This window comes from Oncorhynchus tshawytscha, unplaced genomic scaffold, assembly GCF_018296145.1.
Source record: "Oncorhynchus tshawytscha isolate Ot180627B unplaced genomic scaffold, Otsh_v2.0 Un_scaffold_16570_pilon_pilon, whole genome shotgun sequence".
Classification (NCBI taxonomy): domain Eukaryota; kingdom Metazoa; phylum Chordata; class Actinopteri; order Salmoniformes; family Salmonidae; genus Oncorhynchus; species Oncorhynchus tshawytscha.
In genome coordinates this window covers 222-54,455 of record NW_024609796.1, presented here as the reverse complement: position 1 = coordinate 54,455, position 54,234 = coordinate 222, and the positions used below count along the sequence as shown (strand labels likewise).

General features: G+C 43.5%; 2 protein-coding genes across 3 annotated transcripts; both read left to right on the top strand.

Annotated features, from left to right (window-relative positions):
• The first annotated feature begins 3,527 nt into the window (after positions 1-3,527).
• Positions 3,528-20,925, top strand: LOC112239540 (syndecan-2). The gene is made up of 5 exons (XM_042318227.1): positions 3,528-4,008; positions 16,162-16,264; positions 16,840-16,994; positions 17,162-17,321; positions 18,201-20,925. Exons 1-5 carry the CDS (start codon positions 3,949-3,951, stop codon positions 18,362-18,364), a joined length of 642 nt encoding a protein of 213 aa, XP_042174161.1. The 5' UTR covers positions 3,528-3,948; the 3' UTR covers positions 18,365-20,925.
• Positions 20,926-21,286: 361 nt separating this feature from the next.
• Positions 21,287-52,500, top strand: LOC112239541 (carboxypeptidase Q-like; the record flags this gene model as incomplete). Of its 2 annotated transcripts, none has more annotated exon segments than XM_042318225.1 (7): positions 21,287-21,440; positions 21,947-22,385; positions 23,168-23,375; positions 23,670-23,877; positions 45,778-45,889; positions 48,866-48,957; positions 52,299-52,500. In XM_042318225.1, coding segments are annotated over 6 exon segments (1,261 nt in total), but the record flags the coding sequence as incomplete, so codon positions are not given.
• Positions 52,501-54,234: the final 1,734 nt, after the last annotated feature.

Sequence of the window (54,234 nt, the reverse complement as noted above, 5' to 3'; positions counted from 1 at the left end):
TCTCAGTACAGACATTGCAATTTATTGCCCTGACCACATCTGCAGTCCTCATGCCTCCTTGCCCGGGGTCCCTGCTCATGCTGCATCTTTCTTTTGGTGTTTTTCAGAGTCAGTAGAAAGGCTTCTTTAGTGTCCTAAGTTTTCTTTACTGTGACCTTAATTGCCTAACGTCTGTAAACTGTTAGTGTCTTAACGACCATTCCACAGGTGCACAGTTCCTTAATTGTTCATTGAACAAGCATGGGAAACAGTGTTTAAACCCTTTACAATGAAGATCTGTGAAGTTATTTGGATTTTTACGAATTATCTTTGAAAGACAGGGTCCTGACAAAGGGATGTTTTTTTTCTTCAGTTTAGTAGAAAGCCTTCTCAGAAGAGTGGAGGTTGTTATAGAAGCAAAGGAGGGACCAACTCCATATTAATATCCATGATTTTGGAATGAGATGTTTGAAGAGCTTTACTTTTGGTCATGTAGTGTAACTCAAGTTTTCATCCTCAGGTCCAACATAACTATTGTGCCATTCACATACAGTAATGTAGTATGTATTTATTAGTTGTATTATTCACAAAATGGTCACTGCCATGCTGTTTGTCATTACAAATTAAATAAAAATATAGGACAAAACAATTCACTACAAGAGAGACCTAAGACGACAACATAGCATTGCAGCAACACATATAAATATAAATCTCTCTAATGTGATATCATACCCCTTCATCAATTACAGTCGAATGGAGGGTAAAATAGCCAATATGTCCATATGTGAAATATTTAATAATTCATATTGGTAGGCCTTTTGTGTCTACACTAGTGGTGCGCGGATCAGCTGTTTGTTCACCCGCAAGCAATTGCAAATAACCCATCTGCAACCGCCGGATTATATGTTATAAAGTGAGAATCTGAGGTCCACACCCAACCCGCATATATAGAGAATGCGCTAGGCTACAGTCGGAGGCTGCAGAGCAATATTTTGACAGGGGGTGCAGGATTTGTTTTTGCCTGATTTCGGTATTTATGCTTATAATTTCCGACATTTTGGTTGGCTTCTGTCATTATATGTTGCTTTAGAAGACTAAATAAACCCTTGCTCAACAGAATGTAATAGATCGATAGAATGAATGCTTCAATCTAGTTGACATCGGTAAAGTTCTCTCATCTTTCGCGGAGCAAAGAAGTTTAGGGACTGGGGAGAAAATACAATAAAGCAACAAAAAAAAACGGGAAAGTTTTTCTGTGCAAAATGTCCAAATGATATTAGTTTGACCGGTTGTAAGCCAAAAGTAAACTGTGAAAACGACCAACATGTTTCTGATAAGATTTGAGTTCGGCTTCGAAGCATATTTTATGTGGTTTAAATTGAAATACTATCAGTTTTTATTATGAAGACAGCACCCAGATGTTATCTACAGTAACTGAGCATGGCATTCTCTCAAAATGCAGAACGAAATAAATATTTCTCCACTCCTGTACCCAAATCCACATTTGACCTACATTTGGTTTATCATTTTACAGCAAGAAATGCTCACTTCTGCATGAGTTGGGCTATTGTTAAGGATATAGCCGTATTCGCACGGGACTAGTATTACTAGAGAACGTTGGTTAAGAATTTATTATCCCAGAATGTCCGTTATTCCACAAGACAATTAGGACAGGATAGTTTTTTTCCCCAAACTGCCCTCTGTAATTCTCTCTTTTTATCTATAAAATGACAGTTATGACGGAATCGTGGAGGTTTTTTTCTAGGCGTGAAGAAATTTAAAAAAATACCAGAACCTCAATGTAGCCTATAAAAATATCACAATAGTTAAACATTTCTGGATTAAAAAAAAAAAAAAAAAGGTATTGTTTCTCTTTATTTAATCAGCCCGCCACCCACGTGCCCTTCAGCCACACGATATGTAATGACCCTAAACCCGTCCGCCCCGCAGATGTAACCGCGGGACTGCCGGTTATGAATCAACCCGCTAGTGGTTTTGAATGAATGTTGATAATGTGTTATGTAGATGTGTATACATCGTGAAATGTTTGCCTTATCATAACGCGGTATACTTATCAACTACAGCACTTAACATAGTAATGTCCACATAATTGACATGAACCGGTGGGGATGACTACTTTGACTCAACATCAGCCCTCAGAAGAATCAAGAAAATATCTCCTGTCAGATTACCTACTGAAAGTATTAGCTTGGCTGTATCTTAAATTGTCATTATGCAATTCCACACATCCTCTCTCCTAGCCTCACTTCCTTCTCAACCATATTGAAGGAGAAAGTCCAAGTTCCCCCTCCCAGACCTTCTCCTTCAACCATATTGAAAGATAATGTCCAAGTTCCCCCTCCCAGACCTTCTCCTTCAACCATATTGAAAGATAATGTCCAAGTTCCCCCTCCCAGACCTCATCCTTCAACCATATTGAAAGATAATGTCCAAGATCCCCCCCCAGACCCTCTCCAATGCATTTTGAGATTAATCCAGAAAGAGCCCTAATCATGCAGATTCCTTCATTCTATGATTTACTACTCATCATTATAGCTTTGCATACATTATACAATTTACCTTCCATAGTACACAATTGGACCTTCATTTGCCAGTCTAAACCAGGGTTTTGCCCTAGTACTACACAGCTGATTCAAATAACCAACTCATCATCCAGCTGTGATGATTTGAATCAGCTATGTAGTGCTAGAGCAAAAACAAAATGTGTACCCAATGGGGACCCCAGGACCCAGTTTGGGAAACCTTGGTCTGGACAGGTAATGTTAGGACAGCAGTCATGTTATTCTGTGTCTTCAAACAACATGAACCTTTTTGATGCATCATAAAACATGCCTTTGAGCTGTTTTGTATTATTTAATAAAATCTCAATTGTATGGACTTTGATAATAACATTGTCATTCAGGCACATAAGAAATAACACGTAAAAAAAAAATTTGTTTTATTTGATTTGATTTGCCATAACTTGAGTGTATGTACGAATCAACTTTCCCCAACAGGGGGAAGCAAAACTGAACTAATCAGACCAAATATTAGATACAATTTGCCACACTGTGAGCAAGGTATAATCAAAGTATTATTTACATGATAAGCTTTATTTTGTTCTATGATCCCTTCACATTATTACATTTGTATTCATATATTGATGTTTTATTTAAGTAAAGTCAATATCCAAGTCTATAGACAACAGCACATCTAAACCACTTGTCTAACTCATTCCATGGAGGACCGAGTATCTGCGGGTTTTCGCTCCTCCAATGTACTTGATTGATTGATGAATGAATTAATGAATTATTTTACAAACCAGCTCGCTATTAGAATCAGTTGAGCTAGATTAGGGTTGGAGCGAAAACCTACAGGACCATAGCTCTCCAGGAACAGTGTTGGAGAGTCCTGGCTTAGACCTTTCAATGTATTGTGAGGTGTTATGCTACCCCGGAATCCTGCCTTGGTTTCAGAAGTGAGATGGGGCTATCATATCCGGATGGTTCACAACCTGTGTCGGCATACTCTACTAGCCTATCATAACTCATTCACTTGTGGCTATGTCAAATTGTCAATTTAAATTATCACTGCACACTCAAGTGAATGACGCTTCTTTATGTTCCAAGTATCTATCAACCAATTATAGAAGACTCTTTCCTAACTACCTTGTTTCCGCAATGAATCTTGCGTTCCAAGCTGGCGCATGATTACATGTAATAGCGCGTGCTTCCGCTTTTCCCTTTCAGTAGAAAAGTACTAGGAAAACGGGAAATAAACTATTTTGTTCGGAGAGAAACATCGAGTGGGGAGGATCTAGCTTTGCTCGTTTTGGAATAATTCGATTGGGAGAGTATAATCTGGGAGAGAGAGTGGTGTCTACAACTGTGAAGATAATTACATATGTTTTGTATGAGCGCTAGCCAATAGATCTATTTTTCGCCACGGTTTGTTCTTTCCAAAGGAATAATGACGAACACTTGGATACTATTGACTCTCGCGGTGGCGACCTGTTTTATGAGTGAAACGGTGAGTAAAGTTGTCAGGACAAAGAAAGTCATAAAATTGTTTTTGTTATACCTCGCGCGGTAAAGAACTGCTGAAATGTTTTTTTTTAACAGGCTTTGGATTCGATGTACGCTATTTTGCACGCTTGTCTCACTCGCGGTCTTCATAACCTCAGCGAGTAATTTATCTGGCTACTTTTACAAGTAAAGAAGTCAACTATTCCCTTATTTATGTCCTTCTTCCCCTTGTGCACTTCCCATATGACTGAAGTCTTATCACATTGTGGCCCAAATTATCAAGATACCTTTTTACAGTTGCCAGAAAGGCACGTGTCTGATTAATATTTGTAAAACCAAATAGTTTATTTACCGTTTGATTCCACAGTGGTCAAATATGATTTTCAAGAGGCGGTGTGGAACTACATTCGTCTCTGTTCCTTGGTCAAAACAGATTGAAATGGTTCCATTTAACCAGGCTAAGAACACAGGGCATCTCAGTGTTGCCTTTTAAACGTGTCCAATAACCTCCTATTGAAAGACACGTTAAACAACTACTGAATTGTCCATCAGTAGAGTTAATGACACATTTTATAGGTTTGTATACTTTTCCTCTCCGTCTGCCACTACAGTAGACATGGCTCTATCATTGGCACGGTGATGCCGTTCCCTAACTAACATGGCCATTGCTATGAAACTGCAGTTTTGCAATTGGATGCAAGGAGCATATGTGTTAATTGGCCCCAGCCTTCCAACCTGGATTATTTTAGAAACAAAAAATAAATAAAGGCAAGGGCCCTCATCTCTGATTTAAAGTGAATGGGAGTGCAGGGTTCTATAGTTGTGATGGTATCAACCTATGGGCATTCTACTAAAGTGAAGGTGGGTGAATGAATGAAGTTATTTTAGGCTGATGTGTGTTTAACTGTGGTGAAGGCTGCATGCCTCACGCTCCCCTCTAACATTAGGTCAGATTCCTCATTTGGAGCATTTGACTGTATTTGGTCCATTCAGGATTTCAGAGACCACCATCGCTCACCCCCCTTCCATTTTTCAGCAGAAAACATAAACACCAGCTCTGAGAGGCAGCCATTTTCTCTAATTCATCACATCTTGGACAGGACTCTTCCCTCCATCACTATCCATCTTTTTGTTAATGCGGAAACAGAGAAACTATTGCTCTTATCTCGATATTAAACAGATGTAACACGTCATCACTGATGATTTGTCACTGAAAGTACTTAGTGTACTATACCACTGTCACATGACATCTGACTTGATTGGTATAAAGTCAACAGTGAAGAAACATCTGTTTAGATGGAACTGAAATGACTTGTCATATCATCACCAACGTTGTGTAATTGAAAGTGCTTCATACAGATGTCCCACATCAAATACTAAGGCAAGGTTGGGAATAACTTCAACAGTATAGAAATATCTAGAGTTGGATGTACTAAAGTCTGAGATCAAGGCTCTAGAAATATGCATGGAAATCCTGAATGAGAAAAGTAATGAAATACTAGCCTGACAAATAGGATTTCTTGAGAGGATGGAAAATGGTCACATACCGCAGCTTCAGTACTGACTGCTACTCTCATTCCTCCCCTGCCTCAATTAGCTTAGCAAATGTAAAGTTCTCAGTGAAAACCTGGGGGTGGCTAGGCAGCAAGGCACTAGACGGCTGGGTTGTGAGATGGGAAAACCTTGTGATGTACACACCGTCTGCTCTGTATCTATGAAGCCCTGAACTTGTCAACTGGATAATGAAACTGTGTAGGTTGTTTGGCTCAGATCTGAAGGTCAATAATAAGAGATGTTAGTTTTGAACCTTTCTTGACAAATGTAGCCTATGCCTGAAGATTTAGTAAATGTTTGGACTTTTGTGTGGATTTGATTGTACATGGGATTGTGATCATTGCTACTCTGATCATACATCCTAGAGTGAAAGTTAACCTTAGTGTAACATTTTTCTAGAATAGCGTGGACCGTGGTCAAATGCAAGATGTTCCATGACGGTGTATGCTGACAGCTTGCTGTGGTGTTATGCCAGCCAACTTTGTTTACCCGGTTGAAAAGCATCCCGAGAGAATAACCCTGTCTGCTCTTTGCTAATAGATGTGACTGATACTAAATGTTCTTTGCCTTGTGTTACTTCCATATATGGCCATACCGGTTTCCTGAAAACAAAAACACCCACTCCAGATGTTTTTGTACTGTATGTAACTGGCAGACGTGCTCTCAATAGACATTAGTGTTGTTTTTAGAGACCACCGAGGCTGTATGTGAGTCAGAGGTGACGGTCTGGATGTGAAAGACGGTGTGATCTGGACTCTGAATCCACATGTGCTATGTCCTCCTGACCCTCTTGGGTTAATTGATGCACAGAAGGACAGACTGGCAAGCTGTGATAACGATATCAATGCAAAACAGGAACTAATCCATTTTATTTCCTTTGGAACTACAATCTCGCACAAGATCCTAAGTGGTGGTATTTTCTGCCTGACCTTAATTTGAGAATATTTTAAATAGTTATTTTAAAATGTTTCCTGTCATCAGGAGGGAGGCCCTCCCCAGTGTTAGTCATGTATGCAGTACACATGGTAGAGTATGTACTGTCGAACCGATCAGCGCTGACTGGATAGGGCTGGTCTGGGAGTCATGCAGCTTCACATGTAAGTGGAGCTGCGCTCCATTGGTATTTCTACTCCTTTTCCCCAGCTCCCGTTCTCCTTCTCTCTCAACAGCTCTGGATTGCCTTTTATCTGTCCAACAAAGCTTGTCTGGAATTTTAAACATTTTCTGGGTTGAGCTTGTTGCTGGGTCAAATACACAAGCATTTCAGTACACCTGCGATACACATTTTTAGCAGATGTTATTCATGTGATAAATCAGAACTGATTTGAATACTTGAGGGGTTGAGTTTGTTGCTGGGTCAAACTTGTAGGGTTGTGGTTTGACAGCTTTTGTCTTATTTGAAATGTCTGAGATTCTCCACTTAAGTCACTACCTCCCATCTGAACAGAGTTCCGTCACTTGGGTTAAATCAATTATTTATATTTAGCGATGATTTAAGGGAGGGAAGTTTCTCACAGAGCCTGTGTTGATCTTTCAACACTGGGGATTTTCTTTCTCTGCTGAGGATTTTCTGTTTTTGTAGAACACTGCTAAGCATGTCACAGATTTTCAAAGAATTTCAACAGTACATTTGGAATCCTTTTCTAGATCCAGAGGGATCCTGACTTGGCCCACAGCTTTCGGAACTGAATAGAAAACACAAGTCGATTGATATTTTAGTCATTTAGCAGACGCTTTTATCCAGCGTTACTTACAGGAACAATTAGAGTTAAGGGCCTTGCTCAAGGGCACACCAACACATTTTTCACTTAGTCTGCTCAGGGATTTAAACTAACAACCTTTCGGTTAATGGCCCAATGCTCTTAAACGCTAGGCTAGCTGTCGTCCTGAACTGCTGAGTGTATTCTCCCCCCCCAGAACAGTTTCAAATTGTCAGGGCATGGACTCAACAAGGTGTCGAACGCGTTCCACAGGGATGCTGGTCCATGTTTACTCCAATGCTTCCCACACTTGTCAAGTTGGCTGGATGTGGTGGACCGTTCTTGATACACACGGGAAACTGTTCAGAGTGGAAAAACCCAGCAGTGTTGCAGTTCTTGACATGATCAAACCAAAGGCACTTCAATATTTTGTCTAGCCCATTCAACCTCTGAATGGCACACAATCCATTTCTCAAGGCTTAAAAATCATTTTTTAACCTGTATCCTCCCCTTCATCTACACTGATTGAAGTGGATTTAACATGCAGCATCAATAAGGGATCATAGATTTCACCTGGTCAGCCTGTGTCATGGAAAGAGCAGGTGTTCTTACTGTTTTGTCCACTCAGTGTGTCTGCTGTTTTATAGTAATCTGTGATGTCTGCTCTCATTTGGTACTGATGCCAGTTGTTCATGATCTAGTTACTGATTGTTCTGACCCAGGTGTGGCGTATGGGCCAGCGGTCTGTCTCATGCTTCAGGACTAATTCTTCTGGCTCTGGAGTGACTGTAGTTGTAGATCTTCTTGGCATCATCAAGGCCTGAAGAACCTTTGCATAAAGAAGCATGTCATTAGTGTTGAACAGGATCATGAAGGCTATCAGATGTGTACTGTAACAACTGTAGTTTATACTTGGGACATAGGCCCCATCCTCCTACTGGGATGCCAGAGCACTTATGTGAGGCATGTCATTACAAGTCGTATAGATTTACATAATTTTACCTGGATAAGGTCGCATCATGTTGACCTTCAGCAGGAATATGGGCTCAGTGTTTGGGTCATCGGCAAGGACTCTGGCCTTGGTGTCGGCAGGGGCCCGCATCTCCCTCCCGAACCAAATGCCCCCACGTCGACCATGGTGAAGTGGTACTTTGCATTGTGGACTGTCATCCGGACTATTGTGAAACATCCCTTGTAGTTGTAGTACTCGTTACCAGAGTTTGCTGGAGCTCGGATCTGAATATGTTTCCCGTCGACTGCTCCTACTCAACTGATAATTCCAACGATCCCAAAACTCTCAGGCGATTTCGGCCCATTTTGCTACTGAGGGATAAGCAACTAAATCTGCCTTTGAGACATGCCAGGTAGCCTGCCAAGCTTCGCTGGCGATGGCAAAAAACGGCTGTTTCCTAGCTTCTAACTAGCATCAATGCTTTTGCTGTGTCTGTAATAGCCCAAAACATCCAGAAGTACTGAACATGCCTTCCCTTGTCAATGCTTTTGCTGTGTGCCTGTAATAGCCCAAAACATCCAGAAGTACTGAACATGCCTTCCCTTGTCAATGCTTTTGCTGTGTGCCTGTAATAGCCCAAAACATCCAGAAGTACTGAACATGCCTTCCCTTGTCAATGCTTTTGCTGTGTGCCTGTAATAGCCCAAAACATCCAGAAGTACTGAACATGCCTTCCCTTGTCAATGCTTTTGCTGTGTGCCTGTAATAGCCCAAAACATCCAGAAGTACTGAACATGCCTTCCCAATTGTCAATGCCTGTGTGCAAAAAAACATCCAGAAGTACTGAACATGCCTTCCCTTGTCAATGCTTTTGCTGTGTGCCTGTAATAGCCCAAAACATCCAGAAGTACTGAACATGCCTTCCCTTGTCAATGCTTTTGCTGTGTGCCTGTAATAGCCCAAAACATCCAGAAGTACTGAACATGCCTTCCCTTGTCAATGCTTTGCATCGGTCAGACTAGAGACATGTTCTCAATTGTCCCCTCTTGCAGTGATCAGTGGACCAACATGCCATTTTCTCCCTTGTGAGAAATAAAAACAACTTGTAAGAGCAGTTCAATCTCTTCTAATTGAGGCAAACATGTTTGCTTTTGTAGCTAGTTAAATCCTGAAAGTAAATTTGTATCTGGAGTGTTAAGATATATATTTTAAACAAATTATATTTATAATCCTTAAAGTAGAGTTACAAGCATAACACCAGACATGTAGCTAGTATTTGTAAACGGGCAAATACATGGGATCCAGACGTTAAATGTCGTCTCTAGAGTGAGTGTCTGGGCCCCTCATGACTCCAACTATGAACATGCACGTGATCTACGCACGTAAACAGTGTAGAGGCCTTAAAGCTGTGTGTGTGGTGGCATCACGTCAACGAACACCACAAACTGAGACCGATCCATAGCTTCTGTCTGACCAAGCCTGGGGTATAGTTTAAGAACTTGTGAAAAGCTATAATTATAATTGAGCCTGAATGTAGACACTAATTGCTTAGTAATCCTGTCTTTTGAAGTGATTTCATGTGCAGACTCATTTGCTGTCAGCTGTTTTACTCTGGCATTAACAGAAAGATATTGAGACATTCATTGCATATCTGCTTTACATTAGCTATATTTTGCACAACTCAACTTTGCTTTTCCTTGGCTACTCCTGAAACTCCCACTCATGTCCCCTGTTCAAGTCTTGGCTCTGGTAATCCCGGGAATATGACAGTCTCACACAGTGATTACCTAGATGGAAAACGGAGTTAGAAAATAATGGATTTTGTTATAAATGATTGTTAGATTTTCTGTTCCCAACTCTTTCATTACCTCTGAAAGCTTCCTAGAATTATAAGATATATTTTGAATATGTGCTGGACATAAAGTGGTCATTCCAGAGAGCTACTGCCAAAATCTGCAATGCAGCTTTGATTGAATGTAGTCCTTAACATTAAGGTAAGAGTTGGAGTGTGGATCAGCCAGCCCTCACACACGGTCCCACATCACAGTAAACTACTTCATACTCACACTACTGTAGTGTTCAGTTATGTCCAAGGACCAAAGTTAATGTTTTCATTTAATCTTCATTTTATATAGGTAAGTATTACTTAACACACTTCCTGTTTACAATGATGACCTGTCCCAAGGCATAGACAGCAGTGAGAGAGGCTTGGAGTATAAGAAGCTCTGACGAATAGTGGCAACGTGTCTCTCTCTTTGAAAGACCACGCTTGACAAAATCATATTTTGTGCTCTCTGAAACTAGCACATGTATTCTCACCATAATTTGGTTGTCACTCTCTGATATAATTTCACAACATGCACTACATCTAGTTCTGCCTTTCAGGTACAGTCAATGAAACAAATATCCCCAGAATGTCTGACTGCAGTATTCTGCTCTCTGCCCCCCTCCAAGAAGATGTAGAATATCCCAGCCTCATAGCCCTAGTACAACACCTGTGTTTATTGAATCATATGAAGAACACCAGACATGCCTCTGGTCTGAATGGGCTGTATTCATCCTGTTAGTCTCTGCAGCAGTTCTGGTGGAGCGCTGGCACCGTCTAGTAGTTCGTTAATGCTCTTCCTGTGTACTCCTGAGGGGCTGCGAACGTCAGCAGCTGGTTGGACAGCTACTACATCGGCATGGTCTCTATCCCAAATGGCACCCTGTGCACTAAATAGGGAACTACTTTTGACTAGGGCCCATCATAAGTAGTGCACTAAATGGGGAATAGAGAGCCATTTGGGACGTAAGCCTAGAGCTGCTGTGCCCTGTATGAAGCTGAGCCCTCTGCAGATGTGGGTTAATATTGTAACCCACACCTGTAACATCAGTGCTGCTTCCCAGCACTGTGGAAGGAGCTGGTTACTATAGAGCTCCTGTACTGTTGGTCCACATGCTGGTTAATGTCTTGGTAGACCTGTTTGGTTGCATTCATGGTGTTGCTGTCATTGGGTGATGCTGACGGACGGTATATATTTATGGGCAGTGTTGCCGGTAGCGTTGGATGTTATTTAATGTGTGAAGGTAAGTAGCTCCGAACGTCCTGTTTTCCTCTGGTTGTCCGACAGGGGTATGCTGAGAAACAACACAGCCAGGCCTTCAGGGCATGGAGGAGGACTTTCAAAGGAAATCCAATGTTTTTCATGTTGAGATTACATTCATATCAGGTAGTCATCCTAGATCTGCCTGGAATGCATTTTAAAAAGCCCCATAAGTCCAGTGTTAGCCATATCTTGGCAGGTTCTCTCTTCCCATCATTACAGCTGACAACTATACCTGTGGAGGAGGGTGACATGATTAGCTGACATGTCCCCAGCATTTGTTGCTGTGCTAGCCGCTAACAACAATACCATAATGATTCAACCATTTAGTAGGGTCTGGCTGACTGAGCTGTTTGGAAGGAGCTAGCTAGTGAGAAGAGGGAGTATTTCCTTTTCAGTTGTAGACTTGGCACAGCCTGAAAGCCCAGTCCTGAGCTCTTCAGCTCCCTGCACAATACCTCACTTGTGCTGCTACTTTGGCCCAGGAATGTGAGGCTCACCTTCATATGTCTGACAGCAGTTTGTTTTGGAATGAGAGATATTATTCACCACCACATCGTACTGCTGCAAACATGGTTCTCTCATCGCCTCTTCGCTCTACCTCCTCTCTGAAGAGTTGAGGCTGCCCCATATGATGCTGTTGAAACCCCCATAAACCACTGCTTTAGATAGTCTGTTCTATTCATAAGATGTGAAAGTAATTGATCCTCACATCTTGAACAGTGTATTTTGTCAAGGCATGTATGCTACGTGTGGGCTAGGTACAAAAATGTTGTTCAGAGTCTAATCATATAGCATACTTTTGTGTGTTCACATCGGCCTCTGGAAAACAGAGCCTGACACAATCTTAGCATGTTAGATAAAGCCTAACCTAACACTACTATCTAATAAGAAAATGGAATGCTGGCAGCATGAAAATAGGGCCTTTCGGTAGCCAGTTGTACTCTGTACTGTACCGGGGCCTGATCTGAGTCCTTGACTAATCCTGATCAACAAAGGACATTGGAGGAAATGATTAGGGCTGTTTAACGTCAGAGTCTGTATTGATGTTGTACTTCATGATTCAGTGGCTGGGCATTCACACTGACTAGACTACTACTGTATGGTCACCGGCTGACCCTGAGAGTCTCCATCGTTCTCACAATGTTCTCTATTGGATGTTTGGGGTCAACTTGACATTTGTCATAACACTTGACTGCTTCAGAGGCTAAATCAGCTGAGTAGACCTGGGCCAAATACGTTTAAATACTGGGAAGTGTTTTCAGGGCTGGCAAACGGAAGTAGTGTACAGTAGGTATCAGTCATTCATGCCTCCAGTCCTACTCTTCATAGTGTACATGTGGTCTTCTAGGCTAAGATTGTGTCAGGCTCGGTTTTCCAGAGGCCGATGTGAACACACAAGTATGCTATATGATTAGACTCTGAACAACATTTTTGTACCTAGCCCACACGTAGCACACATGCCTTGCACGTTGACACATCACAATAGAACATAGTGTCAGAGGGGTCCGTTTGCTATCTTTTCTCAAATACTATTGGTCCATTACCATGTCAATCAACGCTTGAATAGAAACGTAGCTTACACTCTGGATTTTGATGCCAATGCAGTCGCTACAGTCCCATTCGTTTTCATTGCAACCTCGTTTGAATACCACGGTTATGTATGTATAATGTGTACTAACACCGTTAAGTAGCACTGGTTTTCTAGCATTAGTTGACATGGGAGCACTTTTATACATTGTTTGTTTTCCTGGATTACTTTGATCATCACTTCCTCATGTTCTGCCTGCTGCGTTCTCTATAGTATGTTGCATAGCAAACAAAAGATGATTCACTGTGTGACAGTTTGAAAGACAACTGGAGCACAACACAATGGCATACCAAAGATGTGTTTTTGTACAGATGACAATTATTTAAAAAAGAAAATGTCATCCCAGAGGCCAAAAGGGAAGGTCTTTATCTAGCTGGGTATTCCCACTTTTCAGCCAGAGCCATTGTTGTGCTCTTTGAAGCATCTCTCCTTCAGTGAGTCTGAAATGACTTGTCCTCTTATTGTGTACTAGGCTCTGCTTCCTTTGAAGCATCTCTCCTTCAGTGAGTCTGAAATGACTTGTCCTATTATTGTGTACTAGGCTCTGCTTCCTTTGAAGCATCTCTCCTTCAGTGAGTCTGAAATGACTTGTCCTCTTATTGTGTACTAGGCTCTGCTTCCTTTGAAGCATCTCTCCTTCAGTGAGTCTGAAATGACTTGTCCTCTTATTGTGTACTAGGCTCTGCTTACTTTGAAGCATCTCTCCTTCAGTGAGTCTGAAATGACTTGTCCTCTTATTGTGTACTAGGCTCTGCTTCCTTTGAAGCATCTCTCCTTCAGTGAGTCTGAAATGACTTGTCCTCTTATTGTGTACTAGGCTCTGCTTACTTTGAAGCATCTCTCCTTCAGTGAGTCTGAAATGACTTGTCCTCTTATTGTGTACTAGGCTCTGCTTACTTTGAAGCATCTCTCCTTCAGTGAGTCTGAAATGACTTGTCCTCTTATTGTGTACTAGGCTCTGCTTCCTTTGAAGCATCTCTCCTTCAGTGAGTCTGAAATGACTTGTCCTCTTATTGTGTACAAGTGTGAGTCTGAAATGACTTGTCCTCTTATTGTGTACTAGGCTCTGCTTCCTTTGAAGCATCTCTCCTTCAGTGAGTCTGAAATGACTTGTCCTATTATTGTGTACTAGGCTCTGCTTCCTTTGAAGCATCTCTCCTTCAGTGAGTCTGAAATGACTTGTCCTCTTATTGTGTACTAGGCTCTGCTTCCTTTGAAGCATCTCTCCTTCAGTGAGTCTGAAATGACTTGTCCTCTTATTGTGTACTAGGCTCTGCTTCCTTTGAAGCATCTCTCCTTCAGTGAGTCTGAAATGACTTGTCCTCTTATTGTGTACTAGGCTCTGCTTCCTTTGAAGCATCTCTCCTTCAGTGAGTCTGAAATGACTTGTCCTCTTATTGTGTACTAGGCTTTGAAGCATCTCTCCTTCAGTGAGTCTGAAATGACTTGTCCTCTTATTGCTTCCTTTGAAGCATCTCTCCTTCAAGCATCTCTCCTTCAGTGAGTCTGAAATGACTTGTCCTCTTATTGTGTACTAGGCTCTGCTTCCTTTGAAGCATCTCTCCTTCAGTGAGTCTGAAATGACTTGTTCCTCTTAGTGAGTCTGAAATGACTTGTCCTCTTATTGTGTACTAGGCTCTGCTTCCTTTGAAGCATCTCTCCTTCAGTGAGTCTGAGTCTGTGTAATGAAGCATCTGTGAGTCTGAAATGACTTGTCCTCTTATTGTGTACTAGGCTCTGCTTCTTTGAAGCATCTCTCCTTCAGTGAGTCTGAAATGACTTGTCCTCTTATTGTGTACTAGGCTCTGCTTCCTTTGAAGCATCTCTCCTTCAGTGAGTCTGAAATGACTTGTCCTCTTATTGTGTACTAGGCTCTGCTTCCTTTGAAGCATCTCTCCTTCAGTGAGTCTGAAATGACTTGTCCTCTTATTGTGTACTAGGCTCTGCTTCCTTTGAAGCAAGAGGCCTTTTTTCTTACATCATCCTTGTATGTCACTTTTTCCCCCTCTCCTTCACGAACAAAGACCTGAAAATTGAACCAGGCTCCTTAGTGTCAACATTCATCAGAGGAGCAAAAAGGCAGACCTCGACGTGTGTGTGTGTGCACACACACAGAGGGTGCATCCTTAGTACCTTTTGTCAGACGTATTGCTTTTGTGGGGATTTTGGTAAGCACAATTGTGTGGAAACATCACACGTCTTGGTGAGCATCAGTGGCTGTGAATGGTGATTTCCATGAGCCCTGACAGACTAGTTGAAGAGGTGGCCACCAGGCTACTGTGGTGGGCCAGAGATCTAAAGGAATGCAGGGGGTTGGGAGGGATGACCTAGAAGGATCCAGGGTTCAGAGAGTCAGACTACATGGTTCCATCTGCTCTGAGAGCAGCCTCCTACCCTAAAAAAAAATAGTTTCTGTTTATTCATTCTTCTGTTCACAATAACACTTTGCCTTGGGATTGGATGAGCCAGTCAGACAATGACACCTTCCTGTTTTAACCTGCTCTCCACATGCAGAGGAATTACAGGAAGACTGATACATTGTCTTTGGTTTCTGCTTCAGAAAATGGGAAGATTTGATCCAGGCATTCATAGCTTCTAAGTGGTATTTCAGGTAATGGGGAGGCTCATGAGACGCCTGCTTCTGTTCATTTGTTTGTTTCCCAGGGAATTGTGAGATTCAAAAAAATAAATTAAAAATTCTCCCAAAATATTTGTCTTGATTTTTCTTAGCATGGTTCTTTCAAATTTGTTTTGCTCTTGCGCTTCTAATGCCTGTATAAAATAAACAGCATGGATATCCTCCACAGTGAAGTGTTTGTATAATCTTAAGGGCATGAAATCTACACTGGGAGTAGTTTGTCATGTGATCAGTTATTGAGTATTATTATGGGTCCTGGATGCTGATCAAGGGAAGGGGGATACCTAGTCAGATGTACAACTGAAATGTGTCTTCTGCATTTAACCCAACCCCTCAATCAGAGGTAAGCTGTGGTATATCAGACAATATACCATGGGTATGATGCAAATGCTCTTGTTCTATTTATGTGGAAGTATTTTATAATAGCAATAAGGCATCTTGGGGGTTTGGTATATGGCCAACATGCTACGGGCTGTATCCAGGCTGTACTCTGCATTGCAGCGTTCAAAGCCGTGGTATGTTGGACATATTCCACACCCCTCAGGCCTTATTGCCTAAATAGCATGTGGGTACCTGTAGAATTCAATTTATATGGTGGAGACACTTTTTCGTTCATCTCTTGTTCTCCATTCACAGATATTGATCTCGGCCCAGTCGGATTACCTGTACCTGGATGACCAATCGGGAGACTCCGTAGACGACGACGGTTACAACTCTGGCTCCGGGTCCGGTGATATGAGTAAGCAATGGTTACCTTCTAAAATATTTCACCCTTGTATCCTAATGTCATTTACATATAGCAACCTGAATGCCATGTTAAGAGTTATAGCTGTATGTAAATCTATAATTGTACTGGCTCTACGACGGTCCTAGACGGTGCACAGAAACCTTTTGACTTTGGTTAACCTGCACACTGGTACTGCAGTATCACAATGGACCTACGGAGGCGGTGAATGCACAGATGTTTCACATGCAGTCAACCAAGACTATGTTAATTACCCAGCATATGCCATGTAGAGAGACGTTCAATAATGAATGAGTTATTATTTCATATACCCTAACCTGAAGTGATACTGAACCATAGACTGTATAATGTACTGTACAAGAACACCCAAACAGATCTGGCTTGCAGTCTATTTCTGAGTCAGTATGGCAGGGGTTGTGTGACGTTATTGGTCGACTCATTATGAAAAGGGCCTCCATTAGTAGTGAATCCATTAGCATTGTTGTGATTTGTTGTTTATCATGTTAGCCCTGCCTGCAAAACACATTTCTCTTTGGGGTCAATACATTTTAGATTATTTTCCTCCTCAGTTATCGGTGAGGTCACTGAGCCAGTCAAAGTGAAAAGGGTGTTCGCCGCTCCTGAAGCAGAGCCAACCCAGGACTCTCTACCAGACTTTTCAACCACAATGGAGATGTTGACATTCACTGACCTGAGCACAGAAATAGCTGAGACAGAAACAGAGGTATGCCTCTCTTTTTAACTGACTTTAGTGTGGGCTTTTGAGCCAGTAGTGGTTGTTTCATTTCGCCTCGCACTGCTGGCATGGCAAGGACTTAATAGTATCCCTGTGGTTTTATAGTTGCTGTGAAAATCTAAATGTATCTTTCTCCCTCTGTCTGTGTGTGTCAGACCCAGGTCCCTGAGCAGTCTCTGGACGTGACAGAGGAGACTGTTATCAGTAGTGAAGCTCCTCCCAGCACCACTGGTGCTTCCGGGTTGCTGTACGAGGCAGACGTACCCTACGATGTACACTCCGAAAACCTATTCCAGAGGACGGAGGTGCTAGCAGGTATGTTCTGGTTTTTGTTTATTTATTCAGGAGATCGTATTGCCATTAACGTCTCTCTTTTTCCAATGAGACCTGAGCATAATGAAGGCAATAAAATATCATGAGACATATGTTAAACATCACACAAAAAAGCGATATATGATAATGATTCATCAAAAGTCATCTGAAATCTATCAGTTCCAATTGAAGAAATCATTTTTCAATACAGCCCACTATCAGAGATTGGATCTGAAACATGGCCTCTCTTAAATTGGGTAACTCTAGACTTTGCTTTCACAATCAATAAAAACGGACTCTTTATCTTGTCGTTTGATAGCAGAGGGAAGGAGACTGAGTCAAGCAACCAACAACACTTCGGGATTGTTTTACAATGAAAGCATGTTATGAATGAAGAGTGTAATTGTGACTCCTCCTGAGTCGACTCCGTCTCGTATTTGATTAGTCCATTGATCTTAACTTAGCTGCAGTCTACTGCATCAATCAGGGTGCTTTTCCCCATTCATTTCTCAATGTGAGTTGTTGCCAAACATTTGATACAAAACAATCATAGTTCCCTCTTAATTGTTCATCCACGTTAAGAGAAGGTAATGGGGTTACATTTACTTTGCATTTTAGTCATTTAGCAGACGATCTTATCCAGCGACAATTAGTGCATTCGTCTTAATATAGCTAGGTGAGACAACACATGGTATAATTAATCGGTTGGGGTAATTACCTTGCCCCACACACAATCTGGTAGAGGTCTGTCATATCTGATTGGACTGTTATTAACACTTTATCTTCTAGCAAGGTTCCACTGTTGTCAACACCAATCACTTGTATTGAATTATTGATCAATAAGCATCTTCTGACGTTCTTCTCTTCCCCCTTCCCCCCCAGCGGTGATAGCTGGCGGGGTTATAGGTTTGCTGTTCGCCATCTTCCTCATCCTCCTCCTGGTCTACAGGATGAGGAAGAAGGATGAGGGGAGCTACGTCCTCGGAGAACGCAAGGCCCCTAGCTCAGCCTATCAGAAAGCCCCCACCAAGGAGTTCTATGCCTGAAACACAACCACCGTCACTATGAGGAGAAACCTCTGGAGCAACATAAAGACTAAGTTTGTGTCCCAAATGGCACCCTATGCCCTCTATAGTGTACTTACTACCTTTAACCAGTATCTGTGCACCATATAGGGTGTCATTTGGGATGCATACAAAACATCTCATACAGCAGGGTCCTCTTCGCATGCTGTTGGTTGAAATGGTATTGAATGAGGAAGTGTTTCAAGGAGCTTTTTCATATAGCAAATATATACTTTTCCTTAATGAGGCCAAACAGGGCTATTGTAAATGTTTCATATTTTGGATCATTAGAACGGTTGGAGAATTTCCTTGTCATGTGAGAACGTGAAACATATTCATAGATGGTCATGGACTACTTTCTAACTGTAGAGGTACATATTTGGAAGGAAAAACAACTTTTTAAAAGGTCACTGAAATAAAAATGACAGAATATAATTGTCCTATAGCTATTCTATTTTTGATTTTTTTTTTCATAGCATGTCCAAAGTTGTGTTTTTTCATTAACTTGTTTTTCATGTTGAGGTGATGTAATGTTTCTAGTCTCAAAGCAATCTGGTCTCCAATTTAACTTGGATGGAAACTTTTTTTTTTGCTTTGTTATGGTATTTTTCTTGTCATTGTGTGAAATGAATTACAGGATTCCATAAGTACCCTGTGTCATCTCACCAAAGGACATTCCCTTCTAGTAAAACATTACTGATATAAAGCAGTGTTTACCAACTCCAGTCCCCAACAGTACACATTTTTGTTGTAGTCCCTGACAAACTTGCCTGATTCAATTTGAGGGCCTGATTAGTTGAATCAGGTGAGTTTGTCTGTGGCTACAACAATGTGTACTGTTGGAGGTACTCGAGGCCTGGAGTTAAACACTGATTTAAATGGTACTCTTAATGGCAGGGGTGTTAAACTCATTCCACGGCGGGCCTAGTGTCTGTGGGTTTTCGTTTTTTCTTAAGACCTAGACAACCTGGTGAGGTGTTTACTAATTAGGGACCTTAATCAATCAAGTACAAGGGAGGAGTGAACCCGCAGACACTCAGCCCTCCGTGGAATGAGTTTGACACGTGCTTTGAGGAGTGCATTATATCACAGGAGGTTGGATGCACCTTAATTAAGGAGACGCCTCATGGTAATGTATCAAACACATGGTTTCCATGGTTTCCAGGTGTTTGATGCCATTCCATTTACTCCGTTCTGGCCATTCTTATGAGCCGTTCTCCCTCAGCAGCCTCCACTGCTATATGTACTCTGTTTCTGTTACCCAAAATATAGAGGAACCTTTTCAGTAGGTTTCACTATTAGGTCCATTAATTTTCTCCTCTGATCACAATGGTATTTTAAGACTTGGGTGTTTTTATAAACAAACCTGCAAAACTTTTCTGACCAATTTATATAAAAGCTGATTTTTTTTATATATTTTTTTCCATTTATCTGCAGCTTTTAAATGATGACTTGCTAGATATGGGGAACTAATGCTAATGAACAGTCCTATGTGCTCAACTCTTTTTCAGTTGACTTTGATGACTTTAGTACAGTGATTTACTCTAGCCACAGATGGGACACTGGGCGTCTCTGTAATATCCGTTTCAACTTTGACTGAAAATCTGTTTTCGAAAGTCCAGGGCGCTTTCCCAAATGGCACCCTAGAGCCATATGAACACTGGTCAAAAGCAGTGCACTAAATAGGGACTAGGGTGCTATTTGTGATGTAGTCTCAGTGAACAGGACATGGTGTACCTTATTGCTTATCTGTTCCCCCTCTAGCATCTGTAAAGAATTATGAATGTCTACTATAGAACAGACGGTTCCTCTTCCCTAAAAAAAATAACTTCTATGATCACTGGGCTGATGTGTTTTTCTCATGGTACGTAATTATTGAATAAAGGTACTTACAGTAAGACTTTCCTTAGACTTGGAACAGTGTTTGTGCCATTTATCACATGTAACACAATGTCCCCATTTATTTAGTTACCTTTAGTCCTGACTATTCTAAAGGTAGACTCAGCGAAATGATGTAGATGCATAAAGTAAAACTGCATAGTGGGTCAATTTCCACAACTAAGAGCGTTAGAGCGCGAGGCTAAACTTCTCTGCTGTTTTGGTCCAGTGGCTGCCATATTGTAAGAGCGGGCTGTGACGGGAACCCGTGTGCAAATACTGTATGTGTGACAGTGAAATCTTGCTCATTGAAATATCTGCAGTGCTGCTTGTGCAACACAATTTCGCTGACTACCTTTAGGTCAGTGGTGCATCTGTAAAATGTCTGTACTATAATTTATATATTAATTTATATTACATATTTGAAATATGTTAGTTCAAGTATATTCACAAATGTTTTAAGCCTTTGAAGTGCCTTCCATTCTGAAAGTCTTTAATTTCTCTTTTTTTTTTTTACTGTTTGGGACAATATGTTTTCTCAGTGGCATGAAGTAGTAGTCACGAATATAAGCACAGGATACTGATGGCAACTTAGTGTTACAAAAGCAGTGTTGTATGTTATGATGGGAGACACTACTGAATAAACAATGTGGCTTAATATTAAATAGTCATCAAATGTGGTTTCTTCTCTCTTGACTTGGTTGCATTTCTGATAAGGCTCCAACATATGTCTGTGTTCTTTGGAATTTTGACACTGTTACAAAGTAAATGTAAGAATATAACTTTCAGCACAAATACCATATGTGGTATCTCATTTCATGTGCAAGCTGAAATAAAATGTAAAAAATAGCTTTTGTTTGCGATCTCTGATCAAAACACTAAACATACAGGCTGCTGTGAGCTAAATGTTTGCTCATGCCAAGTCATGCAGAAAGAAAAGCAAAATGTCCGTAGTAAACATCAAGGGTAGTAATTAGGATGTAATTACATTTTTTTATTACAATTTGGTAAAGAAACAAAAACCAAGCTAAATGGAATTGTCAACGAACGTGAAAACGCATGGCTGTCCCTACTGATTTGCCGTAGTCATTCATATCACGGAAGTTATTTTGAAATTGATAAATAGCTAGTTGGCTAGAAGGAATAACATTTATTGTGAATTATTCCACCTGTCAAGACGGTAAGCAATTTACCAACTAACTGTAGAATATATTTTTTTTTTTTGTGTCCTAATTTAAAAGTCCTTTCATGTTTCGCTAGTTAGGAATCACAACGTTAGCTATACGGATCCTTGTGGCTTGCTTCCTTGTTTTGCTATGCATTTCACTGCGTCATTTAGCCGACTAAACTCTGACTGGTCTGGACCGACGTCACATTTGTTTTAATTTAAAAAAAGTGATTTGAGCACCCAAAGAATAGCCTGCAATTACACGGAACAATGTCTCTGAAATCTGTAGTTATTAAAAAATGTTTTACGTCGGAGCTCCAGTCCGCCCATACTAGTTGCCGCTGTACCTCAATACGTTTCTGTTTCCAGTAATGAAGTAAACACTGGCACGTGTAGCGTGCTGTCATATTTTAAGCAAATTAGGGAAATGTAGTGTGGTCGGTGCATTAGCGTAAATAGACTGTTGTCATGAGGAAAGTATTTGTAAATAACCTTCATATGTTCTTGTCTGCCTCCAGATGCAGGGCCGGCAGATAAAACAATGTGGCCTTTCCTCACTGACTCTTTTGGCCACATTTCTCCATTGTAACTGTTTGCCACACAGTACTGGTGGAAAGCCATTTCCAGAGACCGCTAAAGAAATTGCCAGCTATGCAAAGGTAGCCAAGAGCATCATAGACTTGGCTGTGTATGGCAAAGCCCAGAACCGCTCCTATGAGAGACTGGCAGACTTCACAGATACAATAGGGAACCGTGTCAGTGGCTCTAAGAACCTGGACCTGGCTATCAAGTATATGTTCAGTGCCCTGAGGAAGGATGGGCTGGAGAACGTACATCTAGAACCAGTGAAGATCCCACACTGGGTCAGGGGAGAGGAGAGCGCCGTGATGCTACAGCCCCGGAACCACACCATGGCCATCCTTGGACTGGGCAGCAGTGTGGCTACACCCCAAGGAGGTAGGTCTATGGGCAATTCCACATAAATGAAATTACGCTCAATATCCTTCACTTAAAAATGTATACCAAACAAAAACCATTGATTTCAAAGTTTAACAAACCATAGAACTCTATACACAAGGACTAGAATTTCCACTGAACATTTTACAAAAATACATTTATAGGAAGAACTGCAGGTGCAAAGTTTGGTAACAGAATAAAACTGAGGGAGATTTTTACTGTAATTCAGTTACCAAACTTTGCATCTGTTTTCCAGTAAGTGTTATTTTTTATTTGTTTTTTCCTTTGTGAATTATTCATTGTAGTCATTGTGCATAGAGTTAGTTGTATGGTTTGTTAAATGTTTAAATCAATGGTTTTGGAGTCTCAGCGTAATTCTGTTATCGTGGAACTGCCCCTGTGTTCTATAGCGATGAGTTCTATCACTCAAGCCTAGACAATGCTGATGGTGTTGCCACTATTTGCTAGGCCCCAACTCAAGCCAAGGTGTAGATATTTAGATGAATCTTCGACTGGTGCACTGATGTATTTTTATATAACCATTATTTAACCAGGCAAGTCAGTTAAGAACAAATTCTTATTTACAATGACGGCCTACCCCTGGCCAAACCCGAATGACGCTGGCCCAATTGTGCGCTGCCCTATGGGACTCCCAATCATGGCCGGTTGTGATACAGCCTGGATTCGAACCAGGGTGTCTGTAGTGACGCCTCAAGCACTGAAATGCAGTACCGTAAACCGTTGCTCCAAGCATGACACTTTTTTTGTGGCTTTCGGTCCAGGCATTGAAGCAGAGGTGCTGGTGGTGGAGTCTTTTGAGGAGCTGAAAAAAAGGCAGAAGGAAGCCATTGGGAAGATCGTGGTGTATAACCAGCCCTTTGTCAGCTATGGGGAGACTGTGCAGTACAGGGAGTTTGGGGCATCCAAGGCAGCTGAAGTAGGAGCTGTGGCTACTCTCATCCGCTCCATCACACCCTTCTCCATCAACAGGTACTGGATGGGTCACAATGATCCAATGTATCCCTTCCCTTATAATGCCAATTAGTTGAATGCTTGACTAAGGCTGGGACTGCATGTTGCCGTCTCTCTTCCTGTCTAGTCTGACTGCATGTCATTTTTGTCCCACATTTCTAGCTATTTGTGTATTCCTCTAGTACACTTTGTATATTGTTGTAAAGTGACTTTTTGAAAGTGTGTTATCATAAGTCATTTATGGGAATCCAAAAGTAGTGCAGTGCCCTATTTCTGCTGATCATTTCTAACATGGGTCTCTCTGTGTTGCAGTCCTCACACAGGCTGGCAGGACTACCAGGAGGGAGTGCAGAAGATCCCTACCGCCTGTATCACAGTGGAAGACGCCATGATGATGGCCAGGATGGCTAAGCGAGGCCAGAGGATTGTGGTCCGACTCACCATGAACGCCCAGACCTTCCCTGATGCTGACTCCTTCAACACTGTGGCTGAGATCATCGGCAGCGAGCACCCAGAACAGGTAAGCTACGAGAAATGTCCCATTGGGTCTAAACCATTTGTATAAATTGCTACACCCTTCCTAGGCTACCTGGGGCAGCAGGTAGCCTAGTGGTTAGAGGGTTGGACTAGTAACTGAAAGGTAGGTAAAAAAATCTGTCGTTCTGCTCCTGAACAAGGCAGTTAACCCACTGTTCCTAGGCCCGTAACTGACTTGCCTAGTCAAAGAAAAAAAGAAAAATTATACAAATGTTTATTTGAAACGTTAAAGGGGGATACCATATAGATTATTTGTTGAATAGGGATACTATTCCTTTCTCCTCCCCAAAAATAAATGATAATAATATGCACTTCCTACTAGCACTGAATTTGCTGATGACTACTTTGTAGAGGGAATGTGATGCTTTCTTAAGATATATAATGATATAAGTTGATAACATTAATGTGCACCACCGTTTTTCTTTTAGACTTCTACTAGTTTGATGGTTGTACCCATCAATTGTCCCATTACTACTAGTTTGATGGTTGTACCCATCAATTGTCCCATTACTACTACTGTAGTATGATGGTTGTACCCATCAATTGTCCCATTAAGAATCACCCATATTAGCAATCTTATTTAATTTAGAATATTTTAAAATGTACTAAAAGGGCCTCCTGAATGGTGAGTGGTCTAAGGCGCTGCAGTGCTTGAGGCGTCACTACAGACCCGGGTTCGACCCCAGGCTGTGTCACAACCATCCATAGGGCGGCGCACAATTGGTCCAATGTCGTCTGGGTTAGGGGGAGGATTTGGCCCGGAGGGGGCTTGACTTGGCCCATCACGCTCTAGCAACTCTTTGTGGTGGGCTGGGCTCCTGCAGGCTGACCTCGGTTGTCAGTTGAACGGTGTTTCCTCCAACACATTGGTGCAGCTGGCTTCTGGGTTAAGAGGCATGGTCTGGCGGGTCATGTTTCAGAGAACACATGACTCGACCTTCATCTCTCCTGAGCCCGTTGGGGATTTGAAGCGATGAGACAAGATCGAAAAAAGGAGTATTATATTATTATTATTAAAACATGTACTAACAGCATGGGGCTGCTTTTTGCACTATGTGAAGCATTCCAATCCTCTCCCATTTTGCCATTTGTCACATCTGTTTCCCTTGTACATCCAGTCCAACAAATCCATAGACTAGGCATCACTTTCCCCCAACAGATGCACTGAGGTATGACCAGCACTAGGGTATTCTGTCAGAGGTAGGGAGGGAGTGGGTGACTAATTTAGCATAGGTTTGACACATGCTCTGTGTGTGCTGTAAGGGCAGCGTGAAGGCCTGAATCTCCTCTCCCCTGGGAGCCAATTAGAAGGCAGGGACGGCAATGGGATGTCAGTCAGAGGAGGATCATTCTGTAAGGTTCTGTCCAGTTCCACAGCATTTGTCCGAGCACACTGTGAGCCGTGTCCATGGAGTTTCTCATTAGTCTTGACCGGACACTGCTTGTGTCGCTAATGTCACCTTATTCCCTATATAGTACACTACTGTTGACCAGGGTCCCTAGGGCTCTGATCAAAAGAGGTGCACTATGTAGGGAATGGGTTGCCATTTGGGATGAGACTACTGCCTGGATGAGGGCTCTTTGCGGAGATTTGCCATTTCATCCTGTCTCTGCTATAGCTAACGCTCTTCTGTCTATCTAAGCTTCTGATCTGTTCGCAAGAGGGCTATGAATTTGTTCCGGTAAAATGTTTCTTTGTTTGATTTGACAAGGAGATTTGTCACATTCTGACAGTTTTGTCAGCATTAATCTATTCTGAAATGAGTACTAAACCTAAGGGGATCCCTCATTGTATCTCATGTTTCCATTATTCAATCCCCTCAGATCTACAGGAGTGACTAGGGAGTAGGGTATGTACTAGATATTGATTTAGGAGTTTAGCACTAGCACCCCTCAACACTTCTATAGCAGATCCAGTCCTCTGAGACTATTCTGTAGTCACTAGCATCCCTCAACACTTCTATAACAGATCCAGTCCTCTGAGACTATTCTGTAGTCACTAGCATCCCTCAACACTTCTATAACAGATCCAGTCCTCTGAGACTATTCTGTAGCCACTAGCATCCCTCAACACTTCTATAGGAGATCCAGTCCTCTGAGACTATTCTGTAGTCACTAGCATCCCTCAACACTTCTATAACAGATCCAGTCCTCTGAGACTATTCTGTAGTCACTAGCATCCCTCAACACTTCTATAGCAGATCCAGTCCTCTGAGACTATTCTGTAGTCACTAGCATCCCTCAACACTTCTATAACAGATCCAGTCCTCTGAGACTATTCTGTAGTCACTAGCATCCCTCAACACTTCTATAGCAGATCCAGTCCTCTGAGACTATTCTGTTCTGAGACCTTCGGTAGTGCCATGCCCTGTCAGTAATGCTCCTCTTCGGTGCTCTCTCTGATTTAGAGGGGTTGGGTTTAATGCGGAAGACACATTTCAGTTGAAGGCATTCAGTTGTACAACTGACTAGGTTTCCCCCTTTCCTCTGTTTGAACTGTGTCCCAGATTGCGTAAGGAGGAAGAAACGTGGCTGTAGCTCTCTCTGCTGACGTAAGAGACTCCTACTTGTCTTTAGTCTGCCTTTTCTGGGTTGTCATCCCTACAGAGGAAAAACACAACTGGGATCCCTAGGAAACACTGACACTATGGAACGTCATTCTGTGTCATAAACCTCACTTCCTATTATTCTGAACTTTGACTAGGCCAATAGAACACTTGCCTACATGGGGGAAACGGTATTGTCTCTGTTCTCCTCTCTACTACAGGGCTTGTGCTGTTCTGAAGAAGATATCACCTCGGTATGGAAGGTGACTCATTTAGTGACCGCAAAAACAGCTTTTATGTTTCTCTGGAAAGTCCCTATGCCAAGCATTCCAGTACCACGTTAATTGATTGAAACATTGTGACATTAATCTTAGTGTGAGTCACAGTGGCAGTACACTGAGTGTGAGTTTTTTTACTGTCTTTAGCTGCTGTGTGTCAGATGTCAATGATGCGTTAGCACAGCAGTGTGAGTGACTGGCTGTGTCCTGTCCTGACTCCGAGTCATCCAGTCATGAGGCAGGGAGGAGCACTCCAATCATGTGCTACTTGGTAATTGATGTCATCAAAAAAAGATTCTAAAGAAGAGACCGTTCTGTTCTCTTAAAACAATTCAGAGTTCTGACCTACATTGCCTAATAAGTAAGTAGCCTTGCATGAGCCTTGGCTTTTGAGAGTCGTAACGGCTCATAGGAGCAGGGGCCTATCTCCTGTTTCTGTAGTGAGGCAGGTTGATGTACCAGTACACCTCCTGGACAGGACACTAGTCTAGTGCAGGGCCGGACCACCAATCTATCTCCTTAATGCTGAGTGTCAAGCAGAGATGCATTGGGTCCCAGTCTTTGATATGACTCGGTGGGGGATGGAACTCCTAACCTTCTAATCTCAGGGCGGACATTTTAACCACTGACTGGGTAAAAAGAGGCCTTAACATTGACTTCTCAAGTCATCTTATGTAGTTTACATGGAAGCTTAGATGAGTGTTGTCGAGGTGGAGCCCTCAAAAGGTCTTATGTAGTTTACATGGAAGCTTAGATGAGTGTTGTCGAGGTGGAGCCCTCAAAAGGTCTTATGTAGTTTACATGGAAGCTTAGATGAGTGTTGTCGAGGTGGAGCCCTCAAAAGGTCTTATGTAGTTTACATGGAAGCTTAGATGAGTGTTGTCGAGGTGGAGCCCTCAAAAGGTCTTATGTGGTGTCTCCTCTCCCGATGAAGAGGAATAGAAACTGTCTATGGTAGGGAGGGAGAGACACTGTCCTCCAAAATATATTTGCTTTGGTTTGGGAGAACGCTCCCATTCTGTCCTGTAGTGTAAGTTGCATAACCTGTGTGAACTTTGCTGTTGACTGTGATTTGGTCTGTTCCATCATCAACAGTCTGTTTGATAGTTCCCTATATGGATATAACCTAGAATATGCAGGAAGGGCTAGTACAGATCTTGGGCTCTAATGGTATTGCAGTGGAGGGCTTTATAATGGAGACATATGTAAGGAAATTGTAGGCTTTGACTTTATTCCAGGAAAATCTGAGGCCTGTATAACATAACTTTTACCCATGCCTAATGCATGTGCAGACCCTCACGCACTTCAACCACACTTGTCTGGTCCACTTGACTTATTTGAGCCCACATGGCAGTCAAATGTGTTACTGAGGTAGCTAGTCTACATGGGTCTTTACAAGGTTAAAGAAGGATTCAGTCTGACTTTTCACTGTGTCACACAGCCAGGCCTGGTGCTGATAGTGATGGTGAGGACTGAGGATGTTCCTTCCCTCATTGTTCCACTACTCACGTCCCACAGACGTGTGATGTGACAGACGGACGCCTTCCTTCGTCTGCTGTAATTATAGAGGGCAGAAGGACGTTCTCCTCCTCCGCAGTCTCTACCGACTCCACTGCCATGTTTAATCTGGCAGAGTTATCAGCTCTAGCTAGCTAAACCCAGAGCAGAGCCAGAAGCCCTGTGGATATACCTTCCTTGGCTCGAGGGGAGAGCTAGGCAGTCGGCTGCAGGCACGACTCGTCTACAAGTGTCAAGCTATCACAGATAAGTTTCAGGTATACCCTGAGGAGATTGCTACTGAATCCCCATACTCGCCATTCATCTCCTTCTGCCAGAAGCACTTTGCAGAAGGACAAGTAAAGGCCAATGACCATTTAAAGCAATCAAATTGTAACTCATAAGATACGTTCACCTTACTGAGTCTTATCAGTAATAGAAGTACGTGACTTAACTTTTGTTCCTTCAGTTTGACTTTTCTCAGACAGGCTGTTGTTTTTGTTTTTTGATCTGTTGTCCATTTTCTCTGGAATCTTTGAAGCAAGGGTTTCTGGGTCAGAGGAGTGGCTGTGCTGTAATGATGCGTGATGCCCATTACGATGCCACACACAGACTACACTAAAGCCTCTCCCTCCTCCCTCCTTTTTCCTGCTTCCAGGCTCTCCCTTCCAGACCCCCCTGGTTCCTCAAATCTGTTCAGGTAGTAACTCCCTATTCCATACAAATGTCTCCACGCTGAACACTGCTCTGATCGCAGCCCTGCTCTCTCTCTCTCAACCCTACACACCAAGAACCCTGTATTCTCTTTAGTGGTTGATGCTAAATGGGACTGAGCTTAACTCCCCTCCTATAGACACTCAAGGGCAGTCAGATTCTGCGTTATATCCAATGCTTTAGAGATGCTTTTAAATTTCCAACAAATAAAGCAAATGCGGCCGTGTCAGTGGGATTTCACAGAGAGAAAGTTAAAAGCAGAGAGAAAAGACAGAGCTAAAACAATAACTAAATGGAGAGATTCTGTCAGACTGCAAAGCTCCATTCTGTTTAAAAATAAAAACAATGTATGTGTTTTTTTAAGACTCTTATAAAATACTTTTTTCCCCGTTTTGGTTATTGTGGTCAATTTTGTTGAGGTTACGTCTAAGCATAATAGGTCACAGAATGAGCTTGGTCCTTTGTTCTGAAGACCTGCCACGTCTGTGCTTAGGTTCAGTGACCACACCTGCACTTGGTCTGCTCATAGTTGGCTCCTCGCCCCACAGACACACGCCATCCATAATGTGAATAGCTCCCCTTTGCTAAAATGTTTTATGCAGTGTTGCTAACTGTAGGCTATAAACATGCCTCATTCATGTGTCCTGATGTGGAGGCTACAGTGCTGTATGCAGGGTATGGCTGCAACAAGTTGTTGTCCTCTCTATTCCCAGTTTATGTAACCTTTTTGGATTCAGAAAGTAAACTTGAATAACAATTAATATGTAAAAAACTGCATTTATTTTCAATGACTTCTCAATAAACTGAGGAGTAGAAGCTATTTCCATTTTTTTTTCTCAATTTTTGAATTTTAATTTTACTTTCTGAATTGACTGCCTTCATTTTCAATTGATCCCAGCCCTGCTATTCACTTGCTTAGTCATTTGTCTTCTGACAAAATGGCCTTCAGAATGGTCTGTGTTGTGATGTCATCTGTCACTCGGGCTGTTTCACGGACTCTTTTGTCCCGGTAGAACAAATCGATCCTCGACTGCTCTCTCCTCAGAGGCAGCAGTAGTTTGACTGGCACCACATTCAGACTACAGTACAATTACCAGGATATGTCAAGGCAATTATCTTCTCACTGACAGCTAAATTAAAGCTTTACATTTAGACATTTAGCTGTTCTCTTTGCTGAGAATATATCATTATTCCATATACATGTTGGCCTAATGTAATTATGTAACAAGACATATCATGCATAGGCTATATTTTATTAAATCTAGATCCACTTTCCCTATATGGCCCAAAGTGCTACATTAACAGAATACCAGGTATTATTTGTCATGTAATGATTTTTTTTCTCTAAAAGAAGTAGTTGGCTGTGGCACACTGTATGGGACCTGTAGTAGAGATAATAGTAGGGAGGGTACTGCCGTTTGTTGGCTAGGCTACATAGAAATGGAATCACTAGAAAGGGAAGAGGTTCTATGTCCATTCCAATGATTCCATTTCTTTGGTAGGCTACTGTCCTCTGGGACTCGCCCTGTCATAACCTGTCATTAACTCCACTGTGTTGAATAGCCTCTGTCCTGTCATAACCCTTTAATAACTCTACTGTGTTGAACAGACTCTGTCCTGTCATAACCCTTTAATAACTCTACTGTGTTGAACAGCCTCTGCCCTGTCATAACCTGTCATTAACTCCACTGTGTTGAATAGCCTCTGTCCTGTCATAACCCTTTAATAACTCTACTGTGTTGAACAGACTCTGTCCTGTCATAACCCTTTAATAACTCTACTGTGTTGAACAGCCTCTGTCCTGTCATAACCCTTTAATAACTCTACTGTGTTGAACAGCCTCTGTCCTGTCATAACCCCTCGTTAACACCACTGTTTTGAATAGCCTCTGCCCTGTCATAACCCCTCGTTAACACCACTGTTTTGAATAGCCTCTGCCCTGTCATAACCCCTCGTTAACACCACTGTTTTGAATAGCCTCTGCCCTGTCATAACCCTTTAATAACTCTACTGTGTTGAATAGCCTCTGTCCTGTCATAACCCTTTAATAACTCTACTGTGTTGAACAGACTCTGTCCTGTCATAACCCCTCGTTAACTCCACTGTGTTGAACAGCCTCTGTCCTGTCATAACCCCTCGTTAACACCACTGTTTTGAATAGCCTCTGCCCTGTCATAACCCCTCGTTAACACCACTGTTTTGAATAGCCTCTGCCCTGTCATAACTTGTCATTAACTCCACTGTGTTGAACAGCCTCTGTCCTGTCATAACCCCTCGTTAACACCACTGTTTTGAATAGCCTCTGTCCTGTCATAACCCTTTAATAACTCTACTGTGTTGAACAGCTGCCATAACCCCTCATTAACTCCACTGTGTTGAACAGCCTCTGTCCTGTCATAACCCTTTAATAACTCTACTGTGTTGAACAGCTGCCATAACCCCTCGTTAACACCACTGTTTTGAATAGCCTCTGCCCTGTCATAACCCCTCATTAACTCCACTGTGTTGAACAGCCTCTGTCCTGTCATAACCCCTCATTAACTCCACTGTGTTGAACAGCCTCTGTCCTGTCATAACCCCTCATTAACTCCACTGTGTTGAACAGCCTCTGTCCTGTCATAACCCTTTAATAACTCTACTGTGTTGAACAGACTCTGTCCTGTCATAACCCCTCGTTAACTCCACTGTGTTGAACAGCCTCTGTCCTGTCATAACCCCTCGTTAACACCACTGTTTTGAATAGCCTCTGCCCTGTCATAACCCCTCGTTAACACCACTGTTTTGAATAGCCTCTGCCCTGTCATAACCCCTTAATAACTCTACTGTGTTGAATAGCCTCTGTCCTGTCATAACCCCATTAATAACTCTACTGTGTTGAACAGACTCTGTCCTGTCATAACCCTGTTAACTCCACTGTGTTGAACAGCCTCTGTCCTGTCATAACCCCTCGTTAACACCACTGTTTTGAATAGCCTCTGCCCTGTCATAACCCCTCGTTAACACCACTGTTTTGAATAGCCTCTGCCCTGTCATAACCCCTCGTTAACACCACTGTTTTGAATAGCCTCTGCCCTGTCATAACCCCTCGTTAACACCACTGTTTTGAATAGCCTCTGCCCTGTCATAACCCCTCGTTAACACCACTGTTTTGAATAGCCTCTGTCCTGTCATAACCCCTCGTTAACACCACTGTTTTGAATAGCCTCTGCCCTGTCATAACTTGTCATTAACTCCACTGTGTTGAACAGCCTCTGCCCTGTCATAACCCTTTAATAACTCTACTGTGTTGAACAGCTGCCATAACCCCTCGTTAACTCCACTGTTTTGAATAGCCTCTGTCCTGTCATAACCCCTCGTTAACACCACTGTGTTGAACAGCCTCTGTCCTGTCATAACCCTTTAATAACTCTACTGTGTTGAACAGCTGCCATAACCCCTCGTTAACTCCACTGTTTTGAGTAGCCTCTGTCCTGTCATAACCCCTCATTAACTCCACTGTGTTGAACAGCCTCTGTCCTGTCATAACCCCTCATTAACTCCACTGTGTTGAACAGCCTCTGTCCTGTCATAACCCCTCATTAACTCCACTGTGTTGAACAGCCTCTGTCCTGTCATAACCCCTCATTAACTCCACTGTGTTGAACAGCCTCTGTCCTGTCATAACCCCTCATTAACTCCACTGTGTTGAACAGCCTCTGTCCTGTCATAACCCCTCGTTAACTCCACTGTTTTGAGTAGCCTCTGTCCTGTCATAACCCCTCGTTAACTCCACTGTGTTGAATAGCCTCTGTCCTGTCATAACCTGTCATTAACTCCACTGTGTTGAACAGCCTCATCCTGTCATAAACCCTCATTAACTCCACTGTGTTGAACAGCCTCTGCCTATTAATAATAGCCTTGATACCTTACTAGAAACTGCACAATATTAGCACAACTAGTGAGAATCGAGAGGCCACTTGTCTTTCAGAAAGGACAGACCATGCCTCCTTGGAGGGTGTTTATGGATTCTAGGGACTTGTCCCAAAAGGTCAAACCCTGCCCATCTGACACACTATTCATTGCATGCTCCATCAAATCCTCAAAGTATTTGAAAAAGCACATTTTTCTATTTTGACCCTGGGTGTGCTTTCTACCTGCCTGTAGTATCCCTCCTCTCCTAGACATCCTAGTAACTGTAGATCTGTCCCTCGCTGCTGCCATCCGGGGTTTGTTCTGTTCTTGAGGGTGAGTCTCCCTCCTTAATGGCCTCATAATCCCTATGTAGTGTACTACCTATGTGCCCTGGTCTAAAGTAGTGCAATACATAGAGAAATGGGGTGTAATTTGCGTGTCCCAGCCACACAGAGCAGAGGTACGCCACTCGCTCATCTTGATCAATGAGCCGCAGAGAGGGGTGTTTTCAATGAGCCGCAGAGAGGGGTGTTTTCAATGAGCCGCAGAGAGGGGTGTTTTCAATGAGCCGCAGAGAGGGGTGTTTTCAGTGAGCCGCAGAGAGGGGTGTTTTCAGTGAGCCGCAGAGAGGGGTGTTTTCAGTGAGCCGCAGAGAGGGGTGGTTTCAGTGAGCCGCAGAGAGGGGTGGTTTCAGTGAGCCGCAGAGAGGGGTGGTTTCAGTGAGCCGCAGAGAGGGGTGGTTTCAGTGAGCCGCAGAGAGGGGTGGTTTCCCACTGTGCATACTGCCATTTATTTCTCCATCTTCATGGCTGCTGAGCCCAGACGCAGCACAGCCCCTCAGCATCACCATCCTCTCTTGTCCTTCAAGCCTTTTTAGGTGCATCATGTGTTGGACGACTGGGTCTTGAACCGAGGCCCGGTTCTCTGGTTTTAAACATTGATGTCTTTCTTACAGTAGAAAGTTGTTGTAAACCCCATGGGTGGGTTTAGCTGAGGTTGTAAACCCCATGGGTGGGTTTAGCTGAGGTTGTAAACCCCATGGGTGGGTTTAGCTGAGGTTGTAAACCCCATGGGTGGGTTTAGCTGAGGTTGTAAACCCCATGGGTGGGTTTAGCTGAGGTTGTAAACCCCATGGGTGGGTTTAGCTGAGGTTGTAAACCCCATGGGTGGGTTTAGCTGAGGTTGTAAACCCCATGGGTGGGTTTAGCTGAGGTTGTAAACCCCATGGGTGGGTTTAGCTGAGGTTGTAAACCCCATGGGTGGGTTTAGCTGAGGTTGTAAACCCCATGGGTGGGTTTAGCTGAGGTTGTAAACCCCATGGGTGGGTTTAGCTGAGGTTGTAAACCCCATGGGTGGGTTTAGCTGAGGTTGTAAACCCCATGGGTGGGTTTAGCTGAGGTTGTAAACCCCATGGGTGGGTTTAGCTGAGGTTGTTGCTGGCTGCTGATTTATGAGTCAGAGCCAGCTGAGGGAAACCATAGTTTATACTCTTCTCTCTCTGCTTATTCATCAGTCACGTGATGGTTAGATTCCTGCATGAACCTATACAACTAGCAGTTCAGAGGAGGAATGGACTTAGATGGATGTACAATGTGTATAAGTGTCTATAGGGTATGCCAAAACATTCAAGAGTTGCTCAAAGTTGACCTATATTGCAGACCCCACCATACCATGAGACCTCTGTGTCTTCGTCATTGGTAAAGATAAACGGTTGAGATTTAAAAGCTTTACAAACAAGGTTGTCAAACGATTTTGTCCACGTTGGTTTGAGTGAGAAAGACACTGAGGAGAACCAATCAGTAGAAAAGCACATCCCCTTCATTTGTCAACGCATCGTGCCGACAACATCAACATAGCCTTTCCAGACTCTGAAGACAGGAGGACTTGAAGTTTGGTGTCAGCCGCACTAAGAATTACCCTCTGGATTTGCCTGGAAACGTTGGTGTTGGCCAAGTTATATACCAGCTAGCTATGTGCTTTAGCTGACATGGGTCTCTCTCCTGAGATGAGCAAATATTCACTGTGTCTGCTCTGAGTCGGCCTAGTCAGGTCCATGGAATGTGTTTCGCGTAACTCCAGGGAACATATTTTTTATGAGCAAACATAACCTTGGGGCTGGGTCTATGTCACAAATGGCACCCTATTCCCTTTTCTAGTGCACTACTTTTGTCCAGGACCAATGGGGATCTGGTCAAAAGTAGTGCACTATTTGGTGTATAGAGTGCTATTTGTGATTCAGCCTGGCAATTTCCTGAATGGGGTCAAGAAGAGCCTCTTCAATTATCAGTCAGCCTATTGGCTACCATTCTCTGTAGACAATGACACAGTGGTCACATCTATCAACTGTTGCTGTAAAAAAGTGATAAAAGCAAGTGCTGCCTGTTTCCTTGTGGTATGATGAATTGGTGTATAAATTCCTTGTCAAGGCATTTGGAGGTTCATAATAAATAGTAATATGTGCTAGACTCTTGGACTGAGCTGTGATTTAGATTCCTCTAGTATCGGACCGAATGCCTTTTTCAGAGCCAGTCGGTTTTCACTTAGTAATGGCACTGAATCATCCAGAAAACCATACAAGGGTGATGTACAGCACGTACATAACTTTAGAAACACGGTTCTGGGCAAAATTAGATATGCGTCTTCTATGCAAATGAGTATCTTTAGATTTTTATTTTTTATGTCTTGCCTAATGTTTCCTCAGCTCCAACACTGAAGACCGGTGTGTTAAATTCACACCCCAAAACATCAACCTACAAAGAGTAGCAGCTGTGATGTGTTGAGTAGCCCACTACAGAAAGCCTAGCTCAGCATCCTCGACTCTGCTTTAAAATGTCACATTTTATTATGACATCTCAATATTGTGAATTAAAGCAGTGCAATCACAAGGTTATAAAGGACCAGAGCCATACACATTACTGTGAAAACAACTGCTGCACTTATCTGTGGAGAAGTCACTCAGCATATTCACAGGAAATGAAACTGGTGGGATTGTTGACCTCATTTCCTGAATCATTGTGTCTCGAGGTCCAGGATCTGGTTTCAGACACAGATGACTAACATCAAAATGTCTCCTTATGGTTCCCTTCAGCTCAATTTCTTCTTGTGCCAATAATGCAGTCAGAGCTTGAATAAATAGGCCTCTGACCACTTAGTTGAGGAGCCACGAGTCATGACACATCAAGGCTGTAATAGAACTTATACATGATCATGGATTGCATGTAGAGCAACTCTTTAGTCCCAGTGCTTTACATTGGATGGAAATTGCACACTACAACACGGCTGTAAAGTTGGGTACCACGTGGTATGAATGTGGGGAAATGGAAAAGCATTTGTTGTAGAATAAAAATGGAGCCCATGATGTGTGTCTCCATGATGTCTCTCCATTGTCTCCATGATGTGTCTCTCCATTGTCTCCATGATGTGTCTCTCCATGATGTCTCTCCATGATGTCTCTCCATTGTCTCCATGATGTGTCTCTCCATGATGTCTCTCCATTGTCTCCATGATTTGTCTCCATGATGTGTCTCTCCATGATGTCTCTCCATTGTCTCCATGATGTGTCTCTCCATGATGTGTCTCTCCATGATGTCTCTCCATTGTCTCCATTATGTGTCTCTCCATTGTCTCCATGATGTGTCTCCATTGTCTCCATGATGTTCCCTGCCTGTGTGTGTTGGGCTGTCACCCATCAGCAGGCTGCAGCTGCATCACTACTGTGGGGGGGAAATCGTATTCACTGGCTGTCAGTTCCTGGGGGCCACAACAAATAAAATGCTTACCAAACATAATGTAAATCACATTGCTACAAATAGATAAGGATGGAGATGGAAACCTAGATCTAAACTCAGTATTTTATTTCAGAGCCTAAAGCTAATACTGGAAAGAGAATGCATCTGTAATGAATTGTAGTAATCTGTTCAAGGTCTGTCAACTTTTAGTCTCCGTGTTTTCTTATTTTTATTTTTTATTATCAGAGGGCAAGAGAAGGAGACTGTGAAATCTCCTGATTTACTGTGTAGATACTATCTATTTTTAACCTATTTATTTAACCTGAAACATTCTTATCTAGCTCTGTTTGTAGTTGTTTATTTAACCTGAAACATTCTTATCTAGCTCTGTTTGTAGTTGTTTATTTAACCTTAAATGTTATTCTCTGTTTGTGATACAGAGATCCTGATTGCCTAGTCATTTTTACCCCTGCCTACATGTACATATTAGCTGTACTACGTGGTACCCCTGCACATTGACTCAGTACTGGTACTACTTGTATACAGCCTCCTTATAGTTATTTATTGCATTACTGTTTTCTATTTTTATTCACACATCTTCTTACTTTTTACCTCTGCATTTTGGGGAAAAAGCTTGTAAGTAAGCATTTGATGGCGGATCTACACCTGTTGTATCCGGAGCATGTCACAAATACACATGTATTTGTTTTGGCCAAAAGGGCAGGATGTGATTTATTGATTTTTGGAAGTGTGGAATGTTGTACAGTGCTGTAGTTCCATGTGGTGTACAATACATACTGCTAGTTTATAATTGGCAAAACTCCTGCTCTGTTCCAGGAAATGACAGGGCTTATCATAAGTGAGCCTGTGTCTCTGTCTGGGGGAGTATTTATGTACCCTTCCAGTCACATGACATGCCAACGTCTTGTCAATAGACCAGTAGGGTTGCAAACAATATTAGAAAGCAATCGTTCTCTAGAGTTACCAACATTAAAGAGGCCTCTATGGAACTTTTTCCTTTCATCTTATTGGACAAAGGGGCACTCCTTTCAACATCATGACTAAAAGCATAGCCTTTGCAACTGGCAACTACATTTCCATAGTGCCTCTTTAACCAAGCTGTGTTCAACTTTAAATAGACTGACGTTTTGGTTGCAGCAGCAGTCCTCAAGCACTGTAATGACTTGGCTTGCACGTCTGTTTTACACTAAACAACTAATAGAACCTCATTTATGGCTCAACTGAGATGATCAAGCCATGTTGTTGTGCTGAACAAGAGGTGGGCTGTCTGTCCAAATCATTTGAATCTATTAGAAATAGTTAGGCTAATAGCCCTCACTGCTCGTACTACCTGAACCATGCACCATCTGGAGTACTGGATGTTGAACCATGGCAGAGACGTTCTAGTAGTGATTAAAACCCCTGCCTTCTTCTCATTAGTGCTATTGAAGTATTAAACTGGAAGTGAAGTACTAGTGTGACCCCATAATGTACTTCACAGGCTCAACTCCCACTCACTTATTCCTTGTGAACCTCTGGTTTGTTCTCATCAAAGCATTGAGAAATGTGTTACAGAAAGTCTGATTTGACTTTATATTCAGGGTGGCTGTTTATGACCTGAGAATATCTTTGGCTATATATGCAAAAATGGTTGTACCAATCACAGATTGTCCCTGTTATTTAATCCCCTGATTCTGTACCGCTCTACTGTGCCAGTGATGCATTTATATACAGTGACTTCGGAAAGTATTCAGACCCCTTGACTTGTTCCACATTTTGTTAAGTTACAGCCTTATTCTAAAATGGATTAAATCGTTTTTTCCCCCCTCATCAATCTAAACACAATACCCCATAATGACAGGTCTTTCCAGAGATGTTCAATCAGGTTCAAGTCCGGGCACTGGCTGGGCCACTCAAGGACATTGAAGCCATTCCTGCGTTGTCTTGGCTGTTTGCTTAGGGTCGTTGTCCTGTTGGAAGGTGAACCTTTGGCTCAGTCTGAGGTCCTGAGCACTCTGGAGCAGGTTTTCATCAAGGATCTCTCTGTACTTTGCTCCATTAATCTTTCCCTCGATCCTGACTAGTCTCCCAGTCCCTGTAGTTCTGTCCTTGAGCTGTTCTTGTCTATTGATGATCTGTATTATGTTTTGTGTGGACCCCAGGAAGAGTAGCTGCTGCTTTTGCAACAGCAAATGGTGATCCTAATAAAAAAACTTTAAAAAACTAAAACTGCCACTGAAAAACATCCCCACAGCATGATGCTGCCACCACCATGCTTCACCGTAGGGACGGTGCCAGGTTTCTTCCAGACATGATGCTTGGCATTCAGTCCAAAGCTCTCAATCTTGGTTTCATCAGACCAGATAATCTTGTTTCTCATGGTCTGAAAGTCCTTTAGGTGCCTTTTGGCAAATTCCAAGCGGGCTGTCGTACCTTTTACTGGAGTGGCTTCCGTCTGACCACGCTACCATAAAGGCCTGATTGGTGAAGTGCTGTAGAGATTGTTCCAGAAGGACAACCATCTCCACAGATGAACTCTAGAGCTCTGTCAGAGGGACCATTGGGTTCTTGGTCACCTCCCTGACCAAGGCCATTCTCCCCCTTATTGCTCAGTTTTGGCTGGGTGGCCAGCCCTAGCAAGAGTCTTGGTGGTTCCAAACTTCTTCCATTTAATAATGATGGAGGCCACTGTTCTTGGGGACCATCAATGCTGCAGAAATGTTTTGGTACCCTTCCCCAGATCTGTGCCTCGACACAATTCTGTCTCGAAGCTCTAGGGACAATTCCTTCGACCTCATAGCTTAGTTTTTGCTCTGACATGCACTGTTAACTGTATAACCTTATATAGACAGGTTTGTGTGATTTAAAAAATATATATATATTTTTTTTTCTCCCAGATAATGTCCAATCAATTGAATTTACCACAGGTGGACTCCAAGTTGTGGAAACATATCAAGGATGATCAATTGAAACAGGATGCACACATTTCAAAAAACCTTTTTTTATTTAATCCATTTTAGAATAAGGCTGTAATGTAACGTGGAAAAGGTCAAGGGGTCTGAATACTTTCCGAATGCACTGTATCTATGAAGTGTAACATACCTAAAGTAGATTGTGTGAGAAAGGTCTTGTGAAGGGCCAGAACAATTTAACAAGGTGTATGTGAATCCCATTATTTACACTGCTAACCCCATCAGACACCTCTACTCTGACTGCAACTGTTGGCGGGCTCTGCCTGCCAAAAATACCCAGAGAAGCTGCAATTAAAATGTGATTCATATGCTACACCTTTGTGCATGAAAGTTTGTTTAGCTAAAGTTGAATCTCTCCCCCACTTTAAAGTGCTTGCAGCCAGGGAAGTCCACCAGTCAAGCAAATTAGTCTCTGTTTTAGTCTGGCAAGATGGGAGTCTGATAGGGACTAGGGAGGTACACTGGGAATCAAGTTGAGGACTTTAGTTTCTCTGACAAACCCTTAAGATTTTCACTTTTAGTTTGGCTACACAATATAGGCCTAAAGGACCACACACACCGCACCGAATGATGATCTGTCATTCACCTGCTGTTCGGTGCGGTGTGTTTTAGGGACCACCCCTGCTGGATGTCTGCTGTTCGGTGCGGTGTGTTTTAGGGACCACCCCTGCTGGATGTCTGCTGTTCGGTGCGGTGTGTTTTAGGGACCACCCCTGCTGGATGTCTGCTGTTCGGCACGGTGTGTTTTAGGGACCACCCCTGCTGGATGTCTGCTGTTCGGTGCAGTGTGTTTTAGGGACCACCCCTGCTGGATGTCTGCTGTTCGGTGCAGTGTGTTTTAGGGACCACCCCTGCTGGATGTATGCTTTTCGGCGCGGTGTGTTTTAGGGACCACCCCTGCTGGATGTCTGCTGTTCGGCGCGGTGTGTTTTAGGGACCACCCCTGCTGGATGTCTGCTGTTCGGTGCGGTGTGTTTTAGGGACCACCCCTGCTGGATGTCTGCTGTTCGGTGCGGTGTGTTTTAGGGACCACCCCTGCTGGATGTCTGCTGTTCGGTGCGGTGTGTTTTAGGGACCACCACTGCTGGATGTCTGTCTGCTGTTTGGCGCAGTGTAGTAGTGGTAGTAGCAGTATAGTAGTGGTAGTAGCAGCAGTATAGTAGTGGTAGTAGCAGTAGTAGTAGCAGTATAGTAGTGGTAGTAGCAGCAGTATAGTAGTGGTAGTAGCAGCAGTATAGTAGTGGTAGTAGCAGCAGTATAGTAGTGGTAGTAGCAGTATAGTAGTGGTAGTAGCAGTATAGTAGTGGTAGTAGCAGTATAGTAGTGGTAGTATAGTGGTAGTAGCAGTATAGTAGTGGTAGTAGCAGTATAGTAGTGGTAGTAGCAGCAGTATAGTAGTGGTAGTAGTAGCAGTATAGTAGTGGTAGTAGCAGCAGTATAGTAGCGGTAGTAGCAGCAGTATAGTAGTGGTAGTAGCAGCAGTATAGTAGTGGTAGTAGCAGCAGTGTAGTAGTGGTAGTAGCAGCAGTGTAGTAGTGGTAGTAGCAGCAGTGTAGTAGTGGCAGTAGCAGCAGTGTAGTAGTGGTAGTAGCAGCAGTGTAGTAGTGGTAGTAGCAGCAGTGTAGTAGTGGTAGTAGCAGCAGTATAGTAGTGGTAGTAGCAGCAGTATAGTAGTGGTAGTAGCAGCAGTATAGTAGTAGCAGCAGTGTAGTAGCAGCAGTATAGTAGTGGTAGTAGCAGTAGTAGCAGCAGTGTGGTGGCAGTAGCAGCGGTATAGTAGCAGTAGTAGCAGCAGTATAGTAGCGGTAGTAGCAGCAGTATAGTAGCGGTAGTAGCAGCAGTATAGTAGTGGTAGTAGCAGCAGTATAGTAGCGGTAGTAGCAGCGGTATAGTAGCAGTAGTAGCAGCAGTATAGTAGCGGTAGTAGCAGCAGTATAGTAGCGGTAGTAGCAGCAGTATAGTAGTGGTAGTAGCGGTAGTAGCAGCAGTATAGTAGTGGTAGTAGCGGTATAGTAGTAGCAGCAGTATAGTAGTGGTAGTAGCAGCAGTATAGTAGTATAGGTAGTAGCAGCAGTATAGTAGCGGTAGTAGCAGCAGTATAGTAGTGGTAGTAGCAGCAGTATAGTAGTGGTAGTAGCAGCAGTATAGTAGCAGCAGTAGTAGTAGTGGCAGCAGTATAGTAGTGGTAGTAGCAGCAGTATAGTAGTGGTAGTAGCAGCAGTATAGTAGTGGTAGTAGCAGCAGTATAGTAGTGGTAGTAGCAGCAGTATAGTAGCGGTAGTAGCAGTATAGTGGCGGTATAGTAGCAGTAGTAGCAGCAGTATAGTAGCAGCAGTATAGTAGTGGTAGTAGCAGCAGTGTAGTAGTGGTAGTAGCAGCAGTATAGTAGTGGTAGTAGCAGCAGTATAGTAGTGGTAGTAGCGGTAGTAGCAGCAGTGTAGTAGCAGCGGTATAGTAGCAGTAGTAGCAGCAGTATAGTAGCGGTAGTAGCAGCAGTATAGTAGTGGCAGTAGCAGCTGTGTAGTAGTGGTAGTAGCAGCAGTGTAGTAGTGGTAGTAGCAGCAGTGTAGTAGTGGCAGTAGCAGCAGTGTAGTAGTGGTAGTAGCAGCAGTGTAGTAGTGGCAGTAGCAGCAGTATAGTAGTGGTGTAGCAGCAGTGTAGTAGTGGTAGTAGCAGCAGTATAGTAGTGGTAGTAGCAGCAGTATAGTAGTGGTAGTAGCAGCAGTGTAGTAGTGGTAGTAGCAGCAGTATAGTAGTGGTAGTAGCAGCAGTATAGTAGTGGTGGTAGCAGGTAGTAGCAGCAGTGTAGTAGCAGCGGTATAGTAGCAGTAGTAGCAGCAGTATAGTAGCGGTAGTAGCAGCAGTATAGTAGTGGCAGTAGCAGCTGTGTAGTAGTGGTAGTAGCAGTGTAGTAGTGGCAGTGTAGTAGTGGCAGTAGCAGCAGTGTAGTAGTGGTAGTAGCAGCAGTGTAGTAGTGGCAGTAGCAGCAGTGTAGTAGTGGTAGTAGCAGCAGTGTAGTAGTAGTGGTGGTAGTAGCAGCAGTATAGTAGAGGTAGCAGCAGTATAGTAGTGGTAGTAGCAGCAGTATAGTAGTGGTAGTAGCAGCAGTATAGTAGTGGTAGTAGCAGCAGTATAGTAGTGGTAGTAGCAGCAGTATAGTAGTGGTAGTAGCAGCAGTATAGTAGTGGTAGTAGCAGCAGTATAGTAGTGGTAGTAGCAGCAGTATAGTAGCGGTAGTAGCAGCAGTATAGTAGTGGTAGTAGCAGCAGTATAGTAGTGGTGGTAGCAGCAGTGTAGTAGTGGTAGTAGCAGCAGTGTAGTAGTGGCAGTAGCAGCAGTGTAGTAGCAGCAGTGTAGTAGTAGTGGTAGTAGCAGCAGTATAGTAGAGGTAGCAGCAGTATAGTAGCGGTAGTAGTGGCAGTAGCGCCAGTAGCAGCAGTATAGTAGCGATAGTAATGGCAGTAGCAGCAGTGTAGCGGCAGTAGCAGCAGTATAGTAGTGGCAGTAGCAGCAGTATAGTAGTGGCAGTAGCAGCAGTATAGTAGTGGCAGTAGCAGCAGTATAGTAGTGGCAGTAGCAGCAGTATAGTAGCGGCAGTAGCAGCAGTATAGTAGTGGCAGTAGCAGCAGTATAGTAGTGGCAGTAGCAGCAGTATAGTAGTGGCAGTAGCAGCAGTATAGTAGTGGCAGTAGCAGCAGTGTAGTAGTGGCAGTAGCAGCAGTATAGTAGTGGCAGTAGCAGCAGTATAGTAGTGGCAGTAGCAGCAGTATAGTAGTGGCAGTAGCAGCAGTATAGTAATGGCAGTATAGTAGCGGCAGTAGCAGCAGTATAGTAGTGGCAGTAGCAGCAGTATAGTAGTGGCAGTAGCAGCAGTATAGTAGTGGTAGTAGCAGCAGTATAGTAGTGGCAGTAGCAGCAGTATAGTAGTGGCAGTAGCAGCAGTATAGTAGTGGCAGTAGCAGCAGTATAGTAGCGGCAGTAGCAGCAGTATAGTAGCGGCAGTAGTAGTAGCAGCAGTGTTGTAAGAGTAGTGGCGGTAGCAGTAGTAGTAGCAGCAGTATAGTAGTGATAGTAGTGGCAGCAGTAGTGGTAGTAGCAGCAGTGTAGTAGTAGTAGCAGCAGTGTTGTAGTGGTAGTAGCAGCAGTGTAGTAGTGGCAGTAGAAGTATCAGCATTGTTGTAGTAGTAATAGTAGTCGCAGTAGTAGTAGTAGCAGCCGTATAGTAGTGGCAGCAGTAGTAGTGGTAGTAGCAGCAGTAATAGTAGCAAGAGTAGTAGCGGTAGCGGTAGTAGTAGCAGCAGTATAGTAGTGATAGTAGTGGCAGTAGCAGCAGTAAGAGTAGCAGCAGGATGTGAGGGTGTAGTTCATCATATCTCACAAATGGAGAAGACGATGGGGTAGATATGATTTATCTGACTTATCGTAGATATATTTTAGGCAGTTCACCGGGGAAATTCATCAGCTTAGATTTCAATTTGTAGTTCATCATATCTCACGCCAGTCCTAGTTTACTCATCATCATCGAGGGGTTTGGGACTCACTCTGCCAGTCCTAGTTTACTCATCATCATCGAGGGGTTTGGGACTCACTCTGCCAGTCCTAGTTTACTCATCATCATCATCGAGGGGTTTGGGACTCACTCTGCCAGTCCTAGTTTACTCATCATCATCGAGGGGTTTGGGACTCACTCTGCCAGTCCTAGTTTACTCATCATCATCGAGGGGTTTGGGACTCACTCTGTCAGGCCAAGTTTCTTTTGATTGGTATTTAACTCATTCAACTATTTAGTGACGTAACGATGGGAGCTGTTGAATCATGTCCTATTGGAGGTCAGTCTGGTTATTTTTAGCCACGATCGGTGAGTCTACAGTATATTCCCACCAAAATCCATACCAATGACTTTGCACACTCCTGTATTGTCTCTTGGACAAGAGACTGGTTGAAGACTTGAAGTCCTCTTCATCGAAGAAGGGGATGTTTTTAACACATGGCAGACACTGAGTGATGGGGGGTAGTTTTGTTTATTTTCAGCGTCTACACAAAGGCTCCTCACCCCCTTCGGCCCCCCTCCTCCCTCTCTGTATGGCACACTCCCATGTCTACCGACGACAGCCAACATCTGGAAAAGTTTGTTCTCAAACTTATTTTTCCTTCTGACCGTTGTGAAGTGAATACATTTTTTCATCAGACTTTTTTGTTTCTTTCTATTTATGTTGTGAACACCTTTGATGTTCTCCTTAGACATTTGACTACATTTCGCTACACCCGCAATAACATCTGCTAAATGTGTATGTGACCAATAACATTTGATTTGATATCCCATAAAGCTCTGGGGAAATGGAGTGCATGAGATACTGTAGGGAATAGGGTATCATTAGGGATGCACACTGAGTAGGATGCTGACTGTTGACCCCTATGCAGCTACACTACATTGTAGTCCCAGACAGCCACAGGTGAAATATTTCATTCTTTAGCTTGGAATGTCCGGTTCACCATTCTTCCTTTGAAACCAAACCTGTGGCCTATAATGCCTGTACTGCTCTCCAGTATGTAAGGTATTACAGAGCCCAGGTCTGCTAGCCCTCATTCAGGTGGTGCTACGGTGTGTTTTGTTTGAACACCTTTGGCATCCTCCTGACGTTTTATCATTAGTAGGATCCTGCTGGTTGTTGACCCCTCGGTAGCTATTGGCTACAGACATTGTTGTCCAAGAGAACCAAGGGTGAAACCTGGACTTTCCGGTTCACCATTCTTGCTTTGAAACCAAACCTCTGTCTGACCTACACTATAATGAATGGTTGTATTGATCATCCATGTAACTTAGTAGTGATCTCAGGTAGGGCTGGGAATTGCCAGGGACCTCACGATACGATATTATCGCCATACTTAGGTGCAATACGATATATGTTGGGGTTCTATATGTATTGCGATTCGATACTGTGATTCGATGTTCCAGACATATTGCTCACCATACTGTATGTCTGCTGCAGAGAGACCAGAGAGAGCCATGAGAAAACAAGTTTTGATCAGTCATGAAAATAAAATATCTGAAAACAAATTGCCTCCCTAGTTTAAAAAGAAGATGGAGAACAAGCTATAAAGGAAAAATGAGCTTTTGGTGCAGGTACCGCCAACTAGAGCAAAAATAATATTGTTGATACGATATAGCATAAAAAATAATATGCCTATATGTAACTATCGATTTTGTATTCCCCCCCATCACTAATCCTAGGTATGCTGTCTGTCCCCCCCTTCAGGTGGTGCTGCTCAGTGGTCATCTGGACAGCTGGGATGTGGGCCAGGGGGCCATGGATGATGGTGGTGGAGCGCTCATCTCCTGGGAGGCCTTGTCTCTGCTTAAAGACCTGGGTAAGAACCTGGGAGGCCTTGTCTCTGCTTAAAGACCTGCGTCAGAACCTGGGAGGCCCTTTCTCTGCTTAAAGACCTGGGTAAGAACCTGGGAGGCCCTGTCTCTGCTTAAGAACCTGGGAGGTCCGGTCTTTGCTTAAAGACCTGGGTAAGAACCTGGGAGGCCCTTTCTCTGCTTAAAGACCTGGGTAAGAACCTGGGAGGCCCGGTCTCTGCTTAAAGACCTGGGTAAGAACCTGGGAGGCCCGGTCTCTGCTTAAAGACCTGGGTCAGAACCTGGGAGGCCCGGTCTCTGCTTAAAGACCTGGGTCAGAACCTGGGAGGCCCGGTCTCTGCTTAAAGACCTGGGTCAGAACCTGGGAGGCCCGGTCTCTGCTTAAAGACCTGGGTAAGAACCTGGGAGGCCCTTTCTCTGCTTAAAGACCTGGGTCAGAACCTGGGAGGCCCTTTCTCTGCTTAAAGTCCTGGGTCAGAACCTGGGAGGCCCTTTCTCTGCTTAAAGACCTGGGTCAGAACCTGGGAGTCCCTGTCTCTGCTTAAAGACCTGGGAAAGAACCTGGGAGGCCCGGTCTCTGCTTAAAGACCTGGGTAAGAACCTGGGAGCCCCTTTCTCTGCTTGAAGACCTGGGTCAGAACCTGGGAGTCCCTGTATCTGCTTAAAGACCTGGGTCAGAACCTGGGAGGCCCTGTATCTGCTTAAAGACCTGGGTCAGAACCTGGGAGGCCCTGTATCTGCTTCAAGACCTGGGTAAGAACCAGAACCTGGGAGGCCCTTTCTCTGCTTAAAGACCTGGGTAAGAACCAGAACCTGGGAGGCCCTTTCTCTGCTTAAAGACCTGGATAAGAACCAGAACCTGGGAGGCCCTTTCTCTGCTTAAAGACCTGGATAAGAACCAGAACCTGGGAGGCCCTTTCTCTGCTTAAAGACCTGGGTCAGAACCTGGGAGTCCCTTTCTCTGCTTAAAGACCTGGGTCAGAACCTGGGAGTCCCTGTCTCTGCTTAAAGACCTGGGTCAGAACCAGAACTTGGGAGGCCCTGTCTCTGCTTAAAGACCTGGGTCAGAACCAGAACCTGGGAGGCCCTTTCTCTGCTTAAAGACCTGGGTAAGAACCAGAACCTGGGAGGCCCTTTCTCTGCTTAAAGACCTGGGTAAGAACCATAACCTGGGAGGCCCTTTCTCTGCTTAAAGACCTGGGTAAGAACCAGAACCTGAGAGGCCCTTTCTCTGCTTAAAGACCTGGGTAAGAACCAGAACCTGGGAGGCCCTTTCTCTGCTTAAAGACCTGGGTCAGAACCTGGGAGTCCCTTTCTCTGCTTAAAGACCTGGGTCAGAACCTGGGAGTCCCTGTCTCTGCTTAAAGACCTGGGTCAGAACCAGAACTTGGGAGGCCCTGTCTCTGCTTAAAGACCTGGGTCAGAACCAGAACCTGGGAAGCCCTGTCTCTGCTTAAATACATGGGTAAGAACTTGGGAGGCCCTGTCTCTGCTTAGGACTAGGTCAGAACCTGGGAGTCCCTGTCTCTGTCTAAAGATCTGGGTCAGAACCTGGGAGTCTCTGCTTAAAGACCTGGGTAAGAACCAGAACCTGGGAGGTCCTACTGTTCCCTACTTATACTGAACTACGTTTGATCAGGGCCCCTAGTCAAAAGCAGTCCACTATTTTTATTTATTTCACCTTTATTTAACCAGGTCTCAAGTTGAGAACAAGTTTTCATTTACAATTGCGACCTGGCATTTGTATAGGAAACAGGGTGCCATTTAGGATCTAGACTATGTATCTGGAACATAATCCACTATCTCTGAAGCTCTTATTGACATGAGCCACACAAAAAATATTTGTGTTTTGTATCGAGTCTGTTGGCATCTTTTGAAGTTGTTTTGTGATCAGGCCCTTATATCAGGGGCCAAGCGTCTCAGAGTAGGAGTGCTGATTTACGATCAATCAGTTTAGCCTTTTACATCACTATGAATAAGATAACATGGACAGGAGAGACCTGGTCCTAGATCAGCACTCTTTGTGACGTACAATTGAAAATGCATTTAAACTGCTGTTTGCTGACTCATCTAGCAATTAGCATGGCTTACTTCATTCTTTTTCTGGTCATTGTTCACTTAATAAAGTATGACTTTTTCCACATGAAGTGTAATTAGACACGTAAAGTAGACCACCGAGCTGTTTGTGCTCTGACTGAAAGCCTTAACGTTGACTTGAGAGAATCTTTCCTTTTCCCACTAATGTTGCAATGGAAAGTATGTCATTCCCATTGAATATGTGAAGACATTTTAATGTCTGGACAATAATAACCAGTCGCTGCCTTATTGTTCATTCTTGCGGCTGGATGGATACATAGTAAAGTACTTGGCTGGAATATGCTCAGCTTTGCCCACTATTAAAGAAGAGGACCTATCATCAATGAAACTTTTAGTCAAGATGAAGCCACGGAACAATAATTGGTCCCTTGGGCTTTGTTCATCTACGTCCCAAATGGCACACTATTCCCTATATAGTGCAGTACTGTTCACCAGGGCCCAACAGTAGTGCACTACATAGAGAATAGGTTGCCATTTGGGACGCAACCCTAGACATGGCACTGATGTCAGATGAGGGTGTAGGCTACAGAGTTATATTAGAGAACCTCTATGGGAAGGGAGTGGCCTGCTGTCCTTTGTAGCCCACATAAAGTAGTAGCCTCGGGGGATGGGGGGGGCACTTCTAGAATAACACACAGGCTGAAACCCAAATCAGATAAGTTGTCTCTGGAAGTCCTCTCTGTGAATGGGGCTCATCATTGCAGTGAATGTAGGAAATATTGACTAGGGTCTGGTGAATAGGAATGTTCTGCTGAATATGTGGAATATTAAACAGCCCAAGGGTTGGTGAGGAAAAGGGAATCCATTTGTTGTAAAGCTCTTTCTGTATTGCTGCTTTGTGGAAATGGTTGTGGCCCATGTATGAATTGTGATTGCGTGTCCAGGTCTGCGTCCCAGAAGAACCCTCCGGACAGTGCTGTGGTCTGCAGAGGAGCAGGGAGGGGTTGGAGCGCAACAGTACTTCCAGCTTCACAAGGTACCTTTCTACCATGGTGCATCTTGTTGGCTTTTTCCTGTCCATTTAACTTGTACACTCTCACCATTATCCTCCTGTCATACAGTACATCCTATAGCCCTCAAACTCAACTCTGGACCTGGAAGTCAGTTCCACTGCTTTGTTTCATTGTTCCCCTCTAATCAGGGACTGATTTAGACCTGCAAATGAGCAGGTTGACTAGAAATGTCCTATAAGCTCCTTTTTTGGCTAGATTTAAGACTTCTGTTCTCTCAGCTTTAGATACTTACACACACACACACACACACACACACACACACACACACACACACACACACACACACAGGGGTCCATTGGGTAGAGGGGTAGAGGATGTCATACAAACCATTGAAACAGCACAACTATTATGTGGTTGTTCTTATATTTTGAATCGTTGACCCCAGTCTCCTTCAGATTGTGTGCGTACCGGTAATAGTGTTTTATTATCAAAAGCTGATGGCTTTTCATCTACATCAGCTTGTTCTTTGCCAGTCAACATGTGGTAGGAACTGGCTTCATTCGGAGCGGTACACAGAGATGTAAACTGTTGTCAGATCTACTGTAGGAGAGCCACTGGGGTGTAGGGCACTGCACACTGCAAGTCAGAATGGAGCCGAGACCACACTGTAACTGAATACCAGCATTCTGGGAGCGTGGTGCTTTTTGTGCATTCTAATGTGAACGGAATCAGAATGGCCAGAGGTTAGAGGGGAACAGAGGGTTCACATCCTGACTCTGACCAGAGACCCACCTTCTCCCTGCCTGCACTGGTTCCAACTGCATACTATGGATTTCCTCAGATTTCTCCGAAAAGCTTCAGTATACAACACTAAATGTCCACTACACTACATCAGTGGTATTCAATCTTATTCAGCCGGGGCCCCATTTTTTTCCACCAGAATTTCTGTGGACCCCTTTTTTTTGCTCTAATTTCTCGTGACTCCACCCCAAAAATTATGACCAAACTTTAAAAATTGGTACGTTTTGATTCTTACATCAACAAATAACCTTCAATTCATTACACTTTCATCTCTTATCAAAATGAAAAGAAACCAATAAATACATTTACTCAATTTTTTTCCCCCTAATTATCTTTCTCAAAAATGTTTGTATATTGTCCCCTACAATAATCTGTTGTTTAAATTTTTGTTTCCGCGCCCACGACTTTGAATACCACTGTCTTAGATCCAGTCCAGCTACCCCTGCATTCAGACGTTTGCAGCAAACGTTCCCGTCATGTTTATCAAAGAGGAATCTGCATTGACCATCATGGAGTTGATGTTTCTATTCCACTTTGTGGGCCATTCTATGCTCTCTCCCTTGCAGAAGCATAGTTGTCCGCTAGTGTCTGAATGGGGGGTGACGGTCCAGTCTTTCCCCCCTACTTCTCTCACATCCTGGTAAACCTTTTTAGCTCGAACGCTGGCCAAATATATCAACAGCCAGGAGAGATAAATGTATTTCTCTGTGTGTTGGGCGTGTGGTGTGCGTTCTGGCACAAAATGGTTGTCCTGCATCACCCAACAGTGCTACACGTTTATGGTTGAAGAGGGGAGTTTCCCACCTTACTATATACACTGCTCAAAAAAATAAAGGGAACACTTAAACAACACAATGTAACTCCAAGTCAATCACACTTCTGTGAAATTAAACTGTCCACTTAGGAAGCAACACTGATTGACAATACATTTCACATGCTGTTGTGCAAATGGAATAGACAACAGGTGGAAATTATAGGCAATTAGCAAGACACCCCCAATAAAGGAGTGGTTCTGCAGGTGGTGACCACAGACCACTTCTCAGTTCCTATGCTTCCTGGCTGATGTTTTGGTCACTTTTGAATGCTGGCGGTGCTTTCACTCTAGTGGTAGCATGAGACGGAGTCTACAACCCACACAAGTGGCTCAGGTAGTGCAGCTCATCCAGGATGGAACATCAATGCGAGCTGTGGCAAGAAGGTTTGTTGTGTCTGTCAGCGTAGTGTCCAGAGCATGGAGGCGCTACCAGGAGACAGGCCAGTACATCAGGAGACGTGGAGGAGGCCGTAGGAGGGAAACAACCCAGCAGCTGGACCGCTACCTCCGCCTTTGTGCAAGAGGAGCACTGCCAGAGCCCTGCAAAATGACCTCCAGCAGGCCACAAATGTGCATGTGTCTGCTCAAACGGTCAGAAACAGACTCCATGAGGGTGGTATGAGGGCCCGACGTCCACAGGTGGGGGTTGTGCTTACAGCCCAAAACCGTGCAGGACGTTTGGCATTTGCCAGAGAACACCAACATTGGCAAATTCGCCACTGGCGCCCTGTGCTCTTCACAGATGAAAGCAGGTTCACACTGAGCACATGTGACAGACGTGACAGAGTCTGGAGACGCCGTGGAGAACGTTCTGCTGCCTGCAACATTCTCCAGCATGACCGGTTTGGCGGTGGGTCAGTTGTGGGGTGGCATTTCTTTGGGGGGCCGCACAGCCCTCCATGTGCTCACCAGAGGTAGCCTGACTGCCATTAGGTACCGAGATGAGATCCTCAGACCCCTTGTGAGACCATATGCTGGTGCGGTTGGCCCTGGGTTCCTCCTACTGCAAGACAATGCTAGACCTCATGTGGCTGGAGTGTGTCAGCAGTTCCTGCAAGAGGAAGGCATTGATGCTATGGACTGGCCCGCCTGTTCCCCAGACCTGAATCCAATTGAGCACATCTGGGACATCATGTCTCGCTCCATCCACCAACGCCTGGCCACGTTGCACCACAGACTGTCCAGGAGTTGGCGGATGCTTTAGTCCAGGTCTGGGAGGAGATCCCTCAGGAGACCATCCGCCACCTCATCAGGAGCATGCCCAGGCGTTGTAGGGAGGTCATACAGGCACGTGGAGGCCACACACACTACTGAGACTCATTTTGACTTGTTTTAAGGACATTACATCAAAGTTGGATCAGCCTGTAGTGTGGTTTTCCACTTTAATTTTGAGTGTGACTCCAAATCCAGACCTCCTTGGGTTGATCTTTTTTTTTTCCATTGATAATTTTTGTGTGATTCTGTTGTCAGCACATTCATCTATGTAAAGAAAAAAACTATTTAATAAGAATATTTCATTCATTCAGATATAGGATGTGTTATTTTAGTGTTCCCTTTATTTTTTTGAGCAGTGTATTTGTATTTATTATGGATCCCCATTAGTTCCTACCAAAGCAATAGCTATTCTTCCTGGGGTCCAGCAAAATTATAGAAGTTATACAATATAAAGCGCTTTCAGCACTGGAAAAGCACAATATAAATCCAATCAATGATTATTTACGATTGTATACCTATTCTGCTGTCCCCCAGGTGAACATCTCTAACTTTAACCTAGTGATGGAGTCTGACCAGGGTACCTTCACCCCCCTGGGGCTGCAGTTCACAGGCTCAGTCCAGGCCCGGGCTGTCATGGCTGAGGTGATGAAGCTACTGAAGCCCATCAACACCACCACCCTGGAGGAACACGGAGAGGGAATTGATATAGAGATGTGGATGGATGCCGGCGTGCCAGGTGTGTAGACTCTCTTCTGTTGTCTGTCTGTCTGAGTCAGTAGGAGCCAGGTGTGTAGACTACCTTCTATTGTCTGTCTGAGTCAGTAGGAGCCAGGTGTGTAGACTACCTTCTATTGTCTGTCTGAGTCAGTAGGAGCCAGGTGTGTAGACTACCTTCTGTTGTCTGTCTGAGACGGTAGGAGCCAGGTGTGTAGACTACCTTCTGTTGTCTGTCTGTCTGAGTCAGTATGAGCCAGGTGTGTAGACTACCTTCTGTTGTTTGTATGAGACGGTAGGAGCCAGGTGTGTAGACTACCTTCTATTGTCTGTCTGAGTCAGTAGGAGCCAGGTGTGTAGACTACCTTCTGTTGTCTGTCTGAGTCAGTAGGAGCCAGGTGTGTAGACTACCTTCTGTTGTCTGTCTGAGTCAGTAGGAGCCAGGTGTGTAGACTACCTTCTGTTGTCTGTCTGAGTCAGTAGGAGCCAGGTGTGTAGACTACCTTCTATTGTCTGTCTGAGTCAGTAGGAGCCAGGTGTGTAGACTACCTTCTATTGTCTGTCTGGGAGATATGCTGAAGAGGCTTCCTCGTAGTCTATTTGACTCTTGTTCCACCTGTGTCTCTTTGACCTTTGTCATATTAACAAGCCATGTTCCCCTTCTGCAGAAGTGCTTTTGACTTTTTTAAAGAGGAAGTAGCATGTTATTTCTAGACCAATTGAACATTCAGTTCCACATTGTCTCTGTGGTCATTTTTGTGGAATTGATCAGTTTCTCAAATAACATGTATGTAGAAGTGAAATATGCCCTGTACTCCGATTTAAAAAGAACTAGCGTTGCTACAGTATGTAGGCAACCAAATCATTTGGTCTGACAGGGAAGAGGAAGTGGATTATGAAACACATCCCCAGTAATGTATTTGTTGTGCTGATATTTGCTGACAGCAGAAACTTGTCTGTAGACTAAATAAAGAGAGAGAGATGGCCTCAGCCTACCAGCATGTGTTAACTCTAACCTACTTCATTAACATGGGTGTCATCCAACACAGTTGTTTTGGGATCCCTTAAAGCTGAGGTGGAGATAAACAATGAAGCTCATTAGGAACTGGGAGAGGATGTTTTAGAATTCATAAAGTGTTTCAGAGTAGGCTAGATGTGCTGATCTAGGATCAGGTCCCTCCCCGTCCCATCCATATAATCTTATTCATTATGATTGAAAAGACATAACTGATTCTAGATCAGCACTCCTACCGTACGCTGAGACGCTTTATGACCACAGGCCCAGACCTCTACATTAGTCTATTGTTGATGAGCCCACGTCTCCCTCCATCAGTCCAGCTAATAGACAAGTCTTTGACTGTCCTCAGCCTTACCCAGACACAGTGTAACCACACCTGTAAAAAGACTTGTTATAACAGATCAGCCTTCTACTGTAAAGGAACTGTTTCAGGAATGACATCACCTTATCTCAGTGGAAAAGTAACTATTCTGGGTGGATGAATGGTGTAACCACCGTTCACTGTGAGGGTTCAAAAAGCCACAATGTTAAACAAATGAATCACCGGACCAGCTGTCCAAACACCTCCCTCTCATTTCACAAAATGGCAAAAAGTCTATGTGTTTGTCCCAAATGGCACCCTATTCCCCATATGGTGCACTACTTTTGAACAGGATACATAGGTCTCTGGTCAAAAGTACTACACTATGTTGGGAATAGGGTGCCATTTGGGATTCAGCCTAAATGTAATGCAGCCTA

Coding starts and splice junctions, on each gene's coding strand:
- LOC112239540 (XM_042318227.1), top strand. CDS start 3,949: ATGACGAACACTTGGATACTATTGACTCTCGCGGTGGCGACCTGTTTT. Junction 4,009..16,161: donor CCTGTTTTATGAGTGAAACG/GTGAGTAAAGTT, acceptor CTCCATTCACAG/ATATTGATCTCGGCCCAGTC. Junction 16,265..16,839: donor CTCCGGGTCCGGTGATATGA/GTAAGCAATGGT, acceptor TTTCCTCCTCAG/TTATCGGTGAGGTCACTGAG.